This window comes from Schistocerca serialis, chromosome 10 (genome assembly GCF_023864345.2).
Source record: "Schistocerca serialis cubense isolate TAMUIC-IGC-003099 chromosome 10, iqSchSeri2.2, whole genome shotgun sequence".
NCBI classification, from domain to species: domain Eukaryota; kingdom Metazoa; phylum Arthropoda; class Insecta; order Orthoptera; family Acrididae; genus Schistocerca; species Schistocerca serialis.
The window spans coordinates 669,259-741,347 of NC_064647.1; positions in this window are offsets into that span (position 1 = coordinate 669,259).

A 72,089-nucleotide genomic window follows, 5' to 3' on the forward strand; every position below is an offset into this window, starting at 1 on the left:
ACTGTATCCCTTGGACCTTCTTATAGACGATGAAACACAGAAATTGCATCGGAATTAAATAGAAAAGGCACAATGCCGACTTAAGTACAAGAAGACTTACGCTTCTCACTGACTATGCTTTGAACCATTCCTGTGACACTAGTTATAGATTCCGATGCTTAACTTCAGGTTCACTGTATCCTTCTGACCTTCTTATTGACGATGAAACACAGAGATTGCATCGGAATTAAATAGAAAAGGCAGTATGCCGACTTAAGTACAAGAAGACTAACTCTTCTTACTGTCTATGCTTTGAACCATTCCTGTGACACTAGTTATAGATTCTGATGCTTCACTCCATGTTTACTGTATCCCTTGGTCCTTCTTATTGACGAAGAAACACTGAAATTGCACTGGAATTAAATACAACAGGCACAATGCCGACTTAAGTACAAGAAGACTGACTCTTATTACTGACTATGTTTTGGACCATTCCTGTGACACTAGTTATAAATTCCGATGCTTCACTTCGGGTTTACTGTATCCCTTGGACCATCTTATTGACGATGGAGCACAGAAATTGCATCGGGTATAAAGAGAAAAGGCACAATATCGACTTATGTACAAGAAGACTGACTCTTCTTACTGTCTATGTTTTGAACCATTCCTGTGACACTAGTTATAGATTCCGATGCTTCACTCCAGGTTTACTGTATCCCTTGGACCTTCTTATTGATGATGAAACACAAAAAAATGCATCGCAATTACTTAGAAAAGGCACAATGCCGACTTAAGTACAAGAAGACTGACGCTTCTTACTTACTATGCTTTGAACCATTCCTGTGACACTAGTTATAGATTCCGATGCTTCACTTCAGGTTTACTGTACACCTTGGAACTTCTTATTGACTATGAAACACAGAAATCGCATCGGAATTAAATACAAAGGGCACAATTTCGACTTAAGTACAAGAAGACTGACTCTTCCTACTGTCTCTATTTTGAACCATTCCTGTGACACTAGTTATTGATTCCGATGCTTCAATTTAGGTTTACTGTATCCCTCTGACCTTATTGCCGATGAAACACAGAAATTGCAACGGAATTAAATACAAAAGGCACAATACCGACTTAAGGACAAGAAGACTGACCCTTCTTACTATCTATGTTTTGAACCAGTCCTGTGACACTAGTTACAGATTCCGATGCTTCACTTCAGGTTTACTGTTTCCCTTGGACCTTCTTATTGACGATGAAACACAGAAATTGCATCGGAATTAAATACAAAAGGCCCAATGCCGACTTATGTACAAGAAGACTGACTCTTCCTACTGTCTATGTTTTGAACCATTTCTGTGATACTAGTTATAGAGTCCGATGCTTCACTTCAGGTTTACTGTATCCTTCTGACTTTCTTATTGACGATGAAACACAGATATTGCATCGGAATTAAATAGAAAAGGCACTATGCCGACTTAAGTACAAGAAGACTGACTCTTCTTACTGTCTATGCTTTGAACCATTCCTGTGACACTAGTTATGGATTCCGATGCTTCACTTCAGGATTACTGTATCCCTTGCACCTTTTTATTGACGATGAAACACAGAAATTGGTTCGGAATTCAATACAAAAGGCACAATGCCGACATAACTACAAGAAGACTGACTCTTCTTACTGACTTTGACTTGAACCATTCCAGTGACACTAGTTATAGATTCCGATGCCTAACTTCAGGATTGCTGTATCCCGCTGACCTTGTTAGTGACGATGAAACACAGAAATTGCATCGGAATTAAATACAAAAAGCACAATGCCGACTTAAGTACAAGAATACTGACTCATCTTACTGTCTATGATTTGCACCATTCGTGTGACACTAGTTATAGATTCCGATGCTTAACTTCAGGTTTACTGTTTCCCTTGGACCTTCTTATTAACGATGAAACACAGAAATTGCATCGGAATTAAATACAAATGGCACAATGCCGACATAAGTACAAGAAGACCGACTCTTCTTACTGTCTATAATTTGAACCATTCCAGTGACACTAGTTATATATTCCGATGCGTCACTTCAGGTTTACTGTATTCCTTGGACCTTCTTATTGACGATGAAACACAGAAAGTGCATCGGAATTAAATACAAAAGGCACAATGCCGACTTAACTACAAGAAGACTGACTATTCTTACTGACTATGCTTTGAATCATTCCTGTGACTCTAGTTATAGATTCCGATGCTTAACTTCAGGATTACTGTATCCCTCTGACCTTCTTAGTGACGATGAAACACAGAAATTGCATCGGAATTAAATACAAAAAGCACAATGCCGACTTAAGTACAAGAATACTGTCTCATTTTACTGTCTATGAATTGCACCATTCCTGTGACACTAGTTATAGATTCCGATGCTTCACTTCAGGTTTACTGTATCCCTTGAACCTTGTTATTTACGATGAATCACAGAAATTGCATCGGAAATAAATACAAAAGGCACAATGCGGACTTAAGTACAAGAAGACTGACCCTTCTTACTGTCTATAATTTGAACCATTCCAGTGACACTAGTTATAGATTCCGATGCTTCACTTCATGTTTACTGTATCCCTTGGACCTTCTTATTGACGATGAAGCACAGAAATTGCATCGGAATTAAATACAAAATGCACAATGCCGACTTAAGTACAAGAAGACTGACTCTTCCTACTGTCTATGTTTTGAACCATTACTGTGACACTAGTTATAGATTCCGATGCTTCACTCCAGGTTTACTGTATCCCTTGGACCTTCTTATTGATGGTGAAACACAGAAATTGCATCGGAATTAAATACAAAAGGCACAATGCCAACTTAAGTACAACAAGACTGACTCTTCTTCCTGACTATGTTTTGAACCATTCCTGTGACACTAGTTGTAGATTCTGATGCTTCACTTCAGGTTTACTGTATCCCTTGGACCTTCTTATTGACGATGAAGCACAGAAATTGCATCGGAATTAAATACAAAAGGCACAATGCCGACTTAAGTACAAGAAGACTGACTCTTCCTACTGTCTATGTTTTGAACCATTACTGTGACACTAGTTATAGTTTCCGATGCTTCACTCCAGGTTTACTGTATCCCTTGGACCTTCTTATTGACGATGAAACACAGAAATTGCATCGGAATTAAATACAAAAGGCGCAATGCCAACTTAAGTACAACAAGACTGACTCTTCTTCCTGACTAAGTTTTGAACCATTCCTGTGACAGTAGTTGTAGATTCAGATGCTTCACTTCAGGACTCCTGTATCCCTTGGACCTTCTTATTGACGATGAAACACAGAAATAGCGTCGGAATTAAATACAAAAGACACAATGCCGACTTAAGTTCAAGAAGACTGACTCTTCTTACTGACTATGTTTTGAACGATTCCTGTGACACTAGTTATAGATTCCGATGCTTAACTTCAGGTTCACTGTATCCTTCTGACCTTCTTATTGACGATGAAACACAGAAATTGCATCGGAATTAAATAGAAAAGGCAGTATGCCGACTTAAGTACAAGAAGACTTATGCTTCTCACTGACTATGCTTTGAACCATTCCTGTGACACTAGTTATAGATTCCCATGCTTCACTTCAGGTTTACTGTACACCTTGGACCTTCTTATTGACTATGAATCACAGAAATCGCATCGGAATTAAATACAAAAGGCACAATGCCGACTTAAGTACAAGAAGACTGACTCTTCCTACTGTCTATATTTTGAACCATTCCTGTGACACTAGTTATAGATTCCGATGCTTTAATTTAGGTTTACTGTATCCGTCTGACCTTATTGCCGATGAAACACAGAAATTGCGTCGGAATTAAATACAAAAGGCACAATGCCGACTTAAGGACAAGAAGACTGACCCTTCTAACTATCTATGTTTTGAACCAATCCTGTGACACTAGTTATAGATTCCGATGCTTCACTTCAGGTTTACTGTTTCCCTTGGACCTTCTTATTGACGATGAAACACAGAAATTGCATCGGAATTAAATACAAAAGGCACAATGCCGACTTAGGAACAAGAAGACTAACTCTTCCTACTGTCTATGTTTTGAACCATTTCTGTGACACTAGTTATAGAGTCCGTTGCTTCACTTCAGGTTCACTGTATCCCTTGGGCCTTCTTATTGACGGTGAAACACAGAAATTGCATCGGAATTAAATACGAAAGGCACAATGCCAACTTAAGTTCAAGAAGACTGACTCTTCTTACTGACTATGTTTTGAACCATTCCTGTGACACTAGTTATAGATTCCGATGCCTAACTTCAGGATTACTGTATCTCACTGACCTTGTTAGTGACGATGAAACACAGAAATTGCATAGGAATTAAATACAAAAAGCACAATGCCGACTTAAGTACAAGAATACTGACTCATCTTACTGTCCATGATTTGCACCATTCCTGTGACACTAGTTATAGATTCCGATGCTTCACTTCAGGTTTACTGTTTCCCTTGGACCTTCTTATTGACGATGAAACACAGAAATTGCATCGGAATTAAATACAAATGGCACAATGCCGACTAATGTACAAGAAGACTGACTCTTCCTACTGTCTATGTTTTGAACCATTTCTGTGACACTAGTTATAGATTCCGATGCTTAACTTCAGGATTACTGTATCCCTCTGACCTTCTTATTGACGATGAAACACAGAAATTACATCGGAATTAAATACAAAAAGCACAATGCCGACTTAAGTTCAAGAATGCTGACTCATCTTATTGTCTATGAATTGCACCATTCCTGTGACACTAGTTATAGATTCCGATGCTTCACTTCAGGTTTACTGTATCCCTGGGACCTTGTTATTTACGATGAATCACAGAAATTGCATCGGAATTAAATACAAAAGGCACAATGCCGACTTAAGTACAAGAAGACTTACGCTTCTCACTGACTATGCTTTGAACCATTCCTGTGACACTAGTTATAGATTCCGATGCTTCACTTCAGGTTTACTGTACACCTTGGACCTTCTTATTGACTATGAAACACAGAAATCGCATCGGAATTAAATACAAAAGGCACAATGCCGACTTAAGTACAAGAAGACTGACTCTTCCTACTGTCTATATTTTGAACCATTCCTGTGACACTAGTTATAGATTCCGATGCTTTAATTTAGGTTTACTGTATCCGTCTGACCTTTTTGCCGATGAAACACAGAAATTGCGTCGGAATTAAATACAAAAGGCACAATGCCGACTTAAGGACAAGAAGACTGAGCCTTCTTACTATCTATGTTATGAACCAATCCTGTGACACTAGTTATAGATTCCGATGCTTCACTTCAGGTTTACTGTTTCCCTTGGACCTTCTTATTGACGATGAAACACAGAAATTGCATCGGAATTAAATACAAAAGGCACAATGCCGACTTACGTACAAGAAGACTAACTCTTCCTACTGTCTATGTTTTGAACCATTTCTGTGACACTAGTTATAGAGTCCGTTGCTTCACTTCAGGTTTACTGTATCCCTTGGGCCTTCTTATTGACGGTGAAACACAGAAATTGCATCGGAATTAAATACGAAAGGCACAATGCCAACTTAAGTTCAAGAAGAATGACTCTTCTTACTGACTATGTTTTGAACCATTCCTGTGACACTAGTTATAGATTCCGATGCTTAACTTCAGGTCCACTGTATCCTTCTGACCTTCTTATTGACGATGAAACACAGAAATTGCATCGGAATTAAATAGAAAATGCAGTATGCCGACTTAAGTACAAGAAGACTGACTCTTCTTACTGTCTATGCTTTGAACCATTCCTGTGACACTAGTTAGAGATTCCGATGCTTCACTTCAGGTTCACTGTATCCCTTGCACCTTCTTATTGACGATGAAACACAGAAATTGGTTCGGAATTCCATACAAAAGGCACAATGCCGACTTAACTACAAGAAGACTAACTCTTCTTACTGACTATGCTTTGAACCATTCCAGTGACACTAGTTATAGATTCCGATGCCTAACTGCTGGATTACTGTATCCCACTGACCTTGTTAGTGACGATGAAACACAGAAATTGCATCGGAATTAAATACAAAAAGCACAATGCCGACTTAAGTAGAAGAATACTGACTCATCTTACTGTCCATGATTTGCACCATTCCTGTGACACTAGTTATAGATTCCGATGCTTCACTTCAGGTTTACTGTTTCCCTTGGACCTTCTTATTGACGATGAAACACAGAAATTGCCTCGGAGTTAAATACAAAAAGCACAATGCCGACTTAAGTTCAAGAATACTGACTCATCTTATTGTCTATGAATTGCACCATTCCTGTGACACTAGTTATAGATTACGATGATTCACTTCAGGTATACTGTATCCCTGGGACCTTGTTATCTACGATGAATCACAGAAATTGCATCGGAATTAAATAGAAAAGGCACAATGCCGACTTAAGTACAAGAAGACTTACGCTTCTTACTGACTATGCTTTGAACCATTCCTGTGACACTAGTTATAGATTCCGATGCCTAACTTCAGGATTACTGTATCCCACTGACCTTGTTAGTGACGATGAAACACAGAAATTGCATCGGAATTAAATACAAAAAGCACAATGCCGACTTAAGTACAAGTATACTGACTCATCTTACTTTCCATGATTTGCACCATTCCTGTGACACTAGTTATAGATTCCGATGCTTCACTTCAGGTTTACTGTTCCCTTGGACCTTCTTATTGACGATGAAACACAGAAATTGCATCGGAATTAAATACAAAAGGCACAATGCCGACTAATGTACCAGAAGACTGACTCTTCCTACTGTCTATGTTTTGAACCATTTCTGTGACACTAGCTATAGAGTCCGATGCTTCACTTCAGGTTTACTGTATCCCTTGGACCATGTTATTTACGATGAATCACAGAAATTGCGTCGGAATTAAATACAAAAGGCACAATGCCGACTTAAGTACAAGAAGACCGACTCTTCTTACTGTCTATAATTTGAACCATTCCAGTGACACTAGTTATAGATTCCGATGCTTCACTTCAGGTTTACTGTATCCCTTGGACCTTCTTATTGACGACGAAACACAGAAAGTTCATCGGAATTAAATACAAAAGGCACAATGCCTACTTAACTACAAGAAGACTGACTCTTCTTACTGACTATGCTTTGAACCATTCCTGTGACACTAGTTATAGATTCCGATGCCTAACTTCAGGATTACTGTATCTCACTGACCTTGTTAGTGACGATGAAACACAGAAATTGCATAGGAATTAAATACAAAAAGCACAATGCCGACTTAAGTACAAGAATACTGACTCATCTTACTGTCCATGATTTGCACCATTCCTGTGACACTAGTTATAGATTCCGATGCTTCACTTCAGGTTTACTGTTTCCCTTGGACCTTCTTATTGACGATGAAACACAGAAATTGCATCGGAATTAAATACAAATGGCACAATGCCGACTAATGTACAAGAAGACTGACTCTTCCTACTGTCTATGTTTTGAACCATTTCTGTGACACTAGTTATAGATTCCGATGCTTAACTTCAGGATTACTGTATCCCTCTGACCTTCTTATTGACGATGAAACACAGAAATTGCATCGGAATTAAATAGAAAAGGCACAATGCCGACTTAAGTACAAGAAGTCTGACTCTTCTTAGTGATTATAGTTTGAACCATTGCTGTGACACTAATTTTAGATTCCGACGCCTTAATTCAGGTTTACTGTATACCTTGGACATTCTTATTGACGATGAAACACAGAAATTGCATCGGAATTAAATAGAAAAGGCACAATGTCAACTTAAGTAAAAGTAGACTCTTCTTACTGTCTATGTTTTGAACCATTCCTGTGACACTAGTTATAGATTCCGATGCTTCACTCCAGGTTTACTGTATCCCTCTGACCTTCCTATTTACGATGAAACACAGAAATTGCATAGGAATTAAATACAAAAGGCATAATGCCGACTTAAGTACAAGAAGACTGACTCTTCTTACTGACTATGTCTTGAACCCTTCCATTGACACTAGTTATAGATTCCGATGCTTCACTTCAGGTTTACTGTATCCCTCTGACCTTCTTATTGACGATGAAACACAGAAATTGCATTGGAATTAAATACAAAAGGGACAATGCCGAATTAAGTACAAGAAGACTGACTCTTCTTACTGACTATGTTTTGAACCATTCCTGTGACACTAGTTGTGGATTCCGATGCTTCACTTCAGGTTTACTGTATCCCTCTGACCTTCTTATTGACGATGAAACACAGAAATTGCATCGGAATTAAATACAAAAGGCACAATGCAGACTTAGGGACAAGAAGACTGACTCTTCTTACTGTCTCTGTTTTGAACCATTACTGTGACACTAGCAATAGATTCCGATGCTTCACTTCAGGTTTACTGTATCCCTCTGACCTTCCTATTGACGATGAAACACAGAAATTGCATAGGAATTAAATACAAAAGGCATAATGCCGACTTAAGTACAAGAAGACTGACTCTTCTTACTGACTATGTTTTGAACCATTCCTGTGACACTAGTTATAGATTCCGATGCTTTACTTCAGTTTCACTGTATGCCTCTGACCTTCTTATTGACGATGAAACACAGAAATTGCACACCTTGGACCTTCTTATTGACTATGAAACAGAAATCGCATCGGAATTAAATACAAAAGGCACAATGCCGACTTAGGTACAAGAAGACTGACTCTTCCTACTGTCTATATTTTGAACCATTCCTGTGACACTAGTTATAGATTCCGATGCTTTAATTTAGGTTTACTGTATCCGTCTGACCTTTTTGCCGATGAAACACAGAAATTGCGTCGGAATTAAATACAAAAGGCACAATGCCGACTTAAGGACAAGAAGACTGAGCCTTCTTACTATCTATGTTTTGAACCAATCCTGTGACACTAGTTATAGATTCCGATGCTTCACTTCAGGTTTACTGTTTCCCTTGGACCTTCTTATTGACGATGAAACACAGAAATTGCATCGGAATTAAATTCAAAAGGCACAATGCCGACTTACGTACAAGAAGACTAACTCTTCCTACTGTCTATGTTTTGAACCATTTCTGTGACACTAGTTATAGAGTCCGTTGCTTCACTTCAGGTTTACTGTATCCCTTGGGCCTTCTTATTGACGGTGAAACACAGAAATTGCATCGGAATTAAATACGAAAGGCACAATGCCAACTTAAGTTCAAGAAGACTGACTCTTCTTACTGACTATGTTTTGAACCATTCCTGTGACACTAGTTATAGATTCCGATGCTTAACTTCAGGTTCACTGTATCCTTCTGACCTTCTTATTGACGATGAAACACAGAAATTGCATCGGAATTAAATAGAAAATGCAGTATGCCGACTTAAGTACAAGAAGACTGACTCTTCTTACTGTCTATGCTTTGAACCATTCCTGTGACACTAGTTAGAGATTCCGATGCTTCACTTCAGGTTCACTGTATCCCTTGCACCTTGTTATTGACGATGAAACACAGAAATTGGTTCGGAATTCCATACAAAAGGCACAATGCCGACTTACCTACAAGAAGACTAACTCTTCTTACTGACTATGCTTTGAACCATTCCAGTGACACTAGTTATAGATTCCGATGCCTAACTGCAGGATTACTGTATCCCACTGACCTTGTTAGTGACGATGAAACACAGAAATTGCATCGGAATTAAATACAAAAAGCACAATGCCGACTTAAGTAGAAGAATACTGACTCATCTTACTGTCCATGATTTGCACCATTCCTGTGACACTAGTTATAGATTCCGATGCTTCACTTCAGGTTTACTGTTTCCCTTGGACCTTCTTATTGACGATGAAACACAGAAATTGCCTCGGAGTTAAATACAAAAAGCACAATGCCGACTTAAGTTCAAGAATACTGACTCATCTTATTGTCTATGAATTGCACCATTCCTGTGACACTAGTTATAGATTACGATGATTCACTTCAGGTTTACTGTATCCCTGGGACCTTGTTATCTACGATGAATCACAGAAATTGCATCGGAATTAAATAGAAAAGGCATTATGCCGACTTAAGTACAAGAAGAATTACGCTTCTTACTGACTATGCTTTGAACCATTCCTGTGACTCTAGTTATAGATTCCGATGCTTAACTTCAGGATTACTGTATCCCTCTGACCTTCTTAGTGACGATGAAACACAGAAATTGCATCGGAATTAAATACAAAAAGCACAATGCCGACGTAATTTCAAGAATACTCACTCTTCTTATTGTCTATGAATTGCACCATTCCTGTGACACTAGTTATAGATTCCGATGCTTCACTTCAGGTTTACTGTTTCCCTGGGACCTTGTTATTTACGATGAATCACAGAAATTGCATCGGAATTAAACACAAAAGGCACAATGCCGACTTAAGTACAAGAAGACTGACTCTTCTTACTGTCTATAATTTGAACCATTCCAGTGACACTAGTTATAGATTCCGATGCTTCACATCATGTTTACTGTATCCCTTGGAGCTTCTTATTGACGATGAAACACAGAAATTGTATCGGATATAAATAGATAAGGCACAATGTCGACTTAAGTACAAGAAGACTGACTCTTCTTACTGTCTATGTTTTGAACCATTCCTGTGACACTAGTTATAGATTCCGATGCTTCACACCAGGTTTACTGTATCCCTTGGACCTTCTTATAGACGATGAAAAACAGAAATTGCATCGGAATTAAATAGAAAAGGCACAATGCCGACTTAAGTACAAGAAGACTTACGCTTCTCACTGACTATGCTTTGAACCATTCCTGTGACACTAGTTATAGATTCCGATGCTTCACTTCAGGTTTACTGTACACCTTGGACCTTCTTATTGACTATGAAACACCGAAATCGCATCGGAATTAAATACAAAAGGCACAATGCCGACTTAAGTACAAGAAGACTGACTCTTCCTACTGTCTATATTTTGAACCATTCCTGTGACACTAGTTATAGATTCCGATGCTTTAATTTAGGTTTACTGTATCCGTCTGACCTTATTGCCGATGAAACACAGAAATTGCGTCGGAATTAAATACAAAAGGCACAATGCCGACTTAAGTACAAGAAGACTTACGCTTCTCACTGACTATGCTTTGAACCAATCCTGTCACACTAGTTGTAGATTCCGATGCTTCACTTCAGGTTTACTGTACACCTTGGACCTTCTTATTGACTATGAAACACAGAAATCGCATCGGAAATAAATACAAAAGGCACAATGCCGACTTAAGTACAAGAAGACTGACTCTTCCTACTGTCTATATTTTGAACCATTCCTGTGACACTAGTTATAGATTCCGATGCTTTAATTTAGGTTTACTGTATCCGTCTGACCTTTTTGCCGATGAAACACAGTAATTGCGTCGGAATTAAATACAAAAGGCACAATGCCGACTTACGTACAAGAAGACTAACTCTTCCTACTGTCTATGTTTTGAACCATTTCTGTGACACTAGTTATAGAGTCCGTTGCTTCACTTCAGGTTTGCTGTATCCCTTGGGCCTTCTTATTGACGGTGAAACACAGAAATTGCATCGGAATTAAATACGAGAGGCACAATGCCAACTTAAGTTCAAGAAGACTGACTCTTCTTACTGACTATGTTTTGAACCATTCCTGTGACACTAGTTATAGATTCCGATGCTTAACTTCAGGTTCACTGTATCCTTCTAACCTTCTTATTGACGATGAAACACAGAAATTGCATCGGAATTAAATAGAAAAGGCAGTATGCCGACTTAAGTACAAGAAGACTGACTCTTCTTACTGTCTATGCTTTGAACCATTCCTGTGACACTAGTTATAGATTCCGATGCTTCACTTCAGGTTTACTGTATCCCTTGCACCTTCTTATTGACGATGAAACACAGAAATTGGTTCGGAATTCCATACAAAAGGCACAATGCCGACTTCACTACAAGAAGACTGACTCTTCTTACTGACTATGCTTTGAACCAATCCAGTGACACTAGTTATAGATTCCGATGCCTAACTGCAGGATTACTGTATCCCACTGACCTTGTTAGTGACGATGAAACACAGAAATTGCATCGGAATTAAATACAAAAAGCACAATGCCGACTTAAGTAGAAGAATACTGACTCATCTCACTGTCCATGATTTGCACCATTCCTGTGACACTAGTTATAGATTCCGATGCTTCACTTCAGGTTTACTGTTTCCCTTGGACCTTCTTATTGACGATGAAACACAGAAATTGCCTCGGAATTAAATACAAATGGCACAATGCCGACTAATGTACAAGAAGACTGACTCTTCCTACTGTCTATGTTTTGAACCATTTCTGTGACACTAGTTATAGAGTCCGATCCTTCACTTCAGGTTTACTGTATCCCTTGGACCTTGTTATTTACGATGAATCACAGAAATTGCATCGGAATTAAATACAAAAGGCACAATGCCGAGTTAAGTACAAGAAGACCGACTCCTCTTACTGTCTATAATTTGAATCATTCCAGTGACACTAGTTATAGATTCCGATGCTTCACTTCAGGTTTACTGTATCCCTTGGACCTTCTTATTGACGATGAAACACAGAAAGTGCATCGGAATTAAATACAAAAGGCACAATGCCGACTTAACTACAAGAAGACTGACTCTTCTTACTGACTATGTTTTGTACCATTCCTGTGACTCTAGTTATAGATTCCGATGCTTAACTTCAGGATTACTGTATCCCTCTGACCTTCTTAGTGACGATGAAACACAGAAATTGCATCGGAATTAAATACAAAAAGCACAATGCCGACTTAAGTTCAAGAATACTGACTCATCTTATTGTCTATGAATTGCACCATTCCTGTGACACTAGTTATTGATTACGATGATTCACTTCAGGTTTACTGTATCCCTGGGACCTTGTTATCTACGATGAATCACAGAAATTGCATCGGAATTAAATACAAAAGGCACAATGCCGACTTAAGTACAAGAAGACTGACTCTTCTTACTGTCTATAATTTGAACCATTCCAGTGACACTAGTTGTAGATTCCGATGCTTCACTTCATGTTTACTGTATCCCTTGGACCTTCTTATTGACGATGAAACACAGAAATTGCATCGGAATTAAATACAAAAGGCGCAATGCGAACCTTGGACCTTCTTATTGACGGTGAAACACAGAAATTGCATCGGAATTAAATACGAAAGGCACAATGCCAACTTAAGTACAAGAAGACTGACACTTCTTCCTGACTATGTATTGAACCATTCCTGTGACACTAGTTGTAGATTCCGATGCTTCACTTCAGGTTTGCTGTATCCCTTGGACCTTCTTATTGACGATGAAACACAGAAATAGCATCGGAATTAAATACAAAAGACACAATGCCGACTTAAGTACAAGAAGACTGACTCTTCCAACTGTCTATGTTTTGAACCATTGCTGAGACACTAGTAATAGATTCCGATGCTTCACCTCAGGTTTACTGTATCCCCCTGACCGTCTTATTGACGATGAAACACAGAAATTGCATCCGAATTAAATAGAAAAGGCACAATGCCGACTTAAGTACAAGAAGACAGACTCTTCTTACTGACTATGTTTAGAACCATTCCTGTGACACTAGTTATAGATTCCGTTGCTTCACTTCAGGTTTACTGTATCCCTCTGAGCTTCTTATTGACGATGAAACACAGAAATTGCATCGGAATTAAATACAAAAGGCACAATGTCGAATTAAGTAGAAGAAGACTGACTCTTCGTACTGTCTATGATTTTAACCATTCCTGTGACACTAGTTATAGACTCCGATGCTTCACTTCAGGTTTACTGTATCCCTCTGACCTTCTTATTGACGATGAAACACAGAAATTGCATCGGAATTAAAGAGAAAAGGCACAATGCCGCCTTAAGTACAAGAAGACTGACTCCTCCTACTGTCTATGTTTTGAACCATTCCAGTGACACTAGTTATAGATTCCGATGCTTCACTTCAGGTTTGCTGTATCCCGTGGACCTTCTTATTGACGATGAAACACTGAAATAGCATCGGAATTAAATACAAAAGACACATTGCCGACTTAAGTACAAGAAGACTGACTCTTCCAACTGTCTATGTTTTGAACCATTGCTGAGACACTAGTTATAGATTCCGATGCTTCACCTCAGGTTTACTGTATCCCCCTGACCGTCTTATTGACGATGAAACACAGAAATTGCATCCGAATTAAATAGAAAAGGCACAATGCCGACTTAAGTACTAGAAGACTGACTCTTCCTACTGTCTATGTTTTGAACCATTCCTAAGACACTTGTTATAGATTCCGATGCTTCACTTCAGGTTTACTGTATCCCTTGGACCTTCTTATTGTCGATGAAACACAGAAATTGCATCGGAATTCAATACAAAAGGCACAAGGCCGACTTAACTACAAGAAGACTGACTCTTCTTACTGACTATGCTTTGAACCATTCCTGTGACTCTAGTTATAGATTCCGATGCTTAACTTCCGGATTACTGTATCGCTCTGGCCTTCTTAGTGACGATGAAACACAGAAATTGCATCGGAATTAAATTCAAAAAGCACAATGCCGACTTAAGTACAAGAATACTGTCTCTTCTTACTGTCTATGTTTTGAACTGTCCCTGTGACCCTAATTATAGATTCCGATGTTTCACTCCAGGTTGACTGTATCCCTTGGACCTTCTTATTGACGATGAAACACAGAAATTGCATCGGAATTAAATACAAAATGCACAATGCCGACTTAAGTACAAGAAGACTGAGTCTTCTTACTGACTATGTTTTGAACCATTCCTGTGACACTAGTTATAGATTCCGTTGCTTCACTTCAGGTTTACTGTATCCCTCTGAGCTTCTTATTGACGATGAAACACAGAAATTGCATCGGAATTAAATACAAAAGGCACAATGCCGAATTAAGTAGAAGAAGACTGACTCTTCGTACTGTCTATGCTTTTAACCATTCCTGTGACACTAGTTATAGACTCCTATGCTTCACTTCAGGTTTACTGTATCCCTCTGACCTTCTTATTGACGATGAAACACAGAAATTGCATCGGAATTAAATACAAAAGGCGCAATGCCGACTTAAGTACAAGAAGACTGACACTTCCTACTGTCTATGTTTTGAACCATTACTGTGACACTAGTTATAGTTTCCGATGCTTCACTCCAGGTTTACTGTATCCCTTGGACCTTCTTATTGACGGTGAAACACAGAAATTGCATCGAAATTAAATACGAAAGGCACAATGCCAACTTAAGTACAAGAAGACTGACACTTCTTCCTGACTATGTTTTGAACCATTCCTGTGACACTAGTTGTAGATTCCGATGCTTCACTTCAGGTTTGCTGTATCCCTTGGACCTTCTTATTGACGATGAAACACAGAAATAGCATCGGAATTAAATACAAAAGACACAATGCCGACTTAAGTACAAGAAGACTGACTCTTCCAACTGTCTATGTTTTGAACCATTGCTGAGACACTAGTTATAGATTCCGATGCTTCACCTCAGGTTTACTGTATCCCCCTGACCGTCTTATTGACGATGAAACACAGAAATTGCATCGGAATTAAATAGAAAAGGCACAATGCCGACTTAAGTACAAGAAGACTGACTCCTCCTACTGTCTATGTTTTGAACCATTCCAGTGACACTAGTTATAGATTCAGATGCTTCACTTCAGGTTTACTGTATCCCTTGGAACGTGTTATTGACGATGAAACACAGAAATTGCATCGGAATTAAATACAAAAAGCACAATACCGACTTAAGGACAAGAAGACTGACTCTTCTTATGGACTATGCTTTGAACCATTCCTGTGACACTAGTCATAGATTCCGATGCTTAACTTCAGGATTACTGTATCCATCTGACCTTCTTATTGACGATGAAACACAGAAATTGCATCCAAATTAAATACAAAAAGCACAATGCCGGCTTAAGTACAAGAAGACTGACTCTTCTTACTGTCTATAGTTTGAACCATTCCAGTGACACTAGTTATAGATTCCGATGCTTCACTTCATGTTTACTGTGTCCCTTGGACCTTCTTATTGACGATGAAACACAGAAATTGCATCGGAATTAAATACAAAATGCACAATGCCGACTTAAGTACAAGAAGACTGACTCTTCCTACTGTCTATGTTTTGAACCATTAATGTGACACTAGTTATAGATTCCGATGCTTCACTCCAGGTTTACTGTATCCCTTGGACCTTCTTATTGACGATGAAACACAGAAATTGCATCGGAATTAAATACAAAAGGCACAATGCCAAATTAAGTACAAGAAGACTGACTCTTCTTACAGACTATGTTTTGAACCATCCCTGTGACACTAGTTATAGATTCCGATGCTTCACTTCAGGTTTACTGTATCCCTCTGACCTTCTTATTGACGATGAATCACAGAAATTGCATCGGAATTAAATAGAAAAGGCACAATGCCGACTTAAGTAAAAGAAGACTGACTCTTCTTACTGTCTATGCTTTGAACCATTCCTGTGACACTAGTTATAGATTCCGATGCTTCACTTCAGGTTTACTGTATCCCTTGCACCTTCTTATTGACGATGAAACACAGAAATTGGTTCGGAATTCCATACAAAAGGCACAATGCCGACTAAACTACAAGAAGACCGACTCTTCTTACTGACTATGCTTTGAACCATTCCAGTGACACTAGTTATAGATTCCGATGCTTCACTTCAGGTTTACTGTTTCCCTTGGATCTTCTTATTGACGATGAAACACAGAAATTGCATCGGAATTAAATACAAAAGGCACAATGCCGACTTATGTACAAGAAGACTGACTCTTCCTACTGTCTATGTTTTGAACCATTTCTGTGACACTAGTTATAGAGTCCGATGCTTCACTTCATGTTTACTGTATCCCTTGGACCTTGTTATTTACAATGAATCACAGAAATTGCATCGGAATTAAATACAAAAGGCACAATGCCGACTTAAGTACAAGAAGACCGACTCTTCTTACTGTCTATAATTTGAACCATTCCAGTGACTCTAGTTATAGGTTCCGATGCTTAACTTCAGGATTACTGTATCCCTCTGACCTTATTAGTGACGATGAAACACAGATATAGCATCGGAATTAAATACAAAAAGCACAATGCCGACTTAAGTACAAGAATACTGACTCATGTTATTGTCTATGAATTGCACCATTCCTGTGACACTAGTTATAGATTCCGATGTTTCAATCCAAGTTTACTGTATCCCTTGGAACTTCTTATTGACGGTGAAACACAGAAATTGCATCGGAATTAAATACGAAAGGCACAATGCCAACTTAAGTACAAGAAGACTGACTCTTCTTCCTGACTATGTTTTGAACCATTCCTGTGACACTAGTTGTAGATTCCGATGCTTCACTTCAGGTTTACTGTATCCCTTGGACCTTCTTACTGACGATGAAACACGGAAATAGCATCGGAATTAAATACAAAAGACACAATGCCGACTTAAGTACAAGAAGACTGACTCTTCCAACTGTCTATGTTTTGAACCATTCCTGAGACACTAGTTATAGATTCCGATGCTTCACTTCAGGTTTACTGTATCCCCCTGACCGTCTTATTGACGATGAAACACAGAAATAGCATCCGAATTAAATAGAAAAGGCACAATGCCGACTTAAGTACTAGAAGACTGACTCTTCCTAATGTCTATGTTTTGAATCATTCCTAAGACACTTGTTATAGATTCCGATGCTTCACTTCAGGTTTACTGTATCCCTTGGACCTTCTTATTGTCTAAGAAACACAGAAATTGCATCGGAATTCAATACAAAAAGGCACAAGGCCGACTTAACTACAAGAAGACTGACTCTTCTTACTGACTATGCTTTGTACCATTCCTGTGACTCTAGTTATAGATTCCGATGCTTAACTTCCGGATTACTGTATCCCACTGACCTTCTTAGTGACGATGAAACACAGAAATTGCATCGGAATTAAATACAAAAAGCACAATGCCGACTTAAGTACAAGAATACTGACTCATCTTACTGTCTATGTTTTGAACCGTCCCTGTTACCCTAGTTATAGATTCCGATGTTTCACTCCAGGTTGACTGTATCCCTTGGACCTTCTTATTGACGATGAAACACAGAAATTGCATCGGAATTAAATACAAAATGCACAATGCCGACTTAAGTACAAGAAGACTGACTCTTCTTACTGACTATGATTTGAACCATTCCTGTGACACTAGTTATAGATTCCGTTGCTTCACTTCAGGTTTACTGTATCCCTCTGACCTACTTATTGACGATGAAACACAGAAATTGCATCGGAATTAAATTCAAAAGGCACAATGCCGAATTAAGTACAAGAAGACTGACTCTTCTTACTGTCTATGCTTTTAACCATTCCTGTGACACTAGTTATAGACTCCGATGCCTCACTCCAGGTTTACTGTATCCCTTCGACCTTCTTATTGACGATGAAACACAGAAATTGCATCGGAATTAAATACAAAAGGCACAATGCCGACTTAAGTACTAGAAGACTGACTCTTCTTACTGTCTATGCTTTGAACCATCCCTGTGACACAAGTTATAGATTCCGATGCTTCACTGCAGGTTTACTGTGTCCCTGAGACCTTCATATTGACGATGAAGCACAGAAATTACATCGGAATTAAATACAATAGGCACAATGCCGACTTAAGTACAAGAAGACTGACTCTTCGTACTGTCTATGTTTTGAACCATTCAAGTGACACTAGTTATAGATTCCGATGCTTCACTTCAGGTTTACTGTGTCCCTTGGACCGTGTTATTGACGATGAAACACAGAAATTGCATCGGAATGAAATATAAAAGGCACAATGCCGAATTAAGTACAAGAAGACTGACTCTTCTTACTGTCTATGCTTTTAATCATTCCTGTGACACTAGTTATAGACTCCGATGCTTCACTCCAGGTTTACTGTATCCCTTCGACCTTCTTATTGACGATGAAACACAGAAATTGCATCAGAATTAAATACAATAGGCACAATGCCGACTTAAGTACAAGAAGACTGACTCCTCTTACTGACTATGCTTTGAACCATTCCTGAGACTCTAGTTATAGATTCCGATGCTTAACTTCCGGATTACTGCATCCCTCTGACCTTCTTAGTGACGATGAAACACAGAAATTGCATCGGAATTAAATATAAAAGGCACAATGCCGACTTATGTACAAGAAGACTGACTCTTCCTACTGTCTATGTTTTGACCCATTTCTGTGACACTAGTTATAGATTCCGATGCTTCACTTCAGGTTTACTGTATCCCTTGCACCTTCTTATTGACGATGAAACACAGAAATTGGTTCGGAATTCAATATAAAAAGGACAATGCGAACTACAAGAAGACTGACTCTTCCTACTGTCTATGTTTTGACCCATTTCTGTGACACTAGTTATAGATTCCGATGCTTCACTTCAGGTTTACTGTATCCCTTGGACCTTGTTATTTACGATGAATCACAGAAATTTTATCGGAATTAAATACAAAAGGCACAATGCCGACATAAGTACGAGAAGAGTGACTCTTCTTACTGTCTATAATTTGAACCATTCCATTGACACTAGTTATAAATTCCGATGCTTCACTTCATGTTTACTGTATCCCTTGGACCTTCTTATTGACGATGAAACACAGAAATGGCATCGGAATTAAATACAAAAGGCACAATGCCGACTTAAGTACAAGAAGACTGACTCATCCTACTGTCTATGCTTTGAACCATTACTGTGACACTAGTTATAGATTCCGATGCTTCACTCCAAGTTTACTGTATCCCTTGGACCTTCTTCTTGACGGTGAAACACAGAAATTGCATCGGAATTAAATACGAACGGCACAATGCCAACTTAAGTACAAGAAGACTGACTCTTCTTCCTGACTATGTTTTGAACCATTCCTGTGACACTAGTTGTAGATTCCGATGCTTCACTTCAGGTTTACTGTATCCCTTGGACCTTCTTATTGACGATGAAACACAGAAATAGCATCGGAATTAAATACAAAAGACACAATGCCGACTTAAGTACAAGAAGACTGACTCTTCTTACTGACTATGTTTTGAACCATTCCTGTGACACTAGTTATAGATTCCGATGATTCACTTCAGGTTTACTGTATCCTTCTGACCTTCTTATTGACGATGAAACACAGAAATTGCATCGGAATTAAATACAAAAGTCACAATGCCGACTTAAGTACAAGAAGACTGACTCTTCTTAGTGTCTGTGTTTGAACCGTTCCTGTGACACTAGATATAGATTCCGATGCTTCACTTCAGGGTTACTGTATCCCTCTGACCTTCTTATTGACGGTGAAACATAGAAATTGCATCCGAATTAAATACGAAAGTCACAATGCCAACTTAAGTACAAGAAGACTGACTCTTCTTCCTGACTATGTTTTGAACCATTCCTGTGACACTAGTTGTAGATTCCGATGCTTCACTTCAGGTTTACTGTATCCCTTAAACCTTCTTATTGACGATGAAACGCAGAAATTGCATCGGAATTAAATACAAAAGACACAATGCCGACTTAAGTACAAGAAGAATGACTCTTCCAACTGTCTATGTTTTGAACCATTCCTGTGACGCTAGTTATAGATTCCGATGCTTGACTTCAGGTTTACTGTATCCCTCTGACCGTCTTAGTGATGATGAAACACAGAAATTGCATCCGAATTAAATAGAAACGGCACAATGACGACTTAAGTACTAGAAGACTGACTCTTCCTACTGTCTATGTTTTGAACCATTCCTAAGATACTTGTTATAGATTCCGATGCTTCACTTCAGGTTTACTGTATCTCTTGGACCTTCTTATTGTCGATGAAACACAGAAATTGCATCGGAATTCAATACAAAAGGCACAAGGCCGACTTAACTACAAGAAGACTGACTCCTCTTACTGACTATGCTTTGAACCATTCCTGTGACTCTAGTTATAGATTCCGATGCTTAACTTCCGGATTAATGTATCCCTCTGACCTTCTTAGTGACGATGAAACACAGAAATTGCATCGGAATGAAATACAAAAGGCACAATGCCGACTTATGTACAAGAAGACTGAAACTTCCTACTGTCTATGTTTTGACCCATTTCTGTGACACTAGTTACAGAGTCCGATGCTTCACTTCAGGTTTACTGTATCCCTTGGACCTTCTTATTGACAGAGAAACACAGAAATTGCAACGGAATTAAATACAAAAGGCACAATGCCGACTTAAGTACAAGAAGACTGTCTCTTCTTACTGTCTATAATTTGAACCATTCCAGTGACACTAGTCATAGATTCCGATGCTTCACTTCAGGTTTACTGTATCCCTCTGACCTTCTTAGTGACGATGAAACACAGATACTGCATCGGAATTAAATACAAAAAGCACAATGCCGACTTAAGTACAAGAATACTGACTCATCTTACTGTCTATGAATTGCACCATTCCTGTGACACTAGTTATTGATTCCGATGCTTCACTTCAGGTTTACTGTATCCCTTGGACCTTGTTATTTACGATGAATAACAGAAATTGCATCGGAATTAAATACAAAAGGCACAATGCCGACTTAAGTACAAGAAGACTCACTCTTCTTACAGTCTATAATTTGAACCATTCCAGTGACACTAGTTATAGATTCCGATGCTTCGCTTCATGTTTACTGTATACCTTGGACCCACTTATTGACGATGAAACACAGAAATTGCAACGGAATTAAATATGAAAGGCACAATGCCAACTTAAGTACACGAGGACTGACTCTTCTTCCTGACTATGTTTGAACCATTCCTGTGACACTAGTTGTAGATTCCGATGCTTCACTTCAGGTTTACTCTATCCCTTGGACCTTCTTATTGACGATGAAACGCAGAAATTGCATCGGAATTAAAAACAAAAGACACAATGCCGACTTAAGTAAAGAAGACTTACTGTTCCAACTGTCTATGTTTTGAACCATTCCTGTGACGCTAGTTATAGAATCCCATGCTTCACTTCAGGTTTACTTTATCCCTCTGACCGCCTTATTGACGATGAAACACAGAAATTGCATCCGGATTAAACAGAAAAGGCACAATGCCGACTTAAGTACTAGAAGCCTGACGCTTCCTACTGTCTATGTTTTGAACCATTCCTAAGACACTTGTTATAGATTCCGATGCTTCACTTCAGGTTCACTGTTTCCCTTGGACCTTCTTATTGTCGATGAAACACAGAAATTGCATCGGAATTCAATACAAAAGGCACAAGGCCAACTTAACTACAAGAAGACTGACTCTTCTTACTGTCTATGCTTTGAAACATCCCTGTGACACTAGTTATAGATTCCGATGCTTCAATGCAGGATTACTGTGTCCTTTAGACCTTCTTATTGACGATGAAACACAGAAATTACATTCGAATTAAATACAACAGGCACAATGCCGACTTAAGTACAAGAAGACTGACACTTCCTACTTTGTATGTTTTGAACCATTCCTGTGACACTAGTTATAGATTCCGATGCTTCACTTCAGGTTTACTGTATCCCTCTGACCTTCGTATTGACGATGAAACACAGAAATTGCATCGGAATTAAATACAAAAGGCACAATACCGACTTAAGAACAAGAAGATAGACTCTTCTTACTTGCTATGCTTTGAACCATTCCTGAGACACTAGTGATAGATTACGATCCTTAACTTCAGGATTACTGTATCCCTCTGACCTTCTTATTGACGATGAAACACAGAAATTGCATCCGAATTAAATACAAAAGGCACAATGCCGACTTAAGTACAAGAAGACAGACTCTTCTTACTGACTATGCTTTGAACCATTCCTGTGACACTAGTCATAGATTACGATCCTTAACTTCAGGATTACTGTATCCCTCTGACCTTCTTATTGACTATGAAACACAGAAATCGCATCGGAATTAAATACAAAAGGCACAATGCCGACTTAAGTACAAAAAGATTGACTCTTCCTACTGTCTATGTTTTGAACCATTCCTGTGACACTAGTTATAGATTCCGATGCTTCACTTCAGGTTTACTATATCCCTCTGACCTTATTGCCGATGAAACACAGAAATTGCATCGGAATTAAATACAAAAGGCACAATACCGACTTAAGGACAAGTAGACTGACCCTTCTTACTATCTATGCTTTGAACCATTCCTGTGACACTAGTTATAGATTCCGATGCTTCACTTCAGGTTTACTGTTTCCCTTGGACCTTCTTATTGACGATGAAACACAGAAATTGCAACGGAATTAAATACAGAAGGCACAATGCCAACGTAAGTACAAGAAGACTGACTCTTCTTCCTGACTATGTTGTGAACCATGCCTGTGACACTAGTTGTAGATTCCGATGCTTCACTTGAAGTTTACTGTATACCTCTGACCTTCTTATTAACGATGAAACACAAAAATTGCATCGGAATTAAATAGAAAAGGCACAATGCTGACTTAAGTACAAGCAGACTGACTCTTCTTACTGTCTATGCTTTGAACCATTCCTGTGACACTAGTTATAGATTCCGATGCTTCACTTCAGGTTTACTGTATACCTTGCACCTTCTTATTGACGATGACACACAGAAATTGGTTCGGAAATCAATACAAATGGCACAATGCCGACTTAACTACAAGAAGACTGACTCTTCTTACTGACTATGCTTTGAACCATTCCAGTGACACTAGCTATAGATTCGGATTCTTAACTTCAGGATTACTGTATCCCACCGACCTTGTTAGTGACGATGAAACACAGAAATTGCATCGGAATTAAATACAAAAAGCACAATGCCGACTTAAGTACAAGAATACTGACTCATCTTACTGTCTATGAATTGCACCGTTCCTGTGACACTAGTTATAGATTCCGATGCTTCACTTCAGGTTTACTGTATCCCTTGGACCTTGTTATTTACGATGAATCACAGATATTGCATCGGAATTAAATACAAAAGTCACAATGCCGACGTAAGTAGAAGAAGACTGACTCCTCTTACTGTCTATCATTTGAACCATTCCAGTGACACTAGTTATAGATTCCGATGCTTCGCTTCATGTTTACTGTATACCTTGGACCTTCTTATTGACGATGAAACACAGAAATTGCATCGGAATTAAATACGAAAGGCACAATGCCAACTTAAGTACAAGAAGACTGACTCTTCTTCCTGACTATGTTTTGAACCATTCCTGTGACACTAGTTGTAGATTCCGATGCTTCACTTCAGGTTTACTGTATCCCTCTGACCTTCTTATTGACGATGAAACACAGAAATAGCAACGGAATTAAATACAAAAGACACAATGCCGACTTATGTACAAGACGACTGACTCTTCCAACTGTCCATGTTTTGAACCATTCCTGTGACGCTAGTTATAGAATCCGATGCTTCACTTCAGGTATACTGTATCCCTCTGACCGCCTTATTGACGATGAAACACAGAAATTGCATCCGAATTAAATAGAAAAGGCACAATGCCGACTTAAGTACTAGAAGCCTGACGCTTCCTACTGTCTATGTTTTGAACCATTCCTAAGACACTTGTTATAGATTCCGATGCTTCACTTCAGGTTTACTGTTTCCCTTGGACCTTCTTATTGTCGATGAAACACAGAAATTGCATCGGAATTCAATACAAAAGGCACAAGGCCAACTTAACTACAAGAAGACTGACTCTTCTTACTGTCTATGCTTTGAACCATCCCTGTGACACTAGTTATAGATTCCGATGCTTCAATGCAGGTTTACTGTGTCCCTTAGACCTTCTTATTGACGATGAAACACAGAAATTACATCGGAATTAAATACAACAGGCACAATGCCGACTTAAGTACAAGAAGACTGACACTTCCTACTTTGTATGTTTTGAACCATTCCTGTGACACTAGTTATAGATTCCGATGCTTCACTTCAGGTTTACTGTATCCCTCTGACCTTCGTATTGACGATGAAACACAGAAATTGCATCGGAATTAAATACAAAAGGCACAATACCGACTTAAGAACAAGAAGACAGACTCTTCTTACTGACTATGCTTTGAACCATTCCTGTGACACTAGTCATAGATTACGATGCTTAACTTCAGGATTACTGTATCCCTCTGACCTTCTTATTGACGATGAAACACAGAAATTGCATCCAAATTAAATACAAAAGGCACAATGCCGACTTAAGTACAAGAAGACTGACTCTTCTTACTGTCTATGTTTTGAACCATCCCTGTGACACTAGTTATAGATAATGATGCTTCACTCCAGGTTTACTGTATCCCTTGGACCTTCTTCTTGACGATGAAACACAGAAATAGCATCGGAATTAAATAGAAAAGGCACAATGCAGACTTAAGTACAAGAGGACTGATGCTTCTTACTGACTATGTTTTGAACCATTCCTGTGATACTAGTTATAGATTCCGATGCTTCACTTCAGGTTTACTGTACACCTTGGACCTTCTTATTGACTATCAAAAACACAGAAATCGCATCGGAATTAAATACAAAAGGCACAATGCCGACTTAAGTACAAAAAGACTGACTCTTCCTACTGTCTATGTTTTGAACCATTCCTGTGACACTAGTTATCGATTCCGATGCTTCACTTCAGGTTTACTGTATCCCTTGGACCGTGTTATTGACGATGAAACACAGAAATTGCATCTAAATTAATACAAAAAGCACAATACCGACTTAAGAACAAGAAGACTGACTCTTCTTATGGACTATGCTTTGAACCATTCCTGTGACCCTAGTCGTACATTCCGATGCTTAACTTCAGGATTACTGTATCCTTCTGACCTTCTTATTGACGATGAAATACAGAAATTGCATCCAAATTAAATACAAAAGGCACAATGCCGACTTAAGTACAGGAAGACTGACTCTTCTTACTGTCTATAATTTGAACCATTCCAGTGACACTAGTTATAGATTCCGATGCTTCACTTCATGTTAACTGTATCCCGTGGACCTTCTTATTGACGATGAAACACAGAAATTGCATCGGAATTTAATACAAAAGGCGCAATGCCGACTTAAGTACAAGAAGACTGACTCTTCCTACTGTCTATGTTTTGAACCATTAATGTGACACTTGTTATAGATTCCGATGCTTCACTCCAGGTTTACTGTATCCCTTGGACCTTCTTATTGACGATGAAACACAGAAATTGCATCGGAATTAAATACAAAAGGCACAATGCCGACTTAAGTACAAGAAGACTGACTCTTCTTACAGCCTATGTTTTGAACCATTCCTCTGACACTATTTATAGATTCCGATGCTTCACTTCAGGTTTACTGTATCCCTCTGACCTTCTTATTGACGATGAAATACAGAAATTGCATCGGAATTAAATACTAAAGGCACAATGCCGACTTAAGTACAAGAAGAGCGACTCTTCCTACTGTCTATGTTTTGAACCATTAATGTGACACTAGTTATAGATTCCGTTGCTTCACTTCAGGTTTACTGTATCCCTCTGACTCTCTCATTGACGATGAAACACAGAAATTGCATCGGATTTAAATACAAAAGGCACAATGCCGAATTAAGTACAAGACGACTGACTCTTCTTACTGTCTATGCTTTTAAAAATTCCTGTGACACTAGTTATAGACTCAGATGCTTCACTCCAGGTTTACTGTATCCCTTCGAGCTTCTTATTGACGATGAAACACAGAAATTGCATCGGAATTAAATACAAAAGGCACAATGCCGACTTAAGTACAAGAAGACTGACTCTTCTTACTGTCTATGCTTTGAACCATCCCTGTGACACTAGTTATAGATTCCGATGCTTCACATCAGGTTTACTGTATCCGTTGGACTTTCTTATTGACGATGACACGCAGAAATTGCATCGGAATTAAATACAAAAGGCACAATGCCGACTTAAGTACAAGAAGACTGTCTCTTCTTACTGTCTATAATTTGAACCATTCCAGTGACACTTGTTATAGATTCCGATGCTTCACTTCAGGTTTACTGTATCCCGTGGACCTTCTTATTGTCGATGAAACACAGAAATTGCATCGGAATTCAATACAAATTGCACAAGGCCAACTTAACTACAAGAAGACTGACTCCTCTTACTGACTGTGCTTTGAACCATTCCTGTGACCCTAGTTATAGATTCCGATGTATCACTCCAGGTTTACTGTATCCCTTGGACCTTCTTATTGACGATGAAACACAGAAACTGCATCGGAATTAAATACAAAATGCACAATGCCGACTTAAGTGCAAGAAGACTGACTCTTCTTACTGACTATGTTTTGAAACATTCCTGTGACACTAGTTATAGATTCCGTTGCTTCACTTAAGGTTTACTGTATCCCTCTGACCTTATTGACGATGAAACACAGAAATTGCATCGGAATTAAATACAAAACCCACAATGCCGAATTAAGCACAAGGAAACTGACCCTTATTACTGTCTCTGCTTTTAACCATTCCTGTGACACTAGTTATAGACTCCGATGCTTCACTCCTGGTTTACTGTATCCCTTCAACTTTCTTATTGTCGATGAAACACAGAAATTGCATCGGAATTAAATACAAAAGGCACAATGCCGACTTAAGTACAAGAAGACTGACTCTTCTTACTGTCTATGCTTTGAACCATCCCTGTGACACTAGTTATAGATTCCGATGCTTCACTGCAGGTTTACTGTGTCCCTTAGACCTTCTTATTGACGATGAAACACAGAAATTACATCGTAATTTAATACAACAGGCACAATGCCGACTTAAGTACAAGAAGACTGACTCTTCCTACTGTCTATGTTTTGAACCATTTCTGTGACACTAGTTATAGAGTCCGATGCTTCACTTCAGGTTTACTGTATCCCTTGGACCTTGTCATTTACGATGAATCACAGAAATTGCATCGGAATTAAATACAAAAGGCAAAATGCCGACTTAAGTACAAGAAGACTGACTCTTCTTACTGTCTATTATTTGTACCATTCTAGTGACACTAGTCATAGATTCCGATGCTTCACTTCAGGTTTACTGTATCCCTTGGACCTTCTTATAGACGATGAAACACAGAAATTGCATCGGAATTAAATACAAAAGGCACAATGCCGACTTAACTACAAGAAGACTGACTCTTCTTACTGACTATGCTTTGAACCATTCCTGTGACTCTAGTTATTGATTTCAATGCTTAACTTCAGGATTACTGTATCCCTCTGACCTTCTTAGTGACGATGAAACACAGAAATTGCCTCGGAATTAAATACAAAAAGCACAATGCCGACTTAAGTACAAGAATACTGACTCATCATACTGTCTATGAATTGCACCATTCCTGTGACACTAGTTATAGATTCCGATGCTTCACTTCAGGTTTACTGTATCCCTTGGACCTTGTTATTTACGATGAATCACAGAAATTGCATCGGAATTAAATACAAAAGTCACAATGCCGACTTAAGTACAAGAAGACTGACTCTTCTTACTGTCTATAATTTGAACCATTCCAGTGACACTAGTTATAGATTCCGATGCTTCGCTTCATGTTTACTGTATACTTTGGACCTTCTTATTGACGATGAAACACAGAAATTGCATCGGAATTAAATACGAAAGGCACAATGCCAACTTAAGTACAAGAAGACTGACTCTTCTTCCTGACTATGTTTTGAACCATTCCTGTGACACTAGTTGTAGATTCCGATGCTTCACTTCAGGTTTACTGTATCCCTTGGACCTTCTTATTGACGATGAAACACAGAAATAGCATCGGAATTAAATACAAAAGACACAATGCCGACTTAAGTACAAGAAGACTGACTGTTCCAACTGTCTATGCTTTGAACCATTCCTGTGACACTAGTTATAGATTCCGATGCTTCACTTCAGGCTTACTGTATCCCCCTGACCGTCTCATTGACGATGAAACACAGAAATTGCTGCCGAATTAAATAGAAAAGGCACAATGCCGACTTAAGGACTAGAAGACTGACTCTTCCTACTGTCTATGTTTTGAACCATTCCTAAGACATTTGTTATAGATTCCGATGCTTCACTTCAGGTTTACTGTATCCCTTGGACCTTCTTATTGTCGATGAAACACAGAAATTGCATCGGAATTCAATACAAAAGGCACAAGGCCGACTTAACTACAAGAAGACTGGCTCTTCTTACTGACTATGCTTTGAACCATTCCTGTGACACTAGTTATAGATTCCGATGCTGAACTTCCGGACTACTGTATCACTCTGACCTTCTTAGTGACGATGAAACACAGAAATTGCATCGGAATTAAATACAAAAAGCACAATGCCGACTTAAGTACAAGAATACTGACTCATCTTACTGTCTATGTTTTGAACCGTTCCTGTGACTCTAGTTATAGATTCCGATGTTTCACTCCAGGTTGACTGTATCCCTTGGACCTTCATATTGACAATGAAACACGGAAATTGCATCGGAATTAAATATAAAATGCACAATGCCGACTAAAGTACAATAAGACTGACTATTCTTACTGACTATGTTTTGAACCATTCCTGTGACACTAGTTATAGATTCCGTTGCTTCACTTCAGGTTTACTGTATCCCTCTGACCCTCTTGTTGACGATGAAACACAGAAATTGCATCGGAATTAAATACAAAAGGCACAATGCCGAATTAAGTACAAGACGACTGACTCTTCTTACTGTCTATGATTTTAACCATTCCTGTGACACTAGTTATAGACTCCGATGCTTCACTCCAAGTTTACTGTATCCCTTCGACCTTCCTATTGACGATGAAACACAGAAATTGCATCGGAATTAAATACAAAAGGCACAATGCCGACTTAAGTACAAGAAGACTGACTCTTCTTACAGTCTATGCTTTGAACCATCCCTGTGACACTAGTTATAGATTCCGATGCTTCACTGCAGGTTTACTGTGTCCCTTAGACCTTCTTATTGACGATGAAACACAGAAATTACATCGGAATTAAATACAATATGCACAATGCCGACTTAAGTACAAGAAGACTGACTCTTCCTACTGTCTATGTTTTGAACCATTCCTGTGACACTAGTTATAGATTCCGATGCTTCACTTCAGGTTTACTGTATCCCTTGGACCGTGTTATTGACGATGAAACACAGAAATTGCGTCGGAATTAAATACAAAATGCACAATACCGACTTAAGACCAAGAAGACTGACTCTTCTTATGGACTATGCTGTGAACCATTCCTGTGACACTAGTCATAGATTCCGATGCTTAACTTCAGGATTACTGTATCCTTCTGACCTTCTTATTGACGATGAAATACAGAAATTACATCCAAATTAAATACAAAAGGCACAATGCCGACTTAAGTACAAGAAGACTGACTCTTCTTACTGTCTATAATTTGAACCATTCCAGTGTCACTAGTTATAGATTCCGATGCTTCACTTCATGTTTACTGTATCCCTTGGACCTTCTTATTGACGATGAAACACAGAAATTGCATCGGAATTAAATACAAAATGCACAATGCCGACTTAAGTACAAGAAGACTGACTCTTCCTACTGTCTCTGTTTTGAACCATTAATGTGACTCTAGTTATCGATTCCGATGCTTCACTCCAGGTTTACTGTATCCCTTGCACCTTCTTATTGACGATGAAACACAGAAATTGCATCGGAATCAAATACAAAAGGCACACTGCCGACTTAAGTACAAGAAGACTGACTCCTCTTACCGTCTATGTTTGAACCATTCCTGTGACACTAGTTATAGATTCCGATGCTTCACTTCAGGTTTACTGCATCCCTCTGACCTTCTTATTGACGGTGAAACACAGAAATTTCATCGGAATTAAATACGAAAGGAACAATGCCAACTTAAGTACAAGAAGACTCACTCTCCTTCCTGACTATGTTTTGAACCATTCCTGTGACACTAGTTGTAGATTCTGATGCTTCACTTCCGGTTTACTGTATCCCTTGGACCTTTTTATTGACGATGAAACACAGAAATAGCATCGGAATTAAATAGAAAAGGCACAATGCAGACTTAAGTACAAGAAGACTGACTCTTCATACTGTCTATGTTTTGAATCATTCCTGTGACCCTAGTTATAGATTCCGATGCTTCACTCCAGGTTTACTGTATCCATTGGAATCTTCTGATTGACGATGAAACACAGAAATAGCATCGGAATTAAATAGAAAAGGCACAATGCAGACTTAAGTACAAGAGGACTGACGCTTCTCACTGACTATGTTTTGAACCATTCCTGTGACACTAGTTATAGACTCCGATGCTTCACTTCAGGTTTACTGTACACCTTGGCCCTTCTTATTGACTATGAAACACAGAAATCGCATCGGAATTAAATACAAAAGGCAAAATGCCGACTTAAGTACAAAAAGACTGACTCTTCCTACTGTCTATATTTTGAACCATTCTGTGACACTGGTTGTAGATTCCGATGCTTGACTTCAGGTTTACTGTATCCCTCTGACCTTATTGCCGATGAAACACAGAAATTGCATCGGAATTAAATACAAAAGGCACAATGCCGACTTAAGGACAAGAAGACAGACTTTTCTTACTGACTATGCTTTGAACCATTCCTGTGACACTAGTCATAGAATCCGATGCTTAACTTCAGGATTACTGGATCCCACTGACCTTCTTACTGACGATGAAACACAGAAATTGCTTCCGAATTAAATACAAAATTCACAATGCCGACTTAAGTACAAGAAGACTGACTATTCTTACTGCCTATGTTTTGAACCATCCCTGTGACACTAGTTATAGTTTCCGATGCTTCACTCTAGGTTTACTGTATCCCTTGGTCCCTCCTATTGACGAAGAAACACAGAAATTGCATCGGAATTAAATACAAAAGGCACAATGCCGACTTAAGTACAAGAAGACTGACTCTTATTACTGACTATGCTTTGAACCATTCCTGTGACTCTAGTTATAGATTCCGGTGCTTAACTTCCGGATTACTGTATCCCTCCGACCTTCTTATTGACGATGAAACACAGAAATTGCATCGGAATTAAATACAAAATTCACAATGCCGACTTAAGTACAAGAAGACTGACTCATCTTACTCCCAATTTTTTGTACCATTCTTGTGACACTAGTTATAGCTTCCGTTGCTTCACTTCAGGTTTATTCTATCCCTCTGACCTTCTTATTGACGGTGAAACACAGAAATTGCATCGGAATTAAATACAAAAGGCACAATGCCGAATTAAGTACAAGAAGACTGACTCTTTTTACTGTCTATGATTTTAACCATTCCTGTGACACTAGTTATAGACTCCGATGCTTCACTCCAGGTTTACTGTATCCCTTCCACCTTCTTATTGACGATGAAACACAGAAATTGCTGCGGAATTAAATACAAAAGGCACAATGCCGACTTAAGTACAAGAAGACTGACTCTTCTTATGGTCTATGCTTTGAACCATCCCTGTGACACTAGTTATAGATTCCGATGCTTCACTGCAGGTTTACTGTATCCCTTGGACCGTCTTATTGACGATGAAACACAGAAATAGCATCGGAATTAAATACAAAAGGCACAATGCCGACTTAAGTACAAGAAGACTGACTCTTATTACTGACTATGCTTTGGACCATTCCTGTGACACTAGTTATAAATTCCGATGCTTCACGTCGGGTTTACTGTATCCCTCTGACCTTCTTATTGACGATGAAACACAGAAATTGCATCGGAATTAAAGACAAAAGGCACAATGCCGAATTAAGTACAAGAAGACTGACTCCTTTTACTGTCTATGATTTTAACCATTCCTGTGACACTAGTTATAGACTCCGATGCTTCACTCCAGGTTTACTGTATCCCTTGGATCATCTTATTGAACAAGAAACGCAGAAATTGCATCGGATATAAATAGAAAAGGCACAATGTCGACTTAAGTAGAAGAAGACGGACTCTTCTTACTGTCTATGTTTTGAACCATTCCTGTGACAGTAGTTATAGATTCCGATGCTTCACTCCAGGTTTACTGTATCCCTTGGACCTTCTTATTGACGATGAAACACAGAAATTGCATCGGAATTAAGTAGAAAAGGCACAATGCCGACTTAAGTACAAGAGGACTGACGCTTCTTACTGACTATGTTTTGAACCATTCCTGTGACACTAGTTATAGATTCCGATGCTTCACTTCAGGTTTCCTGTACACCTTGGACCTTCTTATTGACTATGAAACACAGAAATCGCATCGGAATTAAATACAAAAGGCACTATGCCGACTTAAGTACAAGAAGACTGACTCTTCCTACTGTCTATATTTTGAACCATTCCTGTGACACTAGTTATAGATTCCGATGCTTCACTTCAGGTTTACTGTATCCCTCTGACCTTATTGCCGATGAAACACAGAAATTGCATCGGAATTAAATACAAAAGGCACAATGCCGACTTAAGGGCAAGAAGACTGACCCTTCTTACTATCTATGTTTTGAACCATTCCAGTGACACTAGTTATAGATTCCGATGCTTCACTTCAGGTTACTGTTTCCCTTGGACCTTCTTAATGACGATGAAACACAGAAATTGCATAGGAATTAAATACAAAGGGCACAATGCCGACTTAAGGATAAGAAGACTGACCCTTCTTACTATCTATGTTTTGAACCATTCCAGTGACACTAGTTATAGATTCCGATGCTTCACTTCAGGTTTACTGTTTCCCTTGGACCTTCTTAATGACGATGAAACACAGAAATTTCATAGGAATTAAATACAAAAGGCACAATGCCGACTTATGTACAAGAAGTCTGACTCTTCCTACTGTCTATGTTTTGAACCATTTCTGTGACACTAGTTATAGATTCCGATGCTTCACTTCAGGTTTACTGTATCCCTTGGACCTTCTTATTGACGGTGAAACACAGAAATTGCATCGGAATTAAATACGAGAGGCACAATGCCAACTTAAGTACAAGAAGACTGACTCTTCTTACTGACTATGTTTTGATCCATTCCTGTGACACTAGTTAAAGATTCCGATGCTTCACTTCAGGTTTACTGTATCCCTCTGACCTTCTTATTGACGATGAAACACAGAAATTGCATCAGAATTAAATAGAAAAGGCACAATGCCGACTTAAGTACAAGAAGACAGACTCTTCTTACTGTCTATGTTTTGAACCATCCCTGTGACACTAGTTATAGTTTCCGATGTTTCACTCCTGGTTTACTGTATCCCTTGGTCCCTCCTATTGACGAAGAAACACAGATATTGCATCGGAATTAAATACAAAAGGCACAATGCCGACTTAAGTACAAGAAGACTGACTCTTATTACTGACTATGTTTTGGACCATTCCTGCGACACTAGTTATGGATTCCGATGCTTCACTTCACGATTACTGTACACCTTGCACCTTCTTATTGACTATGAAACACAGAAATCGCATCGGAATTAAATACAAAAGGCACTATGCCGACTTAAGTACAAGAAGACTGACTCTTCCTACTGTCTATATTTTGAACCATTCCTGTGACACTAGTTATGGATTCCGATGCTTCACTTCAGGTTTACTGTATCCCTCTGACCTTATTGCCGATGAAACACAGAATTTGCATCGGAATTAAATACAAAAGGCACAATGCCGACTTAAGGACAAGAAGACTGACCCTTCTTACTATCTATGTTTAGAACCATTCCTGTGACACTAGTTATAGTTTCCGATGCTTCACTTCACGATTACTGTATCCCTCTGACCTTCTTATTGACGGTGAAACACAGAAATTGAATCGGAATTAAATACGAAAGGCACAATGCCAACTTAAGTACAAGAAGACTGAATCTTCTTCCTGACTATGTTTTGAACCATTCCTGTGACACTAGTTGTAGATTCCGATGCTTCACTTCAGGTTTACTGTATCGCTTAGACCTTCGTATTGACGATGAAACACAGAAATTGCATCCGAATTAAATAGAAAAGGCACAATGCCGACTTAAGTACAAGAAGACTGACTCTTCTTACTGACTATGTTTTGAACCATTCCTGTGACACTAGTTATGGATTCCGTTGCTTCACTTCAGGTTTACTGTATCCCTCTGACCTTCTTATTGACGATGAAACACAGAAATTGCATCGGCATTAAATACAAAAGGCACAATGCCGAATTAAGTACAAGAAGACTGACTCTTTTTACTGTATATGTTTTTAACCATTCCTGTGACACTAGTTATAGACTCCGATGCTTGACCCCAGGTTTACTGTATCCCTTCGACCTTCTTATTGACGAAGAATCACAGAAATTGCATCGGAATTAAATACAAAAGGTACAATCCCGACTTAAGTACAAGAAGACTGACTCTTCTTACTGTCTATGCTTTGTACCATTCCTGTGAAACTAGTTATAGATTCCGATGCTTCACTGCAGGTTTACTGTGTCCCTTAGACCTTCTTATTGACGATGAAACACAGAAATTACATTGTAATTAAATACAATAGGCAAAATGCCGGCTTAAGTACAAGAAGACTGACCCTTCCTACTGTCTATGTTTTGAACCATTCCTGTGACTCTAGTCATAGATTCCGATGCTTCACTTCAGGTTTACTGTATCCCTTGGACCTTCTTATTGACGACGAAAAACAGATATTGCATCGTAATTAAATAGAAAAGGCACAATGCCGACTTGAGTACAAGAAGACTGACTCTTCTTACAGTCTATGCTTAATACCATTCCTGTGACACGAGTTATAGATTCCGATGCTTCACTCCAGGTTTACTGTATCACTTGGACCTTCTTATTGACGATGACACACAGAAATTGATCGCAATTAAATACAAAAGGCACAATGCCGACTTAAATACAAGAAGACTGACTCTTCTTACTGTCTATATTTGAACCATTCCTGTGACACTATTTATAGACGCCGATGCTTCACTTCAGGTTTACTGTATCCCTCTGACCTTCTTATTGACGGTGAAACACAGAAATTGCATCGGTTTTAAATACGAAAGGCACAATGCCAACTTAAGTTCAAGCAGACTGACTCTTCTTCCTGACTATGTTTTGAACCATTCCTGTGACACTAGTTATAGATTCCGATGCTTCACTTCAAGTTTACTGTATCCCTTGGATCTTCTTATTGACGATGAAACACAGAAATTGCATCGGAATTCAATACAAAAGGCACAAGGCCGATTGAACTACAAGAAGACTGACTCTTCCTACTGACTATGCTTTGAACCATTCCTGTGACATTAGTTATAGATTCCGATGCTTAACATCAGGATTACTGTATCCCTCTAACCTTCTTAGTGACGATGAAACACAGAAATTGCATCGGAATTAAATACAAAAAGCACAATGCCGACTTAAGTACAAGAATACTGACTCATCTTACTGCCTATGCTTTGAACCGTCCCTGTGACATTAGTTATAGATTCCGATGTTTCACTCCAGGTTGACTGTATCCCTTGGACCTTCTTATTGACGATGAAACACATAAATTGCATCGGAATTAAATACAAAAGGCTCAATGCCGACTTAAGTACAAGAAGACTGACTCTTCTTACTGACTATGCTTTGAACCATTCCTGTATCACTCGTTATAGATTCCGTTGCTTCACTTTAGGTTTACTGTATCCCTCTGACCTTCTTATTGACGATGAAACACAGAAATTGCATCGGAATTAAATACAAAAGGCACAATGCCGAATTAAGTACAAGAAGACTGACTCTTCTTACTGTCTATGCTTTTAACCATTCCTTTGACACTAGATATAGACTCCGATGCTTCACTCCAGGTTTACTGTATCCCTTCGACCTTCTTATTGACGATGAAACATAGAAATTGCATTGGAATTAAATACAAAACGCAGAATGCCGACTTAATTACAAGGAGACTGACTCTTCTTACTGTCTATGTTTTGAACCATTCCTGTGACACTAGTTATAGATTTCGATGCTTCACTCCAGGTTTACTGTATCCCTTGGACCTTCTTATTGACGATGACACACAGAAATTACATCGGAATTAAATACAAAAGGCACAATGCTGACTTAAGTAAAAGAAGACTGACTCTTCTTACTGTCTATAGTTAAACCATTCCTGTGACACTAGTTATAGATTCCGATGTTTCACTTCAGGTTTACTGTATCCCTCTGACCTTCTTATTAACGATGAAACACAGAAATTGCATCCGAATTAAATAGAAAAGGCACAATGCCGACTTAAGTACTAGAAGACTGACACTTCCTACTGTCTATGTTTTGAACCATTCCTGTGACACTACTTATAGATTCCGATGCTTCACTCCAGATTTACTGTATCCCTTGGACCTTCTTTTTGACGATGACACACAGAAATTGCATCGGAATTAAATACAAAAGGCACAATGCCGACTTAAGTACAAGAAGACTGACTCTTCTTACTGTCTATAATTAAACCATTCCTGTGACACTAGTTATAGATTCCGATGTTTCACTTCAGGTTTACTGTAACCCTCTGACCTTTTTATTAACGATGAAACACAGAAATTGCATCCGTGTTAAATAGAAAAAACACAATGCCGACTTAAGTACTAGTAGACTGACACTTCCTACTGTCTATGTTTTGAACCATTCCTAAGACACTTTTTATAGATTCCGATGCTTCACTTCAGTTTTACTGTATCCCTTGGACCTTCTTATTGACGATGAAACACAGAAATTGCATCGGAGTTAAATACAAAATGCACAATGGCGACATAAGTACATGAAGACCGACTCTTAATACTGACTATGTTTGGAACCATTCCTGTGCCACTAGTAATAGATTCCGATGCTTCAGTTCATGTTTATTGTATCCCTTGGACCTTCTTATTGACGATGAAACACAGAAATCGCGTCGGAATTAAATACAAAAGGCACAACGCCAACATAAGTACAAGAAGATTGACTCTTCTTACTGTCTATGTTTTGAACCATTCCAGTGACACTAGTTATAGATTCCCATGCTTCACTTCAGGTTTACTGTATCCCTATGACCTTCCTATTGACGATGAAACACAGAAATTGCATCCGAATGAAATACAAAAGGCACAATGCCGAATTAAGTACAAGAAGGCTGACTCTTCTTACTGTCTATGATTAAAACTATTCCTGTGACACTAGTTATAGATTCCAATGCTTCACTCCAGGTTTACTGTTTCCCTTGGACCTTCTTATTGACGATGACACACAGAAATTGCATCGGAATTAAATACAAAAGGCACAATGGTGACTTAAGTACAAGAAGACTGACTCATCGTACTGACTAAGTTTTGAACCATTCCTGTGACACTACTTACAGATTCCGATGCTTCACTTCAGGTTTACTGTATCCCTTGGACCTTCTTATTGACGATGAAACGCAGAAATTGCATCGGAATTAAATAGAAAAGGCACAATGCCGACTTAAGTACAAGAAGACTGACTCTTCTTACTGTCTATGATTTGACCCATTCCTGTGACACTAGTTATAGATTCCGATGCTTCACTTCAGGTTTACTGTATCCCTTGGTCCCTCCTATTGACGAAGAAACACAGAAATTGCATCGGAATTCAATACAAAAGGCACAATGCCGACTTAAGTACAAGAAGACTGACTCTTATTACTGACTATGTTTTGGACCATTCCTGCGACACTAGTTATAAATTCCGATGTTTCACTTCATTTTTACTGTATCCCTCTGACCTTCTTATTAACGATGAAACACAGAAATTGCATCGGAATTAAATACAAAGGGCACAATACCGACTTAAGAACAAGACGACTGACCCTTCTTACTGCCTATGCTTTGAACTATTCCTGTGACACTAGTCATAGATTCCGATGCTTAAGTTCAGGATTACTGTATTCCTCTGATCTTCTTATTGACGATGAAACACAGAAATTGCATCCGAATTAAATACTAAAGGCACAATGCCGACTTAAGTACAAGAAGACTGACTATTCTTACTGTCTATGTTTTGAACCATCCCTGTGACACCAGTTATAGTTTCCGATGCTTCACTCCAGGTTTACTGTATCCCTTGTGCCTTCTTATTGACGATGAAACACAGAAATTGCATCAGAATTAAATACAAAAGGCACAATGCCGACTTAAGTACAAGAAGACTGACTCTTATTACTGACTATGTTTTGGACCATTCCTGTGACACTAGTTATAAATTCCGATGCTTCACTTCCGGTTTACTGTATCCCTTGGACCATCTTATTGACGATGAAACACAGAAAATGTTCGGAATTCAATACAAAAGGCACAATGCAGAATTAAGTACAAGAAGACTGACTCTTCTTACTGTCTATATTTTGAACCATTCCTGTGACACTAGTTATACATTCCGATGCTTCACTCCAGGTTTACTGTATCCCTTGGACCTTCGTATTGACGATATAACTCAGAAATTGCATCGGAATTAAATACAAAAGGCACAATGCCGACTTAAGTACAAGAAGACTGTCTCTTCTTACTGTTTATGTTTTGAACCATTCCTAAGACACTAGTCATACATTCCGATACTTCACTCCAGGTTTACTGTATCCCTTGGACCTTCTTATTGACGATTAAACACAGAAATTGCATCGGAATTAAATGGTAAAGGCACAATGCCGACTTAAGTACAAGAAGACTGACTCCTCTTACTGTCTATGTTTTAACCATTCCAGTGACACTAGTTATAGATTCCGATGCTTCACTTCAGGTTTACTGTATCCCTCTGACCTTCCTATTGACGATGAAACACAGAAATTGCATCAGAATTAAATACAAAAGGCACAATGCCGAATTAAGTACAAGAAGGCCGACTCTTCTTACTGTCTATATTTAAAACCATTCCTGTGACACTAGTTATAGATTCCGATGCTTCACTCCAGGTTTACTGTATCCCTTGGACCTTCTTATTGACGATGACACACAGAAATGGCATCGGAATTAAATACAAAATGCACAATGCCGACTTAAGTACAAGAAGACTGACTCATCTTACTGTCTATGATTTGAACCATTCCTGTGGCACTAGTTGTAGATTCCGATGCTTCACTTCAGGTTTACTGTATCCCTTGGACCTTCTTATTGACGATGAAACGCAGAAATTGCATCGGGATTAAATACAAAAGGCACAATGCCGACTTAAGTACAAGATGACTGACTCTTCTTACTGTCTATGATTTGACCCATTCCTGTGACACTAGTTATAGATTCCGATGCTTCACGTCAGGTTTACTGTATCCCTGGGACCTTCTTGTTGACGATGAAACACAGAAATTGCATCGGAATTAAATACAAAAAGCACAATACCGACTTAAGTACAAGAAGACTGACTCTTCTTACTGTCTATGATTTGAACCATTCCTGTGACACTAGTTATAGATTCCGATGCTTCACTTCAGGTTTACTGTATCCCTTGGACCTTCTTATTGACGATGAAACACAGAAATTGCATCGGAGTAAATACAAAATGCACAATGCCGACTTAAGTACATGAAGACCGACTCTTAATACTGACTATGTTTGGAACCATTCCTGTGACACTAGTTATAGATTCCGATGCTTCAGTTCAGGTATATTGTATCCCTTGTACCTTCTTATTGACGATGAAACACAGAGATCGCGTCGGAATTAAATACAAGAGGCACAACGCCGACATAAGTACAAGATGATTGACTCTTCTTACTGTCTATGTTTTGAACCATTCCTTTGATACTAGTTATACATTCCGATGCTTCACTCCAGATTTACTGTATCCCTTGGACCTTCTTATTGACGATGACACACAGAAATTGCATCGGAATTAAATACAAAAGGCACAATGCCGACTTAAGTACAAGAAGACTGACTCTTCTTACTGTCTATAATTAAACCATTCCTGTGACACTAGTTATAGATTCCGATGTTTCACTTCAGGTTTACTGTATCCCTCTGACCTTTTTATTAACGATGAAACACAGAAATTGCATCCGAATTAAATTGAAAAGGCACAATGCCAACTTAAGTACAAGAAGACTGACTCTTCTTACTGACTATGTTTTGAACCATTCCTGTGACACTAGTTATAGATTCCGTTGCTTCACTTCATGTTTACTGTATCCCTCTGACCTTCTTATTGACGATGAAACTCAGAAATTGCGTCGGAATGAAATACAAAAAGCACAATGCCGACGTAAGTACAAGAATACTGACTCATCTTATTGTCCATGTTTTGAACCGTCCTGTGACACTAGTTATAGATTCCAATGTTTCACTCCAGGTTGACTGTAGCCCTTGGACCTTCTTATTGACGATTAAACACAGAAATTGCATCGGAATTAAATACAAAAGGCACAATGCCAACTTAAGTACAAGAAGACTGACTCTTCTTACTGACTATGTTTTGAACCATTCCTGTGACACTAGTTATAGATTCCGTTGCTTCACTTCATGTTTACTGTATCCCTCTGACCTTCTTATTGACGATGAAACTCAGAAATTGCGTCGGAATTAAATACAAAAGGCACAATGCCGAATTAAGTACAAGAAGACTGACTCTTCTTACTGTCTATGCTTTTAACCATTCCTGTGACACAAGTTATAGACACCGATGTTTCTCTCCAGTTTTACTGTATCCCTTCGACCTTCTTATTGACGATGAAACACAGAAATTTCATCGGAATTAAATACAAAAGGCACAATGCCGACTTAAGTACAAGGAGACTGGCTCTTCTTACTGTCTATGCTTTGAACCATCCCTGTGAAACTAGTTATAGATTCCGATGCTTCACTGCAGGTTTACTGTGTCCCTTGGACCTTCTTATTGACGATGAAACACAGAAATGGCATCAGAATTAAATAGAAAAGGCACATTGCCGACTTAACTACAAGAAGACTGACTCTTCCTACTGTCTATGTTTTGAACCATATGTGTTGAACATAGACAGTTAGAAGTGTCACTTTTCTTGTACTTAAGTCGGCATTGTGCTTTTGTATTTAATTCCGATGCAATTTCTGTGTTTCATCGTCAATAAGAACGTCAGAGAGATACAGTAAGCGTGAAGAGAAGCATCGGAATCTATAACTAGTGTCACAGGAATGGTTCAAAACATAGACAGTAAGTAGAGTCAGTATTCTTGTACTTAAGTTGACATTGTGCCTTTTGTATTTAATACCGATGCAATTTCAGTGTTTCATCAACAATAAAAAGGTCAGAGGGATACAGTAAACCTGAAGTGAAGCATCGTCATCTATAACTAGTGTCACAGGAATGGTTCAAATCATAGACAGTAAGAAGAGTCAGTTTTCTTACACTTAAGTCGGCATTGTGCTTTTCGTATTTATTTCCGGTGCAATTTCTGTGTTTCATCGTCAATAAGAAGGTCAGAGGGATACAGTAAACCTGAAGTGAAGCAACGCAATCTATATCTCGTGTCACAGGAATGGTTCAAAACATAGACGGTAAGAAGAGTCAGTTTTCTTGTACTTAAAACGGCATTGTGCCTTTTGTACTTAATTCCGATGCAATTTCTGTGTTTCATCGTCAATAAGAAGGTAAGAGGGATACAGTAAACCTGAAGTGAAGCATCGGAATCTATAACTTGTGTCACAGGAATGGTTCAAAACATAGACAGTAAGAGGAGTCGGTTTTCTTGCACTTAAGTCGGCATTGTGCCTTTTGTATTTAATTCCGATGCAATATCCGTGTTTCATCTTCAATAAGAAGGGCAGAGGGAAACAGTAAACCTGAAGTGAAGCATCGGAATCTATAACTAGTGCCACAGGAATGGTTCAAAAAATAGACAGTAAGAAGAATCTGTTTTCTTGTACTTAAGTCGGCATTGTTCATTTTCTATTTAATTCCGATGCAATTTCTATGTTTCATCGTCAATAAGAAGGTCAGAGGGATACAGTAAACCAGAAGTGAAGCATCGGAATCTATAACTAGTGTCACAGGAATGGTTCAAAACATAGACAGTAAGAAGAGTCAGTTTTCTAGTACTTAAGTCGGCATTGTGCATTTTGTATTTAATTCCGATGCAACTTCTGTGTTTCATCGTCAATAAGAAGGTCAGAGGGATACACTAAACCTGAAGTGAAACATCGGAAACTATAACTAGTGTCACAGGAATGGTTCAAAGCTTAGACAGTAAGAATAGTCAGTTTTCTTGTACTTAAGTCGGCATTGTTTCGTTTGTATATAATTCCGATGCAATTTCTGTGTTTCATCGTCAACAAGAAGGTCAGAGGGATACAGTAACCTGAAGTGAAGCATCGGAATCTCTAACTAGTGTCACAGGAATGGTTCAAAACATAGACAGTAAGAAGAGTCAGTTTTCTTGTACTTAAGTCGGCATTGTGCCTTTTGTATTTAATTCCGATGCAATTTCTGTGTTTCATCGTCAATAAGAAGGTCAGAGGGATACAGTAAACCTGAAGTGAAGCATCGGAATCTCTAACTAGTGTCACAGGAATGGTTCAAAACATAGACAGTAACAAGAGTCAGTTTTCTTGTACTTAAGTCGGCAATGTGCCTTTTGTATTAAATTCCGATGCAATTTCTGTGTTTCATCGTCAATACGAAGGTCAGAGAGAGACAGTAAACATCACGTGAAGCTTTGGAATCAATAATTAGTGTCCCTGGAATTGTTCAAAACTTAGACAGTAAGAAGAGTCAGTTTTCTTGTACTTAAGTCGGCATTGTGACTTTTGTATTTAATTCCGATGCAATATCTGTGTTTCATCGTCATTAAGAAGGTCAGAGGGATACAGTAAACCTCAAGTGAAGCATCGGAATCTATAACTAGAGTCACAGGAATGGTTCAAAACATAGACAGTAAGAAGAGTCAGTTTTCTTGTACTTAAGTCGGTATTGTGCTATTTGTATTTAATTCCGTTGCAATATCTGTGTTTCATCGACAATAAGAAGGTCACAGGGATGCAGTAAACCTGAGGTGAAGCATCGGAATCAATAACTAGTGTCACAGGATTGGTTCAAAACATAGACAGTAAGAAGAGTCAGTTTTCTTATACTTATGTCGGCATTGTTCCGTTTGTATTTAATTCCGATGCAATTTCTGTGTTTCATCGTCAATAAGAAGGTCGGAGGGATACAGTAAACCTCAAGTGAAGCATCGGAATCTATAACTAGTGTCACTGGAATGGTTCAAAACATAGACAGTAAGAAGAGTCAGTTTTCTTGTACTTAAGTCGGCATTGTGCGTTTTGTATTTAATTCCGATGAAATTTCTGTGTTTCATCTTCAATAAGAAGGTCAGAGGGATACAGTAAACCTGAAGTGAAGCATCGGAATCTATGACTAGTGTCACAGGAATGGTTCAAAACGTAGACAGTAAGAAGAGTCAGTTTTCTTGTACTTAAGTCGGCATTGTGCCATTTGTATTTAATTCCGATGCAATTTCTGTGTTTCATCGTCAAGAAGAAGGTCAGAGGGATACAGTAAACCTGAAGTGAAGCATCTGAATCTATAACTCGTCTCACAGGAATGGTTCTAAACTGAAACAGTAAGAAGAGTCAGTTTTCTTGTACTTAAGTCGGCATTGTGCTATTTGTATTTAATTCCAATGCAATTTCTGTGTATCATCGTCAATAAGAAGGTCAGAGGGATACAGTAAACCTGAAGTGAAGCATCGTCATCTATAACTAGTGTCACAGGAATGGTTCAAATCATAGACAGTAAGAAGAGTCAGTTTTCTTACACTTAAGTCGGCATTGTCCTTTTCGTATTTATTTCCGGTGCAATTTCTGTGTTTCATCGTCAATAAGAAGGTCAGAGGGATACAGTAAACCTGAAGTGAAGCATCGCAATCTATATCTCGTGTCACAGGAATAGTTCAAAACAATGACGGTAAGAAGAGTCAGTTTTCTTGTACTTAAAACGGCATTGTGCCTTTTGTATTTAATTCCGATGCAATTTCTGTGTTTCATCGTCAATAAGAAGGTAAGAGGGATACAGTAAACCTGAAGTGAAGCATCGGAATCTATAACTTGTGTCACAGGAATGGTACAAAACATAGACAGTAAGAGGAGTCGGTTTTCTTGCACTTAAGTCGGCATTGTGCCTTTTGTATTTAATTCCGATGCAATATCCGTGTTTCATCTTCAATAAGAAGGGCAGAGGGAAACAGTAAACCTGAAGTGAAGCATCGGAATCTATAACTAGTGTCACAGGAATGGTTCAAAAAATAGACAGTAAGAAGAATCTGTTTTCTTGTACTTAAGTCGGCATTGTTCATTTTCTATTTAATTCCGATGCAATTTCTATGTTTCATCGTCAATAAGAAGGTCAGAGGGATACAGTAAACCCGAAGTGAAGCATCGGAATCTATAACTAGAGTCACAGGAATGGTTCAAAACATAGACAGTAAGAAGAGTCAGTTTTCTAGTACTTAAGTCGGCATTGTGCATTTTGTATATAATTCCGATGCAACTTCTGTGTTTCATCGTCAATAAGAAGGTCAGAGGGATACACTAAACCTGAAGTGAAACATCGGAAACTATAACTAGTGTCACAGGAATGGTTCAAAGCTTAGACAGTAAGAAGAGTCAGTTTTCTTGTACTTAAGTCGGCATTGTTTCGTTTGTATATAATTCCGATGCAATTTCTGTGTTTCATCGTCAATAAGAAGGTCAGAGGGATACAGTAAACCTGAAGTGAAGCATCGTCATCTATAACTAGTGTCACAGGAATGGTTCAAAACATAGACAGTAAGAAGAGTCAGTTTTCTTGTACTTAAGTCGGCATTGTGCCTTTTGTATTTAATTCCGGTGCAATTTCTGTGTTTCATCGTCAATAAGAAGGTCAGAGGGATACAGTAAACCTGAAGAGAAGAATCGGAATCTATAACTAGTGTCACAGGACTGGTTCAAAACATAGACAGTAACAAGAGTCAGTTTTCTTGTACTTAAGTCGGCAATGTGCCTTTTGTATTAAATTCCGATGCAATTTCTGTGTTTCATCGTCAATACGAAGGTCAGAGAGAGACAGTAAACCTCACGTGAAGCTTTGGAATCAATAATTAGTGTCCCTGGAATTGTTCAAAACTTAGACAGTAAGAAGAGTCAGTTTTCTTGTACTTAAGTCGGCATTGTGACTTTTGTATTTAATTCCGATGCAATATCTGTGTTTCATCGTCATCAAGAAGGTCAGAGGGATACAGTAAACCTCAAGTGAAGCATCGGAATCTATAACTAGAGTCACAGGAATGGCTGAAAACATAGACAGTAAGAAGAGTCAGTTTTCTTGTACTTAAGTCGGTATTGTGCCATTTGTATTTAATTCCGTTGCAATATCTGTGTTCCATCGACAATAAGAAGGTCACAGGGATACAGTAAACCTGAGGTGAAGCATCGGAATCAATAACTAGTGTCACAGGAATGGTTCAAAACATAGACAGTAAGAAGAGTCAGTTTTCTTATACTTAAGTCGGCATTGTTCCGTTTGTATTTAATTCCGATGCAATTTCTGTGTTTCTTCGTCAATAAGAAGGTCGGAGGGATACAGTAAACTTCAAGTGAAGCATCGGAATCTATAACTAGTGTCACTGGAATGGTTCAAAACATAGACAGTAAGAAGAGTCAGTTTTCTTGTACTTAAGTCGGCATTGTGCATTTTGTATTTAATTCCGATGAAATTTCTGTGTTTCATCTTCAATAAGAAGGTCAGAGGGATACAGTAAACCTGAAGTGAAGCATCGGAATCTATGACTAGTGTCACAGGAATGGTTCAAAACGTAGACAGTAAGAAGAGTCAGTTTTCTTGTACTTAAGTCGGCATTGTGCCATTTGTATTTAATTCCGATGCAATTTCTGTGTTTCATCGTCAATAAGAAGGTCAGAGGGATACAGTAAACCTGATGTGAAGCATCTGAATCTATAACTCGTCTCACAGGAATGGTTCTAAACTGAAACAGTAAGAAGAGTCAGTTTTCTTGTACTTAAGTCGGCATTGTGCTATTTGTATTTAATTCCAATGCAATTTCTGTGTATCATCGTCAATAAGAAGGTCAGAGGGATACAGTAAACCTGAAGTGAAGCATCGTCATCTATAACTAGAGTCACAGGAATGGTTCAAATCATAGACAGTAAGAAGAGTCAGTTTTCTTACACTTAGGTCGGCATTGTGCTTTTCGTATTTATTTCCGGTGCAATTTCTGTGTTTCATCGTCAATAAGAAGGTCGGAGGGATACAGTAAACCTGAAGTGAAGCACCGGAATCTATATTTCGTGTCACAGGAATGGTTCAAAACATAGACGGTAAGAAGAGTCAGTTTTCTTGTACTTAAAACGGCATTGTGCCTTTTGAATTTAATTCCGATGCAATTTCTGTGTTTCATCGTCAATAAGAAGGTCAGAGGACTACAGTAAACCTGAAGTGAAGCATCGGAATCTATAACTAGAGTCACAGGAATGGTTCAAAACATAGACAGTAAGATGAGTCGGTTTTCTTACACTTAAGTCGGCATTGTGCCTTTTGTATTTAATTCCGATGCAATATCCGTGTTTCATCTTCAATAAGAAGGGCAGAGGGATACAGTAAACCTGAAGTGAAGCATCGGAATCTATAACTAGTGTCACAGGAATGGTTCAAAAAATAGACAGTAAGAAGAATCTGTTTTCTTGTACTTAAGTCGGCATTGTTCCTTTTCTATTTAACTCCGATGCAATTTCTATGTTTCATCGTCAATAAGAAGGTCAGAGGGATACAGTAAACCTGAAGTGAAGCATCGGAATCTATAACTAGTGTCACAGGAATGGATCAAAACATAGACAGTAAGAAGAGTCAGATTTCTTGTACTTAAGTCGGCATTGTGCCTTTTGTATTAAATTCCGATTCAATTCCTGTGTTTCATCGTCAATACGAAGGTCAGAGAGAGACAGTAAATCTCACGTGAAGCTTTGGAATCAATAACTAGTGTCCCTGGAATTGTTCAAATCTTAGACAGTAAGAAGCGTCAGTTTTCTTGTACTTAAGTCGGCATTGAGACTTTTGTATTTAATTCCGATGCCGTATCTGTGTTTCATCGTCAATAAGAAGGTCAGAGGGATACAGTAAACCTGAAGTGAAGCATCGGAATCTATAACTAGAGTCACAGGAATGGTTCAAAACATAGCCAGTAAGAAGAGTCAGTTTTTTTGTACTTAAGTCGGTATTGTGCCATTTGTATTTAATTCCGTTGCAATATCTGTGTTTCATCGTCAATAAGAAGGTCAGAGGGATACAGTAAACCTGAGGTGAAGCATCGGAATCTATAACTAGTGTCACAGGAATGGTTCAAAACATAGACAGTAAGAAGAGTCAGTTTTCTTATACTTAAGTCGGCATTGTTCCGTTTGTATTTAATTCCGATGCAATTTCTGTGTTTCATCGTCAATAAGAAGGTCGGAGGGATACAGTAAACCTCAAGTGAAGCATCGGAATCTATAACTAGTGTCACTGGAATGGTTCAAATCATAGACAATAAGAAGAGTCACTTTTCTTGTACTTAAGTCGGCATTGTGCTTTTTGTATTTAATTCCAATGCAATTTCTGTGTATCATCGTCAATAAGAAGGTCAGAGGGATACAGTAAACCTGAAGTGAAGCATCGTCATCTATAACTAGTGTCACAGGAATGGTTCAAATCATAGACAGTAAGAAGAGTCAGTTTTCTTACACTTAAGTCGGCATTGTGCTTTTCGTATTTATTTCCGGTGCAATTTCTGTGTTTCATCGTCAATAAGAAGGTCAGAGGGATACAGTAAACCTGAAGTGAAGCATCGGAATCTATATCTCGTGTCACAGGAATGGTTCAAAACATAGACGTTAAGAAGAGTCAGTTTTCTTGTACTTAAAACGGCATTGTGCCTTTTGTATTTAATTCCGATGCAATTTCTGTGTTTCATCGTCAATAAGAAGGTCAGAGGGATACAGTAAACCTGAAGTGAAGCATCGGAATCTATAACTAGTGTCACAGGAATGGTTCAAAGCATAGACAGTAAGAAGAGTCGGTTTTCTTGCACTTAAGTCGGCATTGTGCCTTTTGTATTTAATTCCGATGCAATATCCGTGTTTCATCTTCAATAAGAACGGCAGAGGGATACAGTAAACCTGAAGTGAAGCATCGGAATCTATAACTAGTGTCACAGGAATGGTTCAAAAAATAGACAGTAAGAAGAACCTGTATTCTTGTACTTAAGTCGGCATTGTTCATTTTCTATTTAATTCCGATGCAATTTCTATGTTTCATCGTCAATAAGAAGGTCAGAGGGATACAGTAAACCTGAAGTGAAGCATCGGAATCTATAACTAGTGTCACGTGAATGGTTCAAAACATAGACAGTAAGAAGAGTCAGTTTTCTAGTACTTAAGTCGGCATTGTGCCTTTTGTATTTAATTCCGATGCAACTTCTGTGTTTCATCATCAATAAGAAGGAAAGAGGGATACAGCAAACCTGAAGTGAAACATCGGAAACTATAACTAGTGTCACAGGAATGGTTCAAAGCTTAGACAGTAAGAAGAGTCAGTTTTCTTGTACTTAAGTCGGCATTGTTCCGTTTGTATATAATTCCGATGCAATTTCTGTGTTTCATCGTCAATAAGAAGGTCAGAGTGATACAGTAAACCTGAAGTGAAGCATCGGAATCTATAACTAGTGTCACAGGAATGGTTCAAAACATAGACAGTAAGGAGAGTCAGTTTTCTTGTACTTAAGTCGGCACTGTGCCTTTTGTATTTAATTCCGATGAAATTTCTGTGTTTCATCGTCAATATGATGGTCAGAGGGATACAGTAAACCTGATGTGAAGCATCTGAATCTATGACTAGTGTCACAGGAATGGTTCTAAACTGAAACAGTAAGAAGAGTCAGTTTTCTTGTACTTAAGTCGGCATTGTGCTTTTTGTATTTAATTCCAATGCAATTTCTGTGTATCATCGTCAATAAGAAGGTCAGAGGGATACAGTAAACCTGAAGTGAAGCATCGTCATCTATAACTAGTGTCACAGGAATGGTTCAAATCATAGACAGTAAGAAGAGTCAGTTTTCTTACACTTAAGTCGGCATTGTGCTTTTCGTATTTATTTCCGGTGCAATTTCTGTGTTTCATCGTCAATAAGAAGGTCAGAGGGATACAGTAAACCTGAAGTGAAGCATCGGAATCTATATCTCGTGTCACAGGAATGGTTCAAAACATAAACGGTAAGAAGAGTCAGTTTTCTTTTACTTAAAACGGCATTGTGCCTTTTGTATTTAATTCCGATGCAATTTCTGTGTTTCATCGTCAATAAGATGGTCAGAGGGATACAGTAAACCTGAAGTGAAGCATCGGAATCTATAACTAGTGTCACAGGAATGGTTCAAAACATAGACAGTAAGAAGAGTCGGTTTTCTTGCACTTAAGTCGGCATTGTGCCTTTTGTATTTAATTCCGATGCAATTTCTGTGTATCATCGTCAATAAGAAGGTCAGAGGGATACAGTAAACCTGAAGTGAAGCATCGTCATCTATAACTAGTGTCACAGGAATGGTTCAAATCATAGACAGTAAGAAGAGTCAGTTGTCTTACACTTAAGTCCGCATTGTGCTTTTCGTATTTATTTCCGGTGCAATTTCTGTGTTTCATCGTCAATAAGAAGGTCAGAGGGATACAGTAAACCTGAAGTGAAGCATCGGAATCTATATCTCGTGTCACAGGAATGGTTCAAAACATAGACGGTAAGAAGAGTCAGTTTTCTTGTACTTAAAACGGCATTGTGCCTTTTGTATTTAATTCCGATGCAATTTCTGTGTTTCATCGTCAATAAGAAGGTCAGAGGGATACAGTAAACCTGAAGTGAGGCATCGGAATCTATAACTAGTGTCACAGGAATGGTTCAAAACATAGACAGTAAGAAGAGTCGGTTTTCTTGCACTTAAGTCGGCATTGTGCCTTTTGTATTTAATTCCGATGCAATATCCGTGTTTCATCTTCAATAAGAAGGGCAGAGGGAAACAGTAAACCTGAAGTGAAGCATCGGAATCTATAACTAGTGTCACAGGAATGGTTCAAAAAATAGACAGTAAGAAGAATCTTTATTCTTGTACTTAAGTCGGCATTGTTCATTTTCTATTTAATTCCGATGCAATTTCTATGTTTCATCGTCAATAAGAAGGTCAGAGGGATACAGTAAACCTGAAGTGAAGCATCGGAATCTATAACTAGTGTCACGTGAATGGTTCAAAACACAGACAGTAAAAAGAGTCAGTTTTCTAGTACTGAAGTCGGCATTGTGCCTTTTGTATTTAATTCCGATGCAACTTCTGTGTTTCATCGTCAATAAGAAGGTCAGAGGGATACAGTAAACCTGAAGTGAAACATCGGAAACTATAACTAGTGTCACAGGAATGGTTCAAAGCTTAGACAGTAAGAAGAGTCAGTTTTCTTGTACTTAAGTCGGCATTGTTTCGTTTGTATATAATTCCGATGCAATTTCTGTGTTTCATCGTCAATAATAAGGTCAGAGGGATACAGTAAACCTGAAGTGAAGCATCGGAATCTATAACTAGTGTCACAGGAATGGTTCAAAAACATAGTTATAAGAGTCAGTTTTCTTGTTTTAAAGTCGGCATTGTGCCTTTTCTATTTAATTCCGATGCAATTTCTGTGTTTCATCGTCAATAAGAAGGTCAGAGGGATACAGTAAAAGTGAAGTGAAGCATCGGAATCTATAACTAGTGTCACAGGAATGGTTCAAAACATAGACGGTAAGAAGAGTCAGTTTTCTTGTACTTAAGTCGGCATTGTGCCTTTTGTATTTAACTCCGATGCAATTCCTGTTTTTCATCGTCAATAAGAAGGTCAGAGGGATACAGTAAACCCGAAGTGAAGCATCGGAATCTATAACTAGTGTCACAGGAATGGTTCAAAACATAGACAGTAAGAAGAGTCAGTTTTCTTGAACTTAAGTCGGCATTGTGCCTTTTGTATTTAATTCCGATGCAATTTCTGTGTTTCTTCGTCAATAAGAAGGTCAGAGGGATACAGTAAACCTGAAGTGAAGCATCGGAATCTATAACTAGTGTCACAGGACTGGTTCAAAGCATAGACAGTAACAAGAGTCAGTTTTCTTGTACTTAAGTCGGCATTGTGCCTTTTGTATTAAATTCCGATGCAATATCTGTGTTTCATCGTCAATACGAAGGTCAGAGAGAGACAGTAAAGCTCACGTGAAGCTTTGGAATCAATAACTAGTGTCCCTGGAGTTGTTCAATACTTAGACAGTAAGAAGAGTCAGTTTTCTTGTACTTAAGTCGGCATTGTGACTTTTGTATTTAATTCCGATGCAATATGTGTGTTTCATCGTCAATAAGACGGTCAGAGGGATACAGTAAACCTGAAGTGAAGCATCGGAATCTATAACTAGAGTCACAGGAATGGTTCAAAACATAGACAGTAAGAAGAGTCAGTTTTCTTGTACTTAAGTCGGTATTGTGCCATTTGTATTTAATTCCGTTGCAATATCTGTGTTTCATCGACAATAAGAAGGTCAGAGGGATACAGTAAACCTGAGGTGAAGCATCGGAATCAATAACTAGTGTCACAGGAATGGTTCAAAACATAGACAGTAAGAAGAGTCAGTTTTCTTATACTAAAGTCGGCATTGTTCCGTTTGTATTTAATTCCGATGCAATTTCTGTGTTTCATCGTCAATAAGAAGGTCAGAGGGATACAGTAAACCTCAAGTGAAGCATCGGAATCTATAACTAGTGTCACTGGAATGGTTCAAAACATAGACAGTAAGAAGAGTCAGTTATCTTGTACTTAAGTCGGCATTGTGCCTTTTGTATTTAATTCCGATGAAATTTCTGTGTTTCATCGTCAATAAGAAGGTCAGAGGGATACAGTAAACCTGAAGTGAAGCATCGGAATCTATAACTAGTGTCACAGGAATGGTTCAAAGCATAGACAGTTATAACAGTCAGTTTTCTTGTACTTAAATCGGCATTGTGCCTTTTCTATTTAATTCCGATGCAATTTCTATGTTTCATCGTCAATATGATGGTCAGAGTGATACAGTAAAAATGAAGTGAAGCATCGGAATCTATAACTAGTGTAACAGGAATGGTTCAAAACATAGACAGTAAGAAGGGTCAGTTGTCTTGTACTTAAGTCGGCATTGTGCCAATGTATTATATCCGATGCAACTTCTGTGTTTCATCGTCAATAAGGAGGTCAGAGGGATACAGTAAACCTGAAGTGAAGCATCGGAATCTATGAGTAGTGTCACAGGAATGGTTCAAAACGTAGACAGTGAGAAGAGTCAGTTTTCTTGTACTTAAGTCGGCATTGTGCCATTTGTATTTAATTCCGATGCAATTTCTGTGTTTCATCGTCAATAAGAAGGTCAGAGGGATACAGTAAACCTGAAGTGAAGCATCTGAATCTATAACTCGTGTCACAGGAATGGTTCTAAACTGAAACAGTAAGAAGAGTCAGTTTTCTTGTACTTAAGTCGGTATTGTGTTTTTGTATTTAATTCCAATGCAATTTCTGTAAATCATCGTCAATGAGAAGGTCAGAGGGATACAGTAAACCTGAAGTGAAGCATCGTCATCTATAACTAGTGTCACAGGAATGGTTCAAATCATAGACAGTAAGAAGAGTCAGTTTTCTTACACTTAAGTCGGCATTGTGCTTTTCGTATTTATTTCCGGTGCAATTTCTGTGTTTCATCGTCAATAAGAAGGTCAGAGGGATACAGTAAACCTGAAGTGAAGCATCGGAATCTATATCTCGTGTCACAGGAATGTTTCAAAGCATAGACGGTAAGAAGAGTCAGTTTTCTTGTACTTAAAACGGCATTGTGCCTTTTGAATTTAATTCCGATGCAATTTCTGTGTTTCATCGTCAATAAGAAGGTCAGAGGACTACATTAAACCTGAAGTGACGCATCGGAATCTATAACTAGTGTCACAGGAATGGTTCAAAACATAGACAGTAAGAAGAGGCGGTTTTCTTACACTTAAGTCGGCATTGTGCCTTTTGTATTTAATTCCGGTGCAATATCCGTGTTTCATCTTCAATAAGAAAGGCAGAGGGATACAATAAACCTGAAGTGAAGCATCGGAATCTATAACTAGTGTCACAGGAATGGTTCAAAAAATAGACAGTAAGAAGAATCTGTTTCTTGTTCTTAAGTCGGCATTGTTCCTTTTCTATTTAATTCCGATGCAATTTCTATGTTTCATCGTCAATAAGAGGGATACAGTAAACCAGAAGTGAAGCATCGGAATCTATAACTAGTGTCACAGGAATGGATCAAATCATAGACAGTAAGAAGAGTCAGATTTCTTGTACTTAAGTCGGCATTGTGCCTTTTGTATTAAATTCCGATTCAATTTCTGTGTTTCATCGTCAATACGAAGGTCAGAGAGAGACAGTAAATCTCACGTGAAGCTTTGGAATCAATAACTAGTGTCCCTGGAATTGTTCAAAACTTAGACAGTAAGAGGAGTCAGTTTTCTTGTACTTAAGTCGGCATTGAGACTTTTGTATTTATTTCCGATGCCATATCTGTGTTTCATCGTCAATAAGAAGGTCAGAGGGATACAGTAAACCTGAAGTGAAGCATCGGAATCTATAACTAGAGTCACATTAATGGTTCAAAACATAGACAGTAAGAAGAGTCAGTTTTTTTGTACTTAAGTCGGTATTGTGCCATTTGTATTAATTCCGTTGCAATATCTGTGTTTCATCGTCAATAAGAAGGTCAGAGGGATACAGTAAACCTGAGGTGAAGCATCGGAATCTATAGCTAGTGTCACAGGAATGGTTCAACACATAGACAGTAAGAAGAGTCAGTTTACTTATACTTAAGTCGGCATTGTTCCGTTTGTATTTAATTCCGATGCAATTTCTGTGTTTCATCGTCAATAAGAAGTTCGGAGGGATACAGTAAACCTCAAGTGAAGCATCGGAATCTATAACTAGTGTCACAGGAATGGTTCAAAACATAGACGGTAAGAAGAGTCAGTTTTCTTGTACTTAAAACGGCATTGTGCCTTTTGTATTTAATTCCGATGCAATTTCTGTGTTTCATCGTCAATAAGAAGGTCAGAGGGATACAGTAAACCTGAAGTGAAGCATCGGAATCTATAACTAGTGTCACAGGAATGGTTCAAAACATAGACAGTAAGAAGAGTCGGTTTTCTTGCACTTAAGTCGGCATTGTGCCTTCTGTATTTAATTCCGATGCAATATCCGTGTTTCATCTTCAATAAGAAGGGCAGAGGGATACAGTAAACCTGAAATGAAGCATCGGAATCTATAACTAGTGTCCCAGGAATGGTTCAAAAAATAGACAGTAAGAAGAATCTGTTTTCTTGTACTTAAGTCGGCATTGTTCCTTTTCTATTTAATTCCGATGCAATTTCTATGTTTCATCGTCAATAAGAAGGTCAGAGGGATACAGTAAACGTGAAGTGCAGCATCGGAATCTGTAACTAGTGTCACAGGAATGGATCAAAACATAGACAGTAAGAAGAGTCAGTTTTCGTGTACTTAAGTCGGCATTCTGCTTTTTGTATTTAATTCCGAAGCAATTTCCTTGTTTCATCGTCAATAAGAAGGTCCGAGGGATACAGAAAACCTGGAGTAAAGCATCGGAATCTATAACTAGTGTCACGTGAATGGTTCAAAACATAGACAGTAAGAAGAGTCAGTTTTCTTGTACTTAAGTCGGCATTGTGCCTTTTGTATTTAATTCCGATGCAACTTCTGTGTTTCATCGTCAATAAGAAGGTCAGAAGGATACAGTAAACCTGAAGTGAAGCATCGGAATCTATAACTAGTGTCACAGGAATGGTTCAAAAACATAGTTATAAGAGTCAGTTTTCTTGTTTTAAAGTCGGCATTGTGCCTTTTCTATTTAATTCCGATGCAATTTCTGTGTTTCATCGTCAATAAGAGGGTCAGAGGGATACAGTAAAAATGAAGTGAAGCATCGAAATCTATTACTAGTGTCACAGGAATGGTTCAAAACATAGACGGTAAGAAGAGTCAGTTTTCTTGTACTTAAGTCGGCATTGTGCCTTTTGTATTTAACTCCGATGCAATTTCTGTTTATCATCGTCAATAAGAAGGTCAGAGGGATACAGTAAACCCGAAGTGAAGCATCGGAATCTATAACTAGTGTCACAGGAATGGTTCAAAACATAGACAGTAAGAAGAGTCAGTTTTCTTGTGCTTAAGTCGGCATTGTGCCTTTTGTATTTAATTCCGATGCAATTTCTGTGTTTCATCGTCAATAAGAAGGTCAGAGGGATACAGTAAACCTGAAGTGAAGCATCGGAATCTATAACTAGTGTCACAGGACTGGTTCAAAACATAGACAGTAACAAGAGTCGGTTTTCTTGTACTTAAGTCGGCATTGTGCCTTTTGTATTAAATTCCAATGCAATTTCTGTGTTTCATCGTCAATACGAAGGTCAGAGGGATACAGTAAACCTGAAGTGAAGCATCAGAATCTATAACTAGAGTCACAGGAATGGTTCAAAACATAGACAGTAAGAAGAGTCAGTTTTCTTGTACTTAAGTCGGTATTGTGCCATTTGTATTTAATTCCGTTGCAATATCTGTGTTTCATCGTCAATAAGAAGGTCCGAGGGATACAGTAAACCTGAGGTGAAGCATCGGAATCTATAACTAGTGTCACAGGAATGGTTCAAAACATAGACAGTAAGAAGAGTCAGTTTTCTTATACTTAAGTCGGCATTGTTCCGTTTGTATTTAATTCCGATGCAATTACTGTGTTTCATCGTCAATAAGAAGGTCAGAGGGATACAGTAAACCTGAAGTGAAGCATCGGAATCTATAACTGGTGTCACAGGAATGGATCAAAACATAGACAGTAAGAAGAGTCAGTTTTCGTGTACTTAAGTCGGCATTGTGCTTTTTGTATTTAAATCCGAAGCAATTTCTGTGTTTCATCGTGAATAAAAAGGTCCGAGGGATACAGTAAACCTGGAGTAAAGCATCGGAATCTATAACTAGTGTTACGTGAATGGTTCAAAACATAGACAGCAAGAAGAGTCAGTTTTCTTGTACTTAAGTCGGCATTGTGCCTTTTGTATTTAATTCCGATGCAATTTCTGTGTTTCATCGTCAATAAGAAGGTCAGAGGGATACAGTAAACCTGAGGTGAAACATTGGAATCTATAACTAGTGCCACAGGAATGGTTCAAAGCATAGACAGTAAGAATATTCAGTTATCTTGTACTTAAGTCGGCATTGTGCCTTTTGTATTTAATTCCGATGCAATTTCTGTGCTTCATCGTCAATAAGAAGGTCAGAGGGATACAGTAAACGTGAAGTGAAGCATCGGATTCTATAACTAGTGTCACAGGAATGGTTCAAACATAGACAGTAATAAGAGTCAGTTTTCTTGTACTTAAGTAGGGATTGTGCCTTTTTTATTTAGTTTCGATGCAATTTCTGTGTTTCATCGTCAATAAGAAGGTCAGAGGGATACAGTAAACCTGAAGTGAAGCATCGGAATCTATAACTAGTGTCACATGAATGATTCAAATCATAGACAGTAAGAGGAGACAGTTTTCTTGTACTTAAGACGGCATTGCGCTTTTTGTATTTAATTCCGATGCAATTTCTGTGTTTCATCGTCAATAAGAAGGTCAGAGGGATACAGTAAACCTGAAGTGAAGCATCGGAAATTATAACTAGCGTCACAGGAATGGTTCAAATCATAGACAGTAAGAAGAGTCAGTTTTCTTGTACTTAAGTCGGCATTGTGCCTATTCTATTTAATTCCGTTGCAAATTCTGTGTTTCATCGTCAATAAGAAGATCAGAGGGATACAGTAAACCTGAGGTGAAGCATCGGAATCTATAACTAGGGCCACAGGAATGGTTCAAATCATAGACAGTAAGAAGATTCAGTTTTCTTGTACTTAAGTCGGCATTGTGCCTTTTGTATTTAATTCCGATGCAATTTCTGTGTTTCATCGTCAATAAGAAGGTCAGAGGGATACAGTAAACCCGAAGTGAAGCATCGGAATCTTTAACTAGTGTCACAGGAATGGTTCAAAACATAGACAGTAAGAAGAGTCAGTTGCCTTGTACTTAAGTCGGCATTGTGCTTTTCGTATTTAATTCCGATGCAATTTCTTTGCTTCATCGTCAATAAGATGGTCAGAGGGATACAGTAAACCTGAAGTGAAGCATAGGATTCTATAACTAGTGTCACAGGAATGGTTCAAACATAGACAATAATAAGAGTCAGTTTTCTTGTACTTAAGTCGGGATTGTGCCTTTTGTATTTAATTTCGATGCAATTTATGTGTTTCATCGTCAATAAGAAGGTCAGAGGGATACAGTAACCCTGAAGTGAAGCATCGGAATCTATAACTAATGTCACATGAATGGTTCAAGACATAAAGGGTAAGAAGAGTCAGTTATCTTGTACTTAAGTCGGCATTGTGCCTTTTGTATTTAATTCCGATGCAATTTCTCTGTTTCATCGTCAACAAGAAGATCAGAGGGATACAGTAAACCTGATGTGAAGCATCGGAATCTATAACTAGTGTCACAGGCATGGTTCAAAACATAGACAGTAGGAAGAGTCAGCTTTCTTGTACTGAAGTCGGCATTGTGCCTTTTGTATTTAATTCCGATGCAATTTCTGTGTTTCATAGTCAATAAGAAGGTCAGAGGGATACAGTAAACCTGAGGTGAAGCATCGGAATCTATAACTAGTGTCACAGGAATGGTTCAAAACATAGACAGTAAGAAGAGTCAGTTTTCTTGTACTTAAGTCGGCATTATGCCTTTTGTATTTAATTCCGATGCAATTTCTGTGTTTCGTCGTCAATAAGAAGGTCAGAGGGGTACAGTAAACCTGAAGTGAAGCATCGGAATCCATAACTAGTGTCATAGGAATGGTTCAAACATAGACTGTAAGAAGAGTCAGTTTTCTTGTACTTAAGTCGGCATTGTGCCTTTTGTATTTACTTTCGATGCAATTTCTGTGTTTCATCGTCAATAAGAAGGTCAGAGGGATACAGTAAACCTGAAGTGAAGCATCGGAATCTATAACTAGTGTCACATCAATGGTTCAAACATAGACAGTAAGAAGATTCAGTTCTCTTGTACATAAGCCAGCATTGTGACTTTTGTATTTAATTCCAATGCAATTTTTGTGTTTCATGGTCGATAAGAAGGTCAGAGGGATACAGTAAACCTGAAGTGAAGCATCGGAATCTATAACTAGTGTCACAGGAATGGTTCAAAACATAGACAGTAAGAAGAGTCAGTTTTCTTGTACTTAAGTCGGCATTGTGCCTTTTCTATTTAATTCCGATGCAATATCCGTGTTTCATCTTCAATATGAAGGTCAGAGGGATACAGTAAACCTGAAGGGAAGCATCGGAATCTATAACTAGTGTCATAGGAATGGTTCAAAACATAGACAGCAAGAAGAATCAGTTTTCTTGTACTTAAGTCGGCATTGTTCCTTTTCTATTGAATTCCGATGCAATATCTATGTTTCATCGTCAATAAGAAGGTCAGAGGGATACAGTAAACCTGAAGTGAAGAATCGGAATCTATAACTAGTGTCACAGGAATGGATCAAAACATAGACAGTAAGAAGATTCAGTTTTCTTGTACTTAAGTCGGCATTGTGCTTTTTGTATTTAATTCCGAAGCAATCTCTGTGTTTCATCGTCAATAAGAAGGTCCGAGGGATACAGTAGACCTGGAGTAAAGAATCGGAATCTATAACTAGTGTCACGTGAATGGTTCAAAACATAGACAGTAAGAACAGTCAGTTTTCTTGTACTGAAGTCGGCATTGTGCCATTTGTATTTAATTCCGATGCAATTTCTGTGTTTCATCGTCAATAAGAATGTCAGAGGGAAACAGTAAACCCGAAGTGAAGCATCGAAATCTATTACTAGTGTCACAGGAATGGTTCAAATCATAGACAGTAAAAAAAGAGTCAGTTTTCTTAGACTTAAGTAGGCGAAGTGCCTTTTCTATTTAATTCCGATGCAAGTTCTGTGTTTCATCGTCAATAAGAAGGTCAGAGGGATACAGTAAAGCTGAAGTGAAGCATCGGAATCTATAACTAGTGTCACAGAAATAGTTTAAACATAGACATTAGGAGGAGTCAGTTTTCTTGTACTTAAGTCGGCATTGTGCCTTTTGTACTTGATTCCGATGCAATTTCAGTGTTTCATCGTCAAAAAGAAGGTCAGAGGGATATAGTGAACCTGAAGTGAAGCATCGGAATCTATAACTAGTGTCACAGGAATGGTTCAAAGCAAAGACTGTAAGAAGAGTCAGTATTCTTGTACTTAAGTCGGCATCGTGCCTTTTGTATTTAAATCCGATGCAATTTCTGTGTATCATCGTCAATAAGAAGGTCAGAGGGATACAGTAAACCTGAAGTGAAGCATCGGAATCTATAACTAGTGTCACAGGAATGGTTCAAATCATAGACAGTAAGAAGAGTCAGTTTTCTTATACTTAAGTCGGCATTGTGCCTTTTGTATTTAATTCCGATGCAATTTCTGTGTTTCATCGTCAATAAGAAGGTCAGAGGGATACAGTAAATCTGAAGTGAAGCATCGGAAACTATAACTAGTGTCACATGAATGGTTCAAAACATAGACAGTAAGAAGAGTCAGTTTCCTTGTACTTAAGTCGGCATTCTGCCTTTTGTATTTAATTCCGATGCAATTTCTGTGCTTCTTCGTCAATAAGAAGGTCAGAGGGATACAGTAAACGTGAAGTGAAGCATCGGATTCTATAACTAGTGTCACAGGAATGGTTCAAACATAGACAGTAATAAGAGTCAGTTTTCTTGTACTTAAGTCGGGATTGTGCATTTTTTATTTAGTTTCGATGCAATTTCTGTGTTTCATCGTCAATAAGGAGGTCAGAGGGATACAGTAAACCTGAAGTGAAGCATCGGAATCTATAACTAGTGTCACATGAATGATTCAAATCATAGACAGTAAGAAGAGTCAGTTTCCTTGTACTTAAGACGGCATTGTGCTTTTTGTATTTAATTCCGATGCCATTTCTGTGTTTCATCGTCAATAAGAAGGTCAGAGGGATACAGTAAACCTGAAGTGAAGCATCGGAAATTATAACTACTGTCACAGGAATGGTTCAAATCATAGACAGTAAGAAGAGTCAGTTTTCTTGTACTTAAGTCGGCATTGTACCTATTGTATTTAATTCCGATGCAATTTCTGTGTTTCATCGTCAATAAGAAGGTCAGAGGGATACAGTAAAACAGACGTGAAGCATCGGAATCTATAAGTAGTTTCACAGGAATGGTTCAAATCTTAGACAGTAAGAAGAGTCAGTTTTCTTGTACTTAAGTCGGCATAGTTTCGTTTGTATATTATTCCAATGCAATTTCTGTGTTTCATCGTCAATAAGAATGTCAGAGGGATACAGTAAACCTGAAGTGAAGCATCGGAATCTATAACAATTGTCACAGGAATGGTTCATAACATAGACAGTAAGAAGAGTCAGTTTTCTTGTACTTAAGTCGGCATTGTGCCTGTTGTATTTAATTCCGTTGCAAATTCTGTGTTTCATCGTCAATAAGAAGGTCAGAGGGATACAGTAAACCTGAGGTGAAGCATCGGAATCTATAACTAGTGCCACAGGAATGGTTCAAATCATAGACAGTAAGAAGATTCAGTTTTCTTGTACTTAAGTCGGCATTGTGCCTTTTGTATTTAACTCCGATGCGATTTCTGTGTTTCATCGTCAATAAGAAGGTCAGAGGGATACAGTAAACCTGTAGTGACGCATCGGATTCTATAACTAGTGTCACAGGAATGGTTCAAACATAGACAATAATAAGAGTCAGTTTTCTTGTACTTAAGTCGGGATTGTGCCTTTTGTATTTAATTCCGATGCAATTTCTGTGTTTCATCGTCAATAAGTAGGTCAGAGGGATACAGTAAACCTGAAGTGAAGCATCGGAATCTATAACTAGTGTCACATGAATGGTTCAAAACATAGACAGTATGAAGAGTCAGTATTCCTGTACTTAAGTCGGCATTGTGCCTTATGTATTAAATTCCGAAGCAATTTCTGTGTTTCATCGTCAATAAGAAGGTCGGAGGGATACAGTAAACCTCAAGTGAAGCATCGGAATCTATAACTATTGTCACAGGAATGGTTCAAAACATAGACAGTAAGAACAGTCAGTTTTCTTGTACTTAAGTCGGCATTGTGCCTTTTGTATTTAATTCCGATGCAATTTCTGTGTTTCATCGTCAATAAGATGGTCAGAGGGGTACAGTAAACCTGAAGTGAAGCATCGGAATCCATAACTAGTGACATAGGAATGGTTCAAATATAGACTGTAAGAAGAGTCAGTTTTCTTGTACTTAAGTCGGCATTGTGACTTTTGTATTTACCTTCGATGCAATTTCTGTGTTTCATCGTCAATAAGAAGGTCAGAGGGATACAGTAAACCTGAAGTGAAGCATCGGAATCTATAACTAGTGTCACATCAATGGTTCAAACATAGACAGTAAGAAGAGTCAGTTCTCTTATACATAAGCCGGCATTGTGACTTTTGTATTTAATTCGGATGCAATTTCTGTGTTTCATCGTCAATAAGAAGGTCATAGGGATACAGGAAACCTGAAGTGAAGCATCGGAATCTATAACTAGTGTCACATGAATGGTTCAAAACATAGACAGTAAGAAGTGTCATTTTTCTTGTACTTAAGTCGGCATTGTGCCTTTTGTATTTAGTCCCGAAGCAATTTCTGTGTTTCATCGTCAACAAGAAGGTCAGTGGGATACAGTAAACGTGAAGTGAAGCATCGGAATCTATAACTAGTGGCACAGGAATGGTTCAAAACTTAGACAGTAAGTAGAGTCAGTATTCTTGTACTTAAGTTGACATTGTGCCATTTGTATTTAATTCCAATGCAATTTCAGTGTTTCATCAACAATAAAAAGGTCAGAGGGATACAGCAAACCTGAAATGAAGCATCGGAATCTATAACTAGTGTCACAGGAATGGTTCAAAACTTAGACAGTAAGAAGAGTCAGTTTTCTTGTACTTAAGTCGGCATTGTGCCTTTTGTATTTAATTCCAATGCAATTTCTGTGTATCATCGTCAATAAGAAGGTCAGAGGGATACAGTAAACCTGAAGTGAAGCATCAGAATCTATAACTAGTGTCACAGGAATGGTTCAAATCATAGACAGTAAGAAGAGTCAGTTTCATTGTACTTAAGCCGGCATTGTGCTTTTTGTATTTAATTCCAATGCAATTTCTGTGTTTCATGGTCAATAAGAAGGTCAGAGGGATACAGTAAACCTGAAGTGAAGCATCGAAATCTATTACTAGTGTCACAGGAATGGTTCAAAACATAGACAGTAAAAAGAGTCAGTTTTCTTAGACTTAAGTAGGCGAAGTGCCTTTTCTATTTAATTCCGATGCAAGTTCTGTGTTTCATCGTCAATAAGAAGGTCAGAGGGATACAGTAAAGCTGAAATGAAGCATCGGAATCTATAACTAGTGTCACAGAAATAGTTTAAACATAGACATTAGGAGGAGTCAGTTTTCTTGTACTTAAGTCGGCATTGTGCCTTTTGTACTTGATTCCGATGCAATTTCAGTGTTTCATCGTCAAAAAGAAGGTCAGAGGGATATAGTGAACCTGAAGTGAAGCATCGGAATCTATAACTAGTGTCACAGGAATGGTTCAAAGCATAGACTGTAAGAAGAGTCAGTATTCTTGTACTTAAGTCGGCATCGTGCCTTTTGTATTTAAATCCGATGCAATTTCAGTGTATCATCGTCAATAAGAAGGTCAGAGGGATACAGTAAACCTGAAGTGAAGCATCGGAATCTATAACTAGTGTCACAGGAATGGTTCAAATCATAGACAGTAAGAAGAGTCAGTTTTCTTATACTTAAGTCGGCATTGTGCCTTTTGTATTTAATTCCGATGCAATTTCTGTGTTTCATCGTCAATAAGAAGGTCAGAGGGATACAGTAAATCTGAAGTGAAGCATCTGAATCTATAACTAGTGTCACAGGATTGGTTCAAAACATAGACAGTAAGAAGTGTCAGTTTCCTTGTACTTAAGTCGGCATTGTGCCTTTTGTATTTAATTCCGATGCAATTTCTGTGCTTCTTCGTCAATAAGAAGGTCAGAGGGATACAGTAAACGTGAAGTGAAGCATCGGATTCTATAACTAGTGTCACAGGAATGGTTCAAACATAGACAGTAATAAGAGTCAGTTTTCTTGTACTTAAGTCGGGATTGTGCATTTTTTATTTAGTTTCGATGCAATTTCTGTGTTTCATCGTCAATAAGGAGGTCAGAGGGATACAGTAAACCTGAAGTGAAGCATCGGAATCTATAACTAGTGTCACATGAATGATTCAAATCATAGACAGTAAGAAGAGTCAGTTTCCTTGTACTTAAGACGGCATTGTGCTTTTTGTATTTAATTCCGATGCCATTTCTGTGTTTCATCGTCAATAAGAAGGTCAGAGGGATACAGTAAACCTGAAGTGAAGCATCGGCAATTATAACTAGTGTCACAGGAATGGTTCAAATCATAGACAGTAAGAAGAGTCAGTTTTCTTGTACTTAAGTCGGCATTGTACCTATTGTATTTAATTCCGATGCAATTTCTGTGTTTCATCGTCAATAAGAAGGTCAGAGGGATACAGTAAAACAGACGTGAAGCATCGGAATCTATAAGTAGTTTCACAGGAATGGTTCAAAGCTTAGACAGTAAGAAGAGTCAGTTTTCTTGTACTTAAGTCGGCATAGTTTCGTTTGTATATAATTCCAATGCAATTTCTGTGTTTCATCGTCAATAAGAATGTCAGAGGGATACAGTAAACCTGAAGTGAAGCATCGGAATCTATAACAATTGTCACAGGAATGGTTCATAACATAGACAGTAAGAAGAGTCAGTTTTCTTGTACTTAAGTCGGCATTGTGCCTGTTGTATTTAATTCCGTTGCAAATTCTGTGTTTCATCGTCAATAAGAAGGTCAGAGGGATACAGTAAACCTGAGGTGAAGCATCGGAATCTATAACTAGTGCCACAGGAATGGTTCTAATCATAGACAGTAAGAAGATTCAGTTTTCTTGTACTTAAGTCGGCATTGTGCCTTTTGTATTTAACTCCGATGGGATTTCTGTGTTTCATCGTCAATAAGAAGGTCAGAGGGATACAGTAAACCTGTAGTGAAGCATCGGATTCTATAACTAGTGTCACAGGAATGGTTCAAACATAGACAATAATAAGAGTCAGTTTTCTTATACTTCAGTCGGGATTGTGCCTTTTGTATTTAATTCCGATGCAATTTCTGTGTTTCATCGTCAATAAGTAGGTCAGAGGGATACAGTAAACCTGAAGTGAAGCATCGGAATCTATAACTAGTGTCACATGAATGGTTCAAAACATAGACAGTATGAAGAGTCAGTATTCCTGTACTTAAGTCGGCATTGTGCCTTATGTATTAAATTCCGAAGCAATTTCTGTGTTTCATCGTCAATAAGAAGGTCAGAGGGATACAGTAAACCTGAAGTGAAGCATCAGAATCTATAACTAGTGTCACAGGAATGGTTCAAATCATAGACAGTAAGAAGAGTCAGTTTCATTGTACTTAAGCCGGCATTGTGCTTTTTGTATTTAATTCCAATGCAATTTCTGTGTTTCATGGTCAATAAGAAGGTCAGAGGGATACAGTAAACCTGAAGTGAAGCATCGAAATCTATTACTAGTGTCACAGGAATGGTTCAAAACATAGACAGTAAAAAGAGTCAGTTTTCTTAGACTTAAGTAGGCGAAGTGCCTTTTCTATTTAATTCCGATGCAAGTTCTGTGTTTCATCGTCAATAAGAAGGTCAGAGGGATACAGTAAAGCTGAAGTGAAGCATCGGAATCTATAACTAGTGTCACAGAAATAGTTTAAACATAGACATTAGGAGGAGTCAGTTTTCTTGTACTTAAGTCGGCATTGTGCCTTTTGTACTTGATTCCGATGCAATTTCAGTGTTTCATCGTCAAAAAGAAGGTCAGAGGGATATAGTGAACCTGAAGTGAAGCATCGGAATCTATAACTAGTGTCACAGGAATGGTTCAAAGCATAGACTGTAAGAAGAGTCAGTATTCTTGTACTTAAGTCGGCATCGTGCCTTTTGTATTTAAATCCGATGCAATTTCTGTGTATCATCGTCAATAAGAAGGTCAGAGGGATACAGTAAACCTGAAGTGAAGCATCGGAATCTATAACTAGTGTCACAGGAATGGTTCAAATCATAGACAGTAAGAAGAGTCAGTTTTCTTATACTTAAGTCGGCATTGTGCCTTTTGTATTTAATTCCGATGCAATTTCTGTGTTTCATCGTCAATAAGAAGGTCAGAGGGATACAGTAAATCTGAAGTGAAGCATCGGAATCTATAACTAGTGTCACAGGAATGGTTCAAAACATAGACAGTAAGAAGAGTCAGTTTCCTTGTACTTAAGTCGGCATTGTGCCTTTTGTATTTAATTCCGATGCAATTTCTGTGCTTCTTCGTCAATAAGAAGGTCAGAGGGATACAGTAAACGTGAAGTGAAGCATCGGATTCTATAACTAGTGTCACAGGAATGGTTCAAACATAGACAGTAATAAGAGTCAGTTTTCTTGTACTTAAGTCGGGATTGTGCATTTTTTATTTAGTTTCGATGCAATTTCTGTGTTTCATCGTCAATAAGGAGGTCAGAGGGATACAGTAAACCTGAAGTGAAGCATCGGAATCTATAACTAGTGTCACATGAATGATTCAAATCATGGACAGTAAGAAGAGTCAGTTTCCTTGTACTTAAGACGGCATTGTGCTTTTTGTATTTAATTCCGATGCCATTTCTGTGTTTCATCGTCAATAAGAAGGTCAGAGGGATACAGTAAACCTGAAGTGAAGCATCGGAAATTATAACTAGTGTCACAGGAATGGTTCAAATCATAGACAGTAAGAAGAGTCAGTTTTCTTGTACTTAAGTCGGCATTGTACCTATTGTATTTAATTCCGATGCAATTTCTGTGTTTCATCGTCAATAAGAAGGTCAGAGGGATACAGTAAAACAGACGTGAAGCATCGGAATCTATAAGTAGTTTCACAGGAATGGTTCAAAGCTTAGACAGTAAGAAGAGTCAGTTTTCTTGTACTTAAGTCGGCATAGTTTCGTTTGTATATAATTCCAATGCAATTTCTGTGTTTCATCGTCAATAAGAATGTAAGAGGGATACAGTAAACGTGAAGTGAAGCATCGGAATCTATAACTAGTGGCACAGGAATGGTTCAAAACTTAGACAGTAAGTAGAGTCAGTATTCTTGTACTTAAGTTGACATTGTGCCATTTGTATTTAATTCCAATGCAATTTCAGTGTTTCATCAACAATAAAAAGGTCAGAGGGATACAGCAAACCTGAAGTGAAGCATCGGAATCTATAACTAGTGTCACAGTAATGGTTCAAAACTTAGACAGTAAGAAGAGTCAGTTTTCTTGTACTTAAGTCGGCATTGTGCCTTTTGTATTTAATTCCAATGCAATTTCTGTGTATCATCGTCAATAAGAAGGTCAGAGGGATACAGTAAACCTGAAGTGAAGCATCAGAATCTATAACTAGTGTCACAGGAATGGTTCAAATCATAGACAGTAAGAAGAGTCAGTTTCCTTGTACTTAAGCCGGCATTGTGCTTTTTGTATTTAATTCCAATGCAATTTCTGTGTTTCATGGTCAATAAGAAGGTCAGAGGGATACAGTAAACCTGAAGTGAAGCATCGGAATCTATAACTAGTGTCACAGGAATGGTTCAAAACATAGACAGTAAGAAGAGTCAGTTTTCTTGTACTTAAGTCGGCATTGTGCCTTTTCTACTTAATTCCGATGCAATATCCGTGTTTCATCTTCAATAAGAAGGTCAGAGGGATACAGTAAACCTAAAGTGAAGCATCGGAATCCATAACTAGTGTCATAGGACTGGTTCAAACATAGACTGTAAGAAGAGTCAGTTTTCTTGTACTTAAGTCGGCATTGTGCCTTTTGTATTTACTTTCGATGCAATTTCTGTGTTTCATCGTCAATAAGAAGGTCAGAGGGATACAGTAAACCTGAAGTGAAGCATCGGAATCTATAACTAGTGTCACATCAATGGTTCAAACATAGACAGTAAGAAGAGTCAGTTCTCTTGTACATAAGCCAGCATTGTGACTTTTGTATTTAATTCCAATGCAATTTTTGTGTTTCATGGTCAATAAGAAGGTCTGAGGGATACAGTAAACCTGAAGTGAAGCATCGGAATCTGTAACTAGTGTCACAGGAATGGTTCAAAACATAGACAGTAAGAAGAGTCAGTTTTCTTGTACTTAAGTCGGCATTGAGACTTTTGTATTTAATTCCGATGCAATATCTGTGTTTCATCGTCAATAAGAAGGTCAGAGGGATACAGTAAACCTGAAGTGAAGCATCGGAATCTATAACTAGAGTCACAGGAATGGTTCAAAACATAGACAGTAAGAAGAGTCAGTTTTTTTGTACTTAAGTCGGTATTGTGCCATTTGTATTAATTCCGTTGCAATATCTGTGTTTCATCGTCAATAAGAAGGTCAGAGGGATACAGTAAACCTGAGGTGAAGCATCGGAATCTATAACTAGTGTCACAGCAATGGTTCAACACATAGACAGTAAGAAGAGTCAGTTTTCTTATACTTAAGTCGGCATTGTTCCGTTTGTATTTTATTCCGATGCAATTTCTGTGTTTCATCGTCAATAAGAATGTCGGAAGGATACAGTAAACCTCAAGTGAAGCATCGGAATCTATAACTAGTGTCACAGGAATGGTTCAAAACATAGACGGTAAGAAGAGTCAGTTTTCTTGTACTTAAAACGGCATTGTGCCTTTTGTATTTAATTCCGATGCAATTTCTGTGTTTCATCGTCAATAAGAAGGTCAGAGGGATACAGTAAACCTGAAGTGAAGCATCGGAATCTATAACTAGTGTCACAGGAATGGTTCAAAACATAGACAGTAAGAAGAGTCGGTTTTCTTGCACTTAAGTCGGCATTGTGCCTTCTGTATTTAATTCCGATGCAATATCCGTGTTTCATCTTCAATAAGAAGGGCAGAGGGATACAGTAAACCTGAAGTGCAGCATCGGAATCTGCAACTAGTGTCACAGGAATGGATCAAAACATAGACAGTAAGAAGAGTCAGTTTTCGTGTACTTAAGTCGGCATTCTGCTTTTTGTATTTAATTCCGAAGCAATTTCCTTGTTTCATCGTCAATAAGAAGGTCCGAGGGATACAGAAAACCTGGAGTAAAGCATCGGAATCTATAACTAGTGTCACGTGAATGGTTCAAAACATAGACAGTAAGAAGAGTCAGTTTTCTTGTACTTAAGTCGGCATTGTGCCTTTTGTATTTAATTCCGATGCAACTTCTGTGTTTCATCGTCAATAAGAAGGTCAGAAGGATACAGTAAACCTGAAGTGAAGCATCGGAATCTATAACTAGTGTCACAGGAATGGTTCAAAAACATAGTTATAAGAGTCAGTTTTCTTGTTTTAAAGTCGGCATTGTGCCTTTTCTATTTAATTCCGATGCAATTTCTGTGTTTCATCGTCAATAAGAGGGTCAGAGGGATACAGTAAAAATGAAGTGAAGCATCGGCATCTATAACAAGTGTCACAGGAATGGTTCAAAACATAGACGGTAAGAAGAGTCAGTTTTCTTGTACTTAAGTCGGCATTGTGCCTTTTGTATTTAACTCCGATGCAATTTCTGTTTATCATCGTCAATAAGAAGGTCAGAGGGATACAGTAAACCCGAAGTGAAGCATCGGAATGTATAACTAGTGTCACAGGAATGGTTCAAAACATAGACAGTAAGAAGAGTCAGTTTTCTTGTACTTAAGTCGGAATTGTGCCTTTTGTATTTAATTCCGATGCAATTTCTGTGTTTCATCGTCAATAAGAAGGTCAGAGGGATACAGTAAACCTGAAGTGAAGCATCGGAATCTATAACTAGTGTCACAGGACTGGTTCAAAACATAGACAGTAACAAGGGTCGGTTTTCTTGTACTTAAGTCGGCATTGTGCCTTCTGTATTAAATTCCAATGCAATTTCTGTGTTTCATCGTCAATACGAAGGTCAGAGGGATACATTAAACCTGAAGTGAAGCATCGGAATCTATAACTAGAGTCACAGGAATGGTTCAAAACATAGACAGTAAGAAGAGTCAGTTTTCTTGTACTTAAGTCGGCATTGTGCCTGTTGAATTTAATTCCGTTGCAAATTCTGTGTTTCATCGTCAATAAGAAGGTCAGAGGGATACAGTAAACCTGAGGTGAAGCATCGGAATCTATAACTAGTGCCACAGGAATGGTTCAAATCATAGACAGTAAGAAGATTCAGTTTTCTTGTACTTAAGTCGGCATTGTGCCTTTTGTATTTAACTCCGATGCGATTTCTGTGTTTCATCGTCAATAAGAAGGTCAGAGGGATACAGTAAACCTGTAGTGAAGCATCGGATTCTATAACTAGTGTCACAGGAATGGTTCAAACATAGACAATAATAAGAGTCAGTTTTCTTGTACTTAAGTCGGGATTGTGCCTTTTGTATTTAATTCCGATGCAATTTCTGTGTTTCATCGTCAATAAGTAGGTCAGAGGGATACAGTAAACCTGAAGTGAAGCATCGGAATCTATAACTAGTGTCACATGAATGGTTCAAAACATAGACAGTATGAAGAGTCAGTATTCCTGTACTTAAGTCGGCATTGTGCCTTATGTATTAAATTCCGAAGCAATTTCTGTGTTTCATCGTCAATAAGAAGGTCAGAGGGATACAGTAAACCTGAAGTGAAGCATCAGAATCTATAACTAGTGTCACAGGAATGGTTCAAATCATAGACAGTAAGAAGAGTCAGTTTCATTGTACTTAAGCCGGCATTGTGCTTTTTGTATTTAATTCCAATGCAATTTCTGTGTTTCATGGTCAATAAGAAGGTCAGAGGGATACAGTAAACCTGAAGTGAAGCATCGAAATCTATTACTAGTGTCACAGGAATGGTTCAAAACATAGACAGTAAAAAGAGTCAGTTTTCTTAGACTTAAGTAGGCGAAGTGCCTTTTCTATTTAATTCCGATGCAAGTTCTGTGTTTCATCGTCAATAAGAAGGTCAGAGGGATACAGTAAAGCTGAAGTGAAGCATCGGAATCTATAACTAGTGTCACAGAAATAGTTTAAACATAGACATTAGGAGGAGTCAGTTTTCTTGTACTTAAGTCGGCATTGTGCCTTTTGTACTTGATTCCGATGCAATTTCAGTGTTTCATCGTCAAAAAGAAGGTCAGAGGGATATAGTGAACCTGAAGTGAAGCATCGGAATCTATAACTAGTGTCACAGGAATGGTTCAAAGCATAGACTGTAAGAAGAGTCAGTATTCTTGTACTTAAGTCGGCATCGTGCCTTTTGTATTTAAATCCGATGCAATTTCTGTGTATCATCGTCAATAAGAAGGTCAGAGGGATACAGTAAACCTGAAGTGAAGCATCGGAATCTATAACTAGTGTCACAGGAATGGTTCAAATCATAGACAGTAAGAAGAGTCAGTTTTCTTATACTTAAGTCGGCATTGTGCCTTTTGTATTTAATTCCGATGCAATTTCTGTGTTTCATCGTCAATAAGAAGGTCAGAGGGATACAGTAAATCTGAAGTGAAGCATCGGAATCTATAACTAGTGTCACAGGATTGGTTGAAAACATAGACAGTAAGAAGAGTCAGTTTCCTTGTACTTAAGTCGGCATTGTGCCTTTTGTATTTAATTCCGATGCAATTTCTGTGCTTCTTCGTCAATAAGAAGGTCAGAGGGATACAGTAAACGTGAAGTGAAGCATCGGATTCTGTAACTAGTGTCACAGGAATGGTTCAAACATAGACAGTAATAAGAGTCAGTTTTCTTGTACTTAAGTC